The 72,089-nt window shown below is 38.7% G+C and overlaps 2 protein-coding genes across 3 annotated transcripts; both read left to right on the top strand.

Annotated features, from left to right (window-relative positions):
* Nucleotides 1–23,678: 23,678 nt before the first annotated feature.
* nfil3-6 (nuclear factor, interleukin 3 regulated, member 6) lies at nt 23,679–26,919 on the top strand. The gene is made up of 2 exons (XM_059349052.1): nt 23,679–23,893; nt 24,788–26,919. Exon 2 carries the CDS (start codon nt 24,804–24,806, stop codon nt 26,058–26,060), a length of 1,257 nt encoding a protein of 418 aa, XP_059205035.1. The 5' UTR covers nt 23,679–23,893; nt 24,788–24,803; the 3' UTR covers nt 26,061–26,919.
* Nucleotides 26,920–40,260: 13,341 nt separating this feature from the next.
* On the top strand, nt 40,261–51,605 carry LOC131983700 (nuclear factor interleukin-3-regulated protein-like). Of its 2 annotated transcripts, none has more exons than XM_059348470.1 (2): nt 40,261–40,460; nt 47,229–51,605. In XM_059348470.1, exon 2 carries the CDS (start codon nt 47,686–47,688, stop codon nt 49,516–49,518), a length of 1,833 nt encoding a protein of 610 aa, XP_059204453.1. In that variant the 5' UTR covers nt 40,261–40,460; nt 47,229–47,685; the 3' UTR covers nt 49,519–51,605. The 2 variants fall into 2 exon arrangements, with proteins under 2 accessions (XP_059204453.1, XP_059204454.1); XM_059348471.1 differs by lacking the exon at nt 40,261–40,460 and adding an exon at nt 41,025–41,381.
* The last annotated feature ends 20,484 nt before the right edge of the window (nt 51,606–72,089 follow it).

The raw sequence follows: 72,089 nt of genomic DNA, 5'->3' as shown, positions 1-72,089 counted from the left end.
GACAAAGCTTGTCCCTGAACTACTTTCTAATCCTTTACATTTTTCTTCCATCCCTTGGCCGCTGGCCCGGGCGGTCGGCTTTGAGCATCAGGGGAGCAGTTCACTTTGGGTTAAGCCCTTTCAACTGTTTAAAGCCCCTTTTTGCATGGTTTGCCTCTCTTGTGGCTGCTGCCGAACTGCCTCCCATTCTATTTTTGGATTTAAAGGAATGACAGTATACTCTCTGACTCTCAAGAAAATCCTTTCAACCCACTGTATGGAACACCACTGGGATTAGGTTGCAGTCTGCATTACATAAAAGTGAAGATCACATCCTCGATGAATGTTAAACCAAAAAAGGAAACCTCCCATGAGAACAACAATAACCACTCTCAGAGCTTTCAGTGTGCTGGGGGCTGTGATGGGAATTAGGTCTATCACAAAAAAATGCTTGAAATTTCAAGTGGCGTTGTCAATAGAATGGTAGTCAGATACATACAAACTGTAGACAACACAGCAGCGTATTAGGCCCCTTCTCTGCCTCTTGGAAAGAGAATGAAACAAGCAGAACTAATTACTAATGTTTTGCTGTGATAATCTAAAATAAATGGAAATGTAATGTGTTAAATGCGATAGCCTTCTTGCAAGACAGCATATAGAAAGTTACATAAACATTAGAAAATACATCCGCCATGGTCCCTGTATCAGGATTAAGTTAAGACTTATTAAAGATTTAAAAAATGCAAGGTCAGGAAAAGTACACAGTGTTCCTATAATCATGGAAGGTTTTAGCCCAAAGTTCTGGCCTGGACTGGCCCAGCCTCCACATCATAAGCAGAAATGAAGACATCTTTGTTAATGTTTCATCATGGTTTTGACAGGATGTCAATATTTAGACATAAATCCTTCTGTAGCGTTATAAGAAAGTCAGAAACAGCTTGAAACGTCCGCCAAACTTAACTGCACAATCCTTACACGTCTATCACCTACTATGTTGCCTTCTCTTGTACTGTCTTCAATGTAGGTACGAAAAGGCTTTTCCCGCATAATAAGTTATTTGTATAAACACCATGGTAGGGGCTGACAGAGAAAGGAGAAACAAAAACAGGAACACCATCTCAAATGGATCTTGTAGTATTATTGTCAAACTGCAGAAGATGTGGCTCTAAACAGGAAAAAAACAAATGGTGAAAACAAATTTTTGAAAGTTTTTGAGGCTAAACCTCAGTGAATTGCTGTGTAGTAAACTTCTTCACCTCTGATTTAGTTTAGTTTTTTGTTTTTGCTTCAACCTCATTTGATTAGGTTTTGGGAAATCTGCATCAATTACTTTTAATGTTGAAGAAAAAGTCTGAATCTGATTATGACCCAAAATCCAAAGGAAATGGACACTTATCCTCGATTGCTATTGGCAATCAGAATATCCAGCATGTCCTCATACTTAATTGCCAGCATGGATTGTTTGCCAGTGACTATCAAAACAACATATAACTGTTGTATGGTCGCAGTTTTGAACATGTGGTTGTGAAAGTGAACTACTTAGTTAGGTTTAGGATCATGATTTGGGTGAAAAAAGTACATGACTTCATTAGGTCACATGACATAGTTACATATGTGACGTAGTTCATGACTTGGTTATCTACTAACTAGGTCTGTCAAAGTTGACGCAATAAGAACGCAAAAATGAAAATAAGTTTTAATGCTGTTAATTGTTTGGATCCATAACTGCAGGTTGTGTTATGATAACCATTTGCCCAGAGTCTCATGGCAACTAGCAAGCAATGGATAAAAGGGCAGGTCCAGCTACAAAACCCCACTAATGGGTCTGCTGACAAGACCAAAGTTATCTGCAGGTACAGTCAATGTAAACTGAGTTACCACCAGAGTATAGGCGTGTTTCTACTGAGTACTTTGTGAGTACTTTCTGTAAAGCGTGTGAAGAATGTTTTGGCTCCGCCCACCAGTTAGTTCCCCTCGGCCTCTGTTTCCATACAGGTACTTTGTAGCAGCTAACCAACGGAGTTCCAATGTGACAACAGACCGACGTAGCAAGCAGTGTTGCCAACTTAGCAAGTTTGCTGCTATATTTAGCGACTATTCAGACCTCTCTAGCGACTAGCGACAAATCTAGCGACTTTTTCTGGTGTTATTGGAGACTTTTGGAGACTCGTTTCTACTCTTCTTAACGAGTAGCAGGCACCATCCAAAAGCATTCACAAGCGGCCCAGTCCTCCTGCAGCAGTCTCTCCCAGCTTCAGTCAGCAGAGCAGGAAATGTTAACCCCTCCCATCCAGTTTGCACCAGTCTGCAAATGAACCATGCATGCGCAAAATCTCCGCCTCAACTGTATCCAATCAGCGTCGACTAGCTAGTAGCTAACTGGTGAAGTCGGGCGGATCCTCTCTCCCAAGCCACATCCATAGCGGCTCACTAGTGGGAAAAGTACCAAATGGAGATGCGCCTTATATCTAGTCCTAAATACGATTTGTTAAGCATAGCTAATGCAGACAATACCCTGACAAATGTAGCTTGCAACAGGCCAACTAACATTGTAGAGGACCAAGGGTCCATGAAATAACCACCACCGTATCGAAGATTTACAGATAATGTGACGACCTTACAAATAGTGGAGGAGTTGGAAAGACAGTTGCACTCACCCGATACTTGGCAATTACAGGTACCTTGGGGTGGAAGTGCATTTTTTTGAACAGCAGTGTTAAATAGTAGTAACTGGACATAACTCCTGTTCTATGAATACATGCATAGCCCTCCTACTACTTTGTTGTTGACTTTTTCCAATAATACATACACATTCATCTGTATAAAGCAGCATTTTTGTGCACTGCCACGTTGGCAGAAGTATTAAATATGGATCATCATGTGATTAATTGCAATTAAATATTTAAATGACAGCCCTACTACTCTTTCATTCATTCATTCATTCATTCATTCATTCATTATCCTTAACCGCTTATCCGCACTCGGGTCGCGGGTGGGCTGGAGCGGATCCGAGCTGACATTGGGCGAGACACATAGAGACAGTCACACTCTCATTCAAATGGTACATGGAGTGCACTTATATATATAGCTTTTATGGTAAATGGTAAATGGACCTGCACTTATATATCGCTTTTCTAGTCGCTTTGCGACCACTCAAAGCACTTTACACTACAGACTGCGCTCATTCACCCATTCACACACACATTCATACTGGTGGCAGAGGCTACCCTAAACGGTGCCACCTGCCACCATTGGGAATTCACTCACACACTGATGAACGCAGCATCAGGAGCAATTTGGGGTCCAGTATCTTGCTCAAGGATACTTCGACATGTATGCTGCCATGGTCAGGTATCGAACCACCAACATTCCGATCATTGGGCAGCCCCTCTACCAACTGAGCCACAGCACTCAACAGGGCAATTTAGAGTCACCAAGCTGCATGTTTTTGGACTGTGAGAGGAAGCCGGAGTACCCAATGAGAACCCACGCTGACACGGGGAGAACATGCAAACTCCACACAGAACCAGGAACCCTCTTGCTTTAATTACTAACATAGTTAAATATGAAAGTTATATAACTCAACTTGACTTTTGGTTTCATATGGCACACAAGCTACGGCCTCCTGGATAAAAAGTCCTGTTTTGTTTGAGCCTTGCATCAACCCTGACCTCCTTCCTATACGGATTCTGTCGCTCTTTATTGTTGTTTGACTTCCTCCTTTGCCCTTGTTAAGTTACTACAGTCACTCGAGGTCACCCCCTAACAACGATGTAAATATGGGTCATTATAAGCTGTTTGTAGTGTGTTATTTGACTGAAACTCTCTCAGTCATCACATAATGGATTCATATTTTCTTTTTCTACATCCTTACAGCCTAACATCGTCTGCTGCAAAAACAGGAAACAGAAAACAAAGAGTAACAAAGGGGAAACATGAGTATCCCGTGCGATCTGTGGGTGGCACACAGAGAGATTATCCACACAAAGAACCTGGGCAGTATGCAATGTAACAGCATTGTTTCTAATGTTGCATGTCTACTTTGGATGTAATCTGTGTGACATGGCTTAGAGGGTTACTATGCTGTGTATACTGTGGAGCCTCACGGCAAAGGTTTCAGAAAGCGGAGAGATTATTGAACAAACAAATTATGACACACGCCAGAAATAACTTTAACATCTGTCCACATTTGTGAAGGGAAACAAAACTAAATAATACAACATTAATTGCTTTTTGGAAATGGCTATTAAAAACTGTTGTGATGGCTGAGGTTCAACAATTCCAAACCCTGTGCCAAGGCTGCCCCCGGTGAACCTGAGCGCTCAGGACACTGTGCCACCATCACGCTGGAATGAACAAGGTGGAAACTGGGGCATCTATATCTGTGTTACCCTCTGATTATGAACAGATTATGCAACTGCGCAGCATGTTTTACATAACCCGCTATGGCCATGCTCTTCTCCTCTATACACCTTTTGTTTTCAAACTGAATAATTCAAAAGCCCCAACCCCCCATTTCTATCCGAACCGTCTGCCCTGCTGACACCCAATCAAATATGTTATGACAAATAAACTCCTCCTGCTAGGATTTATCTCTGTTTTGTTATGAAGTGAGGTTCGTCATGACAAGGATGTAAATTAGTGCCTGAATGAGATGGATGGTGTGTTTACACATATAAAACAGCAGCTCCTGGGATGAATGTTGTTTATTGAGTGTACACAGAGTTATCTGAAATGACTGATGGTGCTGATAACATTGTGCAGTTACAGTAAATTTTCAGTGACATGGACAAACAAACACCTTTTCTGAGAAAGTGCTGTATGAGCTGCCAAATCTCCTCTTAAATCTTTGCTCAAAATACACTTTTATAAACTTGCTTTTATTGCTTTAGCTGCAGTTAGTTTTACATCTTAGGGGCTGTGTACAAAATGATTAGGGGGAAAAGTTAGAGGTGTTAGAGACAGTGGAGGATATTTGCAAGAACGATTTCTCATTCTAAAATTATTTTTATCACTTGAAACTAGGTCAAATTGTTACATCACCAAGATGGCTTTCATTTTGATCGCTGACCGTTCACTCTTTAGGAGCCGTCGGAAAGAAACATTCCTAACACTCTTGGCAATAAGAGTAGCATCATGTATTGGTCTATAGCATCTTCTGGCCTAATTCATATTTATTTCCAGATAAGACCAGCGTACACTGCAAAAAAGCCAACTTGTATTTTTTGGCCTAAAACAGTGACTTAAGTTGGTAAAACTTGGAAATATAAATTACTGACATTTAGGGCAATAATGTAAGCTAGCACAACAAAGCAAGCCAGTTGTCTGCTCAAAAACAAGTTGGTGAGTTGTTGTTACTTATATCTTTAAGTTGGGGTTCAAAACAAGAGACAATAGTTCTGCTAACTCTTATTTCTTTGCTGTGAAATGCGGGAAAGTGGTGAAATTCGGTCATTAGCAAAAGCTAGTGGCTAACTGATGCTAGCGGCGCTGCTTGTTACAGCTACAAGAGTAGCCATTAGCGTATCAATGCTAACTCAAAATTGTGGTTGCAACATAAACTGACATTTCATAGCAGCATTACAATCGTGCCAATTCAGCAGATTGCAGAAGTTAGCAGAAGTAAGGATTGAAAGTTATTACAATGTAAAATTATAAGTTAGTAAGTAAGTAGTTGAGTTGACAAAAATCTGAATTCAGAGTTGAGCAAACTCAAAAACAAAACTTAAAATATTTAGTTTAATTGTCCAACTTAAAATTTTATCGAAGTTTGTTGCCTTGAAATTTTGAATTCACCCAACTTTTCTTTTTTTGCAGTGTAGGATTTAGTGAAATCTGTTGTATACTGTGCAGCACTCCCTTTACCCTTCCCTTTCCAAGCATGTAGGAGAACCTGTAAACATGAAGGGCAATCTAAGCTAACAAAAATACAATGATTCTTAGTTTCATGTGATTATACTCTAATTAAAACATAACTATAAATTAAGAATATTACATTCTGCCAATAGATCAGAAGTAGCATGAAAATGAAATCATTTCCTGAAAAAAATCCTAAAAATGTAAAAAAAAATTTACTCAATTGAAAATGTAATAAAACCCAGTAATGTAATAACTTCACCAGTAATGTAATAAAATAAACTGACATATCAAAAGTATCATTTTTATAACAAAACTAGTGACCGTATAATGGAACATCCGATTTAAACATGTTACTGACATTACCAGCAGATAGCGTTGCAGAAATGATGTCATGTCAATAAAACAGGATTTAAATCTTTAATCTTGGTAAGAACATACAACTTTAAAAACCCTGTATAAACCCCAAAAATGAGTTTGATAAATAACCATGTCAGTTGTCACCAAGTTTGTCATTTTAATGCTGAAATTTTTATTTATTCTTTATTTATACAAGAAAATCTCATAATATACTCTAAGTATGGCAGTATGTCAGCTGGCCACTATGTCACTTGACATAGAGTAAGATGTCAATTTGACATTGAAAGTGATATCATAACCAAATATCAGTCAGGATGTTTTATTACATTATTGGCAATGTAATTACATTACGTTTTATTACATTTACATTATCAGGAAATTATTACATAATAGGGTGCTACACTTCCTGTCCACTCATCCTGTGCTGGAATAATGTTTTTCAGCAGCCCTTTACTAAAAAGGATTAGGGTCACACAAGAAAAACATATTTGAGTTCTGACTTTATTCTCAGATTTCTGACTTTAAAGTCAAAATTCTGAGAATAAAGTCAGAACTCAAATATTTTTTCTTGTGTGACCTTAATCCTCTTCCGTAGATTTTAGATGGATGATTTGTAAACAGAATTCATTATTTGTGCTCTTGTTTATTTGCATATCAATTCTGACTGTAATAAGCATACAAGGAGATCAGCAGACTGGAGTGTGTTGTGGCTGCTCTGAATTCTGGGTCAACTGAAAAAAACAAAAATAAACTTATCATCATTATGTCACATGGAGTCTGGACCACTTCAGGATACAGCTCAATCCTGTCCTGGTGTCACTTATTATGACAGATCTGAGAAGACATTTGGTTACAGAAAACAAACCCTGCAGTGACTTTATAAGTGCTCGATAACAATTTGAACTTTTATTTTAAACCCTGCCAATTCTGTTATCCTTTCTACAGTTGTGTGCATGTTGCACAGATTTTCCTGTTGTTCTGATTAATCCTTCCACATTCCCCTGAGACACGTCCGCTCCAATATACGTAATTTGTTTTACGAGCATTTCATAAGCCACCCCACCCCCCACCCCAAATGATCAAAAGTGGTTGCTTTGGAAACAGTGTGACGTATTTCAGAGCCCAGGAATAGAAACATGAGGAAATCGGGTCTGAGGCTCTTGGCTTCTTCCTCACAACTGGTCTAAGTACATTTCCAAATGTTTTCCTCTGATGTGTGTTGGGGGTTTAATGATGCTGAAATTCTTGTGTGATTACGGAGCAGACAGCAGCAGGGTGTGTGTTGGTGTGCTGCTGAGGAGGTTACCTTCTTGTTTCCCAAATAAAGAAAACATCACCTGGCAGGTAGAGCAGACTGACGTCATGACTGATGCAGTAAGCTGAGGAAATGACTGAAACATTTAATATGTGATCATATATTAATGAGTGCCCTGACAGCAAATTATCAGTAAACATATACCCGCATGCGCACAGACACACGCGCACACGCTCTGCTTGTTATGAAACAGCCCCCCAAGTCAAACAAACTGAGTCATAGCCTATTTATAGCTACCGCAATACATCTCCCATGTGTATGAGGCTTGGATGGAGGCTCTACTGTGTGTCTGCAGTATAGACAAGCTGTTACATAAATGTGTTTCTGCATACATGTCTCAGGGGAGCTGTGATTCATAACATGAGCATAGCTCTCTTTTTTAACTGCATTTTTCTTAGTCACTAGCCAAGCAAAAAATAATCATAAAGACAGCTAAATTTGGTCGTGCATTTACGCATTTTTCAAAGTAAAATTTGGAGATCATAGCAGAGCAGATTCTGGCAACAAAAAGTGCTTACTTAATGTTTAAATTAATAACTCAACATTTGAGGAAATGCACTTATTTGCTTTCTTGCTGAGTTAGAGGAGAACATTGATACTACTCTTATATGAAGTGATCTCAGGCAGCCAGTTAGCTTAGCTTAGCATAAAGACTGGAAAAAGGGGGAAACAGCTAGCCTAGCTTTGTCCAAAATATCAAGCTCCGCCCACCAGCGCCCATAAAGATAACTTATTATATCTCGATATATCCATGGGCGGATCAGAGACAATGGGCCCCTGGGCATAGGCATGCAAAAGGCCCCACCACCTCTCCTACAGAAGAGAAAGTAGTTGTTTAGCCTCATTTAGTTGATGTTTTGTCTCTTTGTTGTTGTTTTGTGTCACTTAACTGTCTTTTAGTTATTTATGTCTACGGTTGTTTTGCCCCTTTTTGTAGTTTTGCATCTCTTTGTAGCCATTTTGAGGCTGTTTTGCAACTCTTTGTAGTTGTTTTGGTCTATTTGTAGTCTTTTTTCTCACTTTTTGTAGTCTCTTCCTGGTTGGTGACATCATGCAGGTGGATGCGAGGGCGCCCCTATGGCACCTGTTAGGTCCTTTCAGTAATCAATTGTTATATCACATTTGTTTTATCTGTACACAAACCAAACTTCTGGAGTCTTTATGCTATGCTAAACTAACCAGTTGCTGGTTGTAGCTTCAGAGTGGTAGTGATCCTTTAATCAATTGTTTTGGAAAGAAAGAGAATTAGAGTTTTGCATTCTCACTGTTGCAGCAGAGTTAAAAAGTGACACAACATATGTTGTAATAGCAGTGTATCTAATGCAATTTGTTTGTGTAATTCCAAGATAAAAAGGGGTAATATATTTATTAACGCTGCATAGCATCATATCTGCTTCTGGCAAATTGAATTGAAGACTGTGCACCTTACCTCCCTTTCTTGTTTACATTATATCGTATATATTTTTCTTTACATTTACTTGCCTGTGTATGTTTATGTTTATATTGTATATTTTTATATTTTATATATTTTTTATTTATTGTCGCACTGCTTTTTGGAGTCAGCTCTCAAATCTCATTGTACATGTGTATAGTGACAAAAAAAGGCATTCTATTCTAAACTGCAATGTAAAACTTGATTAGAAGTCATAAACATATTCAGGGGTCTGAACAATGTGGTAATTATTAAACTCCATTTGTATTTGTTAGTATATAACATTACCTACAGCTCTGATCTTGCATAACACCAGTTGAATAGCAGAGTGTTATCACATTAGATAACGTTATATAGCAGGAGAAATGAGGCCAAGCCGGCGTGTAGCTTAATGATACTGTTACTGCAGCACACTGTGTCACTGCAGAGGGATTTTCTTCTAAACCATAATGGAGCAAACATTAGAAAAGGATTTTCTTAAACGACATCAAACTGCAATTAAAGCACAGAGGGGAGGAAATATAAGAGGAATAAAAAAAAAAAAAAGGTTTCCAAGTAAAGAGACAGGAGAAAGGATCAGAGGAAGCGGTGTTGTTTTGAAAGGTGACACACAGCTAAATGTGATCAATGGCTATCTATGTGACCTTCCTGCAAACTGTGTCAGCGGACTGATGGCCTCCTCCCTTCCCCGGCCTCCTTTCTGGACTTCCCCTGTGGTCTAGTTCAGAGTGTATTTTAAGCTCGTCCCCACCACCTCCTGCAGGGCAATTTACGTAACATGCCTTTGCCCGTCAACTTTGGCTAACACCTCCCAGCTCATGTGTCTGACTCCCAGTGGCTGCTTTGTAAAAGCCGGTCAGCTGGTGTAAACAGCCTCGCTGCGAGTCTTGTCTGTGCCACCCACTTGGCAAGAAAAGGGCACAGATATTTGTATCCATCCAGCTGCCCACCACTGCTGCAGATCCCAGACCGGATGAATTATGAAGAAGCCAGGATGTGAAAATGACTGTCTGAGGCTGCAAAATCTCATTCTAAATGCAGTTTACAAATGTTATGAAGAGTTGTGTTCACTGCCAGGGCTGGTACAGCTTCCTCTAGGAAAGTCATGCTTTTACAACTTCTGCCATTGTTTTACAAGCATTAATAAAATACTTTTATAATCTGCTACTGCCGCTCATAATACACAACAAGAGAGCGATTTCTGCTGAATGTGTAGGGGTAATGTAATGTGTCCTGTTTCCAGTTTCCTGGAAAGAGCTACGTGGTATTGATTGACCTGAAGGTTTTATTTGTGTTTACTTTGCTTTGTTGAGTTCATGTGCAGTTGTGCCTTGAAAGAACTGCTTAAATGTTTTATGAGATGCCTAGAAAAACTGACAGAGATGCATTTATCTTTCGTGAATGAAAGGGGCAGAGAGTGGTTGCAAATACAAGATTTTTTCAGTTGCAAGTGATGCACAATTCTTGGTGCTATCAGCGGCCACAATCCATTTTTGTCAGAATCCTCACCAGTTGATGTTCCATGACGAAGACATGATTATGTACGCTTGTCAGCCTTTCACAACCATGGGTGATGAAGGCCAGAGTGATGAGAATTAAGCAACGCTCTCTGTGTAGACAGCACACACATGCAGGCCACAACAGTGTCAGGCCGGGCTCAAGTTAGGACTCAGATGCAGAGCAGGTGAACTAAAAGTCTCTTTGTACAAAAAAATGCAGCAAAGAAAACCTCACAGAGTGAAAGAAAAGGATTATGAAACTCCTCCTCTGAGTAGAAATCTAACAAAGAAGAGTCGCTCCAGAGGAGGAAAAACACAGAAAGCTACCTACACTAATAAACTAAATAGATAATCCTAATCTTAGATAGGGGGAAAACTCTCAAGGGGAAAACAATGAAATAAAAACACCTATTAACAAAAGGCGCTCCAAAAGGGACGTACAAAACCTGATAGGAAAAATAAAAGATTCTACAAGAACACTATGAAAACTGGATAAGGAGTAAAAAGGGAGAAAAATTAGAGAAAACACAAAATTGCTCCAAAAGGAGGAAAAACAAAACAGCTGACTCAAAAAGCTATGAAACTAAGAACTGCGTTACACTAATAAATTACAAAGAAAAATCCAAAAGGGCGAAAACAAGACAAGCTGTTGCAAGAAGGAGATGACTGTCTGGTATGGTGACGGGGTCAAACACACTGGACCAAGACAAGGGAAAACACAGACTATTGGAACACATGGAGGGAAGGGAGCACCAGGTGAACACAATCTGTGATTAGGGGAGACAATCAGACAGATGACACACGGGGAAGGGCAAGTGACCTGAAACGAGAGGAGAGTTACTATTTCAAAATAAAACAGGAAATAACAAGATCCAGAACACAAAATAAAACACCTCCTCACTGCGGTGTGACAAACAGTTCAGTGGAGGCAGTGAGGCCTTGGCATTAGCCTTGGAAATAGTGCTCCATTCCTGCTGTGTATGTAGAAAGCTAGTGAGTCAGACAGGACAAATCATTGCCCTGTGCACACTGCTTCAGCATGTTGACAAATAGGAAGCTTGTTAGCATGTCAGCTCTCTTTTTAACTGCATTACCAGCAAAGCATAAAAGAATTATGAAGACAGCTAAATTTGGTTGCGCAATTACACATTTTTATAGATAAAAGTGTGATAGAATAGCAGATTCTGGAAACAAAAAGTGCTTATTTAACATTTAAATTACTATGAAATGCACTTATTTGCTTTCTTGCTGAGCTAGAGGAGAACATTGATACTACTGTCATGTCTGTGTGATAAAATGTGAAGTGACCACAGGCAGCCAGTTAGCTTAGCTTAGCATAAAGACTGGAAAAAGGGGGGTAAAGCTGGTCTAGCTGTAACTATCAGCAGAAGAAATTCTAATAAACCATAAAGGAAATGAATGAATTGTTAAGTTCATATTTGTATAATGAATATTAAAGGCTATGGTTAAAGCAGAACTTTTGTTTATTTTCTTTGTTGCATAATGTCGTTATTATTGTTTTAATTATGTTCATGTGATAGGCGCATGCTTGCCATTGTAGCCCATATTTTACTCACTTAAGCTGCAAGCATTTAATTTATGTGTCGTGTATGTATTATTGTAATTGTTATGAAGATGTTTTGTATTTATTTGTGCTTTATGTGTTTTAATGTAGCTCCCACGGCTCAATAAATGCCTGTAAACTGAATCCACGGTGTACTAATTACATCTCAATATATCCATGGGCAGATCAGATATGATGGGCCCCTGGCCCCCTCAGCTTCTTCACAAGATTTTCTATATGTGGCTTGAAGGTGAGTGAGTCATCAATTAAGACTGCTAAGTATTTATACAGATGAACCAGCTCTATTTCTCTGCCCTCATTAGTGAATACTGGGGGAACCATTTGAGGCATTTTTTACTGTTGGAAAACAACATAAGCTTTGTTTTATCAGCACTGAGAACCAGTTTCTAATCTAGACTTTAGCAACCTTTATGTTACACAGCTCATCCTGAGCATTGATACACAGCAAAATCTGTAGTGTTGTTTTTTCAGTGTTAATAGTTTTGAGTTGGTGAGTGTTGATTTTGGAGTTGTTTTTACACTTGTAGTGATCAAAAAGCTCTGCCAGCATTGTTACATGTTAACACCTGAGTTAGATTCACTTCAGTTGGAGTTGATATTCAGATTTTGTGACTTTTATGTTAGGCTAAAGACAGAATGCACTTTAAATGTATCATAAAAAAAACAAAAAAACAATGAATGTTAATTATCACATTAGTGAAAGTAAATAACTTTAATTTTAGGGTTAAAAATACACTTTAATGTGTCAAAGTAACACAATGTATGTTAAAAATTAGCACTCACAGTGAAAGGGAATAACATGATTTTAGTGTTGAAAATACACTTTAATGTGCCAAAGTCACACAATGAATGTTAAAAATTAACACTCACAGTGAAAGGGAATAACAAATTTTTGAGTTAAAAGTGCACGTTTGTGGTGTCATAAAACACCAAGGGCGTCAAATATTTAACACTATTTAAGAGTTAAAATATTAACACTTTTCAAAGTGTAATTTTAACTCAGAATCCGTGAGCACTATATAAACTCAGAAAAAGTGTTACATTTAACAACCAATTTTGCTGTGTATACTAGCAGAATTAGACTATTTTCTTGTAAATACTCTCTTTTATTTTGTGTACACTACAGGCAGTGTGAAAGTCCTTCTGGATATGTTTTCAAGCTCCCCTGAGACATGAGATGTTTTTCAGTTGAGACAACACGCTCTGTTTACCGTGGATGTGCCCCCTCTCCCCTGCAGGTCAAAGCTACAAGGTTAGCCGTTCCATAAGAGGCTGTGCTAGAATGTCAAGAATTCAGCTAAAACCTGTTGAACCCATTCCCGCTCTCCTTATGTTGTTTTCCCACTAAGTCGCTCACTACACAGTGCTGAGTGACCTGTGGCTGCTTGTATAAGATAAAGCACTTGTAAGAAAAAACAAAACTCATGCTGAAGTGTTTATATCTACTTCAGAGATAAAAGAATCCAGTAACTACAGCATGTGCTTTCACTGAATATATGTCTTTTCTAAGAAACAAAACCTCAAATGTTGAAGTCATCTTGCAATGCTTTCTTTTTTTCATCTGAGAGGCAAGTATTGTGCTAAGATCCTCTTTAATGTTTTTTTGTTTTTTTTTTAATTCCAAAGAAGTCTAAGTTTGACAGACACATATTTCGAAAGCTGAACTGAACCAGCTATATGGCGTAACTCTCTTCCTGTTGCATGAATCAAACTGACTTTGTGGAAAATTGTCTTATGTTGAATGACTACACATCTACACATTTAACACAAGAAATAACCATTTCATTAAACCTCTTCTTACCTACTTTTTCCTTTCCTAAAATGCCTCCCCAGTTATTGAAATGAAAAATGAATACCACAGGGTTAGTTTCTTTCATCATCACACTGAAGACGTTTCTCTTTTTAAACATTTACAGATATCTTGCAGGTTTGAGTATGATTTTAGTTATTTAATATCGGTAACATTTCTGCATTAAAATGTTTAAAATCAATGATAACTTTGTTATATATTTTGTTGAGTTGTGTACATTATCCACATTTTTAAACTATATCAATTGTAGCTGTGAAATAAAGCATATCATCACCATATTGATGATTTTACTCATCAGAAGTCTTAACCCTCTGGAGTCACCAAAAGCTCCAAATCCAGACTTCTTCATGACATCCAGACTAGAAAACAAAGCAGCGTGGAGCCCTACTGTAAATTTACCTCTAAAGTTCTGGCTGTAAACTCCATGAGGCCAGTTTCAGTTTGATGATGATATACCAAGTAAAACTGGAGACAAGCTCAAATATATTTAGTATAAAATGATAGAACTGGATGGAACCCTCTTATATGTTACATTTGACACATTTGTTCACATTTGCAACATTTAAAATTCTTTATTTAGCATGATAGTGTTTTGAAAGTTAAAAAAAAGATTAAAAATCACATTTTATGTTGGACTAAAGGACTAAAAAAGACACAAAATGACCAAAAAAAGACACAAAATTGCTAAAAAAAAAAAGACACAAAATGACCAAGAAAAGACACAAAATTAAAAAAAACAAACACAAAAAGACACAAAATGACAAAAAAAAAGACACAAAAGGACTAAAAAACCCAACAAAAAGACACAAAATGACCAAAAAAGACACAAAATGACCAAAAAAGACACAAAAGAACTAAAAAACCCCACAAAAAGACACAAAATGACCAAAAAAGACACAAAATGACCAAAAAAGACACAAAATGACTAAAAAAAGACACAAAATGACAAAAAAAGACACAAAATGACCAAAAAAGACACCAAATTACCCAAAAAAAGACACAAAATGACTAAAAAAAACACAAAATTACTAAAAAAAAGAAACAAAATTAACAACAAAAAAAGACACAAAATTACCAAAAAAAGACACAAAAAGACACAAAATGACAAAAAAAAGACACAAAATTACCAAAATTGTTACACTAAATACACAAGACACAAATAAAATAGAGTCCCACTTGGTTTTTCTTTGTTTCTTTTTGGTTCAAAATGTTGATTCAGTAAGTCAGAATAAAAAATCTATTATTATCAGGTATATGACCTGATAATAATTGATTTTTTGAAAAAAATATACCAACATGGCATTTAAACATTTTTTAAATGGTGTATACATGCAGGATGAAAAGGATTCAGAAATGGACAAAATAGAGATTTATACGGTGAAACTGCTTCATTTGGTGTTCATACCAGATTTAATCACCTGGTGTGTTTGTTTTGAAGAAGAGGAGACCTCTGCAGATAAATTGACTCCTCCTGAACGTCTCCTCCTGGATCTTAAGTTATCTAACAAACAAGCTGATCAGCAGCTCTGCTGACTTGCCAAACAGCACTGGAGAAACATTGACTTTTAATGTGAAACTGCTTTAGTTTTGATCAGCAGGTCTGTTTGTTTTGGGGAGGAGGAGAACTCAACTTGAAATAAAAAAAATCCTCTAAACCTTCTAAACTTTTCCATGTCAAAGCCCCCGAGATAGCGTTAGCTTATGTCCAATTGCAGGATGTCTTTCTTTTGACAGTACTACAGTGTAAAAACTTACATTTGGATTTCAAATCTTTAATCATTTGATTGGATTTAATATTTCTGTTTTCCGTTACAAGCATTGTTTGTCAGTTTAGTTTCACAACATTCAAACTTTTGAAGCGATAAATTGTGTTTTGGCTCGCAGGCTACACTGTAAAAAATGTCTGTAGATTTTAGGGTGGAAAAACTGCTAAACCATGAAAGTAAAATGATAAATGGGTTAATTCAGTTTCAGTAACAATGAAACACCGTAAATGAATATATCAGCCAGAACAGTGTTTTTTAAAGTTTTGTTTTTTGAAAAATACATTACTCCACTGTAAAATACAATATATTTTACCTCAATATTAAAAAAAAGTTCTACCGTATTTATTACAGTAAAGTTCTGGCAACCACAGCTGCCGTTTTTTTACCGTAAAAACAAGGTTGTTGTTTTTTTTACAGTGTATCAGACAATATGAATTAATTTTTATTAATTAAATATATATTATCATTATATTTTATTTTTTGCATTTTCCTTCAATTCTAACTGGGAGAAACTTCAGTGACACCATTGCTCCATCTTTGTTATTGTGTTGATTGAGAGTCCCCTAAGAAGAAAATGACATGTTGTTTTTTTTTAATTGACAGAGACAGACAGAGGTTTTAGGTTAACAAAATCATCAGTTTCCCAGTTTTATAATATCCAGATTTTCACTCTCTGCTAAATTGATTGTCTGTTTATACAAAGGGACCTCCTGGCACTTTGGATTATGAGGCGTTCAGGTGCCAGCGGCTCACAAAGCCAACAGTCTACTAATGTAATTCCCAATCAGTCATTTGTGAGTGTGGCTGGCCGGCAGATTGGCCTACTCCATTAAATACAGCTATGAGCACCTGGTTTGTTTGCCGTTTGTGCCAGCAGTCTATTGTATTGAACTGAGCATTCATAAAGCCCGAGTGAGGCATCATTACAGTTTAAGCAGCTTTCATGCAAACTGTAGCTCCACAGGATGTACAGTACAAACAGTTAATGGAGAATGTGATGCAGCCCAGTTAATCTCTGTCCTCATCTACAGTGACGTTGCTACTAAACTGCTGTCTGTGCACTCTGTTGGTAAACCTGAGGCCTTTCAGGATCAGATAAGCATCAAACCACTCTGTCCAGTAAATGCTATCAGACAGACGCATTTGGCACTGGTATATATAAAATATTATAATGTTATTATGGAAAATATTTTATAAGTACACTGTGAAAAATGTCTGTAGATTTTATGGTGAAAAACTGCTAAACCATGACAGTAAAAGACCGGAAAATGATATATGGGTTAATTCAATTTAAGTAAAAATGACACACCGTAAATGTATATATCAGCCAAAACAGTATTTTTTTTTATAGTTGTTGTTGTTGTTTTTTTTTAATAAATTACTCCACTGTAAAATACACTGGCACCATGTGTGTAACAAAAATATACTGTAATATATATACAAGCATCACTGTAATTTTTGCATTTATCTTTTGTAAAAAATACTTTTTCTGTTAATACTGTTAAATGTTTTAAACACCATATCTCTAACAAAAATATACTGTAATATTTAATGGTAAAATCTTTAATTTATGTGGCATTTATAAAGAATTTTCTTGTCAATTATATGGCAGAACAGCGTTTCTTTTGATGGAAAAACTTTTTATTCATATGGTAAAAAAATGGAATAAAATGGCAATCTTAAATGTGAAATCAACAGTGCCAATATCTTTTTACCGTAATATTAAAAAAAGTTGCACCGTATTTATTATAGTAAAGATTTGGCAACCACAGCTGTAGTTTTTTTTCCCAGTGTACATCTAGCTCATGATTAGGGCTGGGTGATATGCAGAATATCACATTTTGCAATAATTACAGCCAAATACATCAATATTGACATTGTGATAATATTTTTGAGTAGACTGTTTGTGCTTTCATATGGGATTTTTTAAAAATAATCATGAGTAATGTTGATATAGTTGGTATAATTAAGTAAAAGAATAGTCAGACAAGTCCAGAAAAAAGAAAAAAGAGTTTGGTGAGCCAAAGACATATATCTACCTTGGTTTTTGTTTGGATTTAGGCAACATTAAACATTTATATATTTAACTAATAGATTAGATTAGACATTAATAAAGACAATTGTATTTCTTATTACTGCTTTTCTGAAATGTTATATTTCAATATGCAAATCAGGCAATATTTTAATAAATTTGCTAATTTACTGATAACTTTTAATTTTACAACATAAATTTGAACATTGGTTCAATTGGAATAATACTTGCTCCTTGCTAACCAAGCTAGCTAGCTAGCACTAGCCATTGAACCCTTGTGTAGTCTTAACATTTTTTATACTTGCCTTGTCCTAAGGGTCAAAAATGACCCACTGTTATTAAAAATGTATAATTATGCAGTTAAATTAAAGTTCAAACCTCAAATCTTTTTTCTCATGAAAAAACATCCTCTCATGGATCAATAACTTTGTGAATATCAGAGTTTTTCATCGTAACAGTTCAGAAACACTGAACTGAAACACTGAAAAACTTGAACTTCTTTGGCGTCCTAGTTATTGTTGGGGAAAATGTATATACAAGATTCGACATGTGAGTAAAGCGCTCCCTTGATTTTTTTTTTAGCATTAGTATACATGGCAGCTAATCCACACTCTCCCGTGAACATGGATTCCAAACACTTTCAACACAGGATTCCCTGCTGCAGCACTTGAAGCGAGTTGCCTACCAGTCTGTGATCAAATAATCATCTGGTGATATTCTCAATAGCTTTAAATGATTCTTTGATCCAGAAAATGTAGATTTTGACACCAAGATTGACCTTCTAAGTGGCTTGGAAGATATATTGGTTCTCATAGACTTTATATGGCTGCCATCTCCGATTCAAAATCTTGATGAAGTGGCTCCTACCAAAAATTGAAACCTATAGTGAAAGAGAGTATGTGGAAAACATTTGGGGCATGTCCCCTTTATTTAGCTTGGCCGCCTGACTATATGGTCTTATAAACGGTACAATACGGAAATTGGCTACAAAATACTCGTCTTTTCCCATTTTTTTATTCATTTTCCCCAACCACAAGATGTATAAACATCAGCAAAATAACCTTTTAATCAAATTTCAACTTGAATAAAGATAGTTTAGGATTTTTTTTCTCCTGTTCAACATAGTGGTAAATGTGTTTTTTGGAAGTTTTCTTCCCATTAGTCTGAAAGAAGAGATGTAATGGAACTAAAATAGCTCAAAATCTTTCTGTCGGTAGTGTCTCACCTTAAACAAACTAGATATATTGATTATTGAGCTTTAGAGCTGCTGGAAGATGGATCTGGTTACCTTTGGACAGAGCCAGTCTTTGTGCTAAGCTAAGCTAAACAGCTGCTGCAACAATTTCAATTTTCTCATCAAACTTTCTGCAAATAAGTGTAGTTCCAGTCATATCACACATATCCTTTAATCTTGATGAACTTTTCTTTCTTTTTTTTTTGAAGAACTGAACTACCATTAGCATTACATGAACAGTCTTGTATTGCACAATCAATTGACAATAGCCTCACAAGTTATAATTAACCAAAGCCAGAAGGCGTTTTTATGTGAAAGTAAATGTATGTAACATTCATGTAGAAAGTTCCACATTACCATTGTGTGTTAAATGTGTTTTGAGCAGCTACTGTACTGTGACTGTACAATCATCCGTCTCTATCAGAAGCCAAAGGTGGCCAAACAGTAAGGGGCGAGGGGCCCCGGGAGTCTATCTCCCTGTCCACTTCAACATGTTTGCTTAGGGGGTTTACATATGTGATATGATACAGTACATGCAGTTCATTGTCTCCTCTACGCCCACAAATGCACAAGTGTTCACTGTAAAAACCGAGGTCAGATGAGGCTTTTCGGCCGCCATGCTGCTCAGCACACGTGTTGTCAGCTGACAGACTTATTAGTGTAAGTGTTGGGAGTGTATAATAAAACACACACATATGTAGTTAGTAGTACTAGTATTCATTCTTACCAAGGTGCTTTGAAAAGACTATTTAATTAAGCTCTACATAAAAAATGTCTGTAGATTTTATGGTGAAAAACTGCTAAACCATGACAGTAAAAGACTGTAAAATGATAAATGGGTTAATTCAGTTTCAGTAACAATTAAACAGCGTAAATGTATATATCAGCCAAAACAGTATTTTTTTTACAGTTTTTTTAATACATTAATCCTACTGTAAAATACACTGGCACTGTGTGTGTAACAAACATATAGTGTAATATATATACAAGTCATCATTTTTGCATTTATTTTTTGTAAAAAATACTTTTTCTAACTGTTAAATGTACTAAACACCATATATCTAACAGAAATATACTGTAGTATTTAATGGTAAAATCTTTAATTCATGTGGGATATATTTAAGTATTTTCATGTCAATTATATGGCAGAACAGCGTTTCTTTTAATGGAAAAATGTTATTATTTACGGTAAAATATGGAATAAAATGGCAATCTTAAACGTGAAATCTACAGTGCCAATATAATTTTACCGTAATATCACAAAAAGTTGCACCGTATTTATTACGGTAAAGTTCTGGCAACCACAGCTGCCATTTTTCTTACCGTAAAAACATTAACAGGTTAATTTTTTCAGTGTAACTAGAGAGAAAAGGAGACCGTGTTGACATGAGACACTCATAAGTGCCCTAAAAAAATTCCTACAGCCTGCATGTGACATACATACATACCGGATTAGCCTGTTAGGGGCCCTGAGCTTCTCTCATCTCCCCACCTATTGCCCTCTGTAATGTGAATGCACCCTGTCACCTTCACGTTCCTTTAAGTCCCATGCAACAAGCAGTCCTCTGCTGGAATCCTTTGTGTCAGCTGAGCTGCACCATTTATCTGTATTTTATAGAAATTGCAGTATAGACTACTGCAATATCCCAACATCAAATATGTGTCATTCTCTGGGGTCTGAGCCTATTTGCCCTTTATATACTACATAATATTTACTATACCCATGTTTGGTATTTGGTACTTTCTTAGCATAACTTCAACATGATCTGACTATTATTTTTCACTTTAAGCCACTTTATTAACATATTGAGCCCAAAAATACACAAAACTCATGAAATCTGAAATTAAATTTTACTATTTATGACAATAAAAACCACAAATATGCTCAATGAACTGTTTAAGACCGGAAAAATGTAAAACATAGGTTGCAAATATGAACATATAAAAGGTAAAATTCAAATATAACAAAACTATACAAAAAAAATGACCATAAAAACATGTTTATTTATAGGAACAGTGTTAGATGATTAGACCCCTTTTTTCCATTTTTACAAAATGCCACGCCTGCCTCGCCCCATCCTACTTTTATACTTAAATAAATATTTTTGTATCTAATCGAAATTAAAACGATCATATATTTGGTTTTACATGACCTCGGAACGTCAAACAAAAAACTGGAGAAAGCTTCAAGTCTGTTATTTGGAGTGACCTTGTTTTTTTGTTACGGCGATTTTAAAAAAGCCATGTTATGTGATCTCGCCAGCGTGATCATAGAGCCCAGAGGATTAAGCATTGAGGTGCTGCAGAGATGTCTTGGCCTACAAATGTTACTCTACAGACTGTAGAAAAAATCTTACACGATTATTTTAATATATCCTGAGAATAATGAAAAATGACAAAAATCAACCAACTGTTCCTTTAAATTTTCTCTTTTTTTCTGACTCAGTGAGAGGTGTTCCTCCATGTTAGGCCTCTTAGGAACAAAACAAACTTTTTGGAGGGGTAGTGCAATCACAGATACGCAGCATAGGAAAATCAATTGTATCACCATGTTTTCTGAGGCCAAACAGGAGTAACAGACATAATGCTTCATTTTCCATGAAAACCATCAAGGTAACACTGAGTTTGGAAAATTGGCTCCACACAAGTGGAACAATCTGCAGAAACTTCTACGATTAGACAAACTACTCAATATAAATCCCTTTTCACTGACACTGAGCAGTGTGAATACATGTGTTCTATTTGTGTTTAGATGTTAGATGGCTTGTTTGTTGTATTGTGCTGACATGACGTAAAACTTAAGTATGCTTTTATTGTTTTACATATGTGCTGTAAAAATTATCATGATCATTTTACATATCTATACATACAGCATATACAGACACATACATATACAGACACACACACACACACACACACACACACATATATATATATATATATATATATATATATAGACAAGGTCGCACATAAATTGGAATAAAACATTTTTATTTCCTCTTTCCATGAAATGAATGTGACAATGTGATTTATTCTTGACAGATAAAGTGTAAAATAAATCATTTACAGAACAATCACACGCAGCAGTCTTTGGCTGACTCAGTCACATAAATTCAGTCTTTTTAAGCTCCCATCTATATAAATAATAATCTCATATCTCATATCTGTTTGGTTTTTGTTTTTTTTTCTGCATTTTGTGTTTGTGTGTCTCAATTCTGTTATGCTAAGCAACTTTTAGTACCTTTTAAAAGCGCAAAAAAAATCAAATGTATTATTATTATTATTATTATTATTATATAAATATCACATAAATATAACATTAAATACAGTTATCTCTAGAATCTTGTATGTACAAATTTACATTTACAGACCTTTTTTATTCTTAATCTATCAGTTTTCTTCTCAAAACTTTATTAACCAATCCCTTCCCAAACATATCACAATGAAAATGAAACCACAATTAAAAACATTAACAAGATTATTCCTACTCTATGGGCGACCATGTACATACACATATATAAAAACATACACACACTCAGACGGTTCAGTTCCATCATGCCTCACTCACCTTTTCCTTTATATCTTTTGGTTATATTTCGTCATGAAGAAAAGGGACAGGTTGACACATGCAGTGTACCGCACTGACAATAGTCTGTGTGCATACTAACTTCCACACCAAGTGAAGAAAACAAGGTGGTCTAATAATTTTTTCCATGACTGTTTATACACTACAGGCCAAATGTTTGGAAGCAACTTAAATTTTCTGTTCACAATGGCTTTCTTAAAAACCAGTATGGATTCTTTGGATTTTTGGATGTGTTTACTGCATGATCAGACTTTACCTTTATTGAACTGAACCATTTTCCTTAATTTACCTTTAGCTTGCTGAATAAATGTTAAAATAAAAGAAGTTTTAGGGTTGAGAAGATTTGGAAGAGTCACAACTTCAGTTCAAAAGTAATAAAACAAATCACAGTTTGCATCATTCACTTTAGCTCTTTGGCTTTTGAGAGTTTGGATACAAAAATCCCAATAAATCTGTGTTCATATCTCTGACAAAAGAAACAAGAGTTCAGATTTATTCATTGAGGAAAGAAGGATACACAACGTCTAAGCAATAAAAACCCAAAGACCTGATAATTACAGTCAAAATGTGTTCTAATAAGTGACTCTTTATATAATAACAACAACAACAACAACAACAACAAACTGTATTTATATAGCACTTTTCATACATACAGTAGAAATGTAACACAAAGTGCTTTATAAAATAATAAACAGTAATAAAATAAAAAATAAAAAAACAGACAATAAAAACAACAAAAGCCACCCCTCCCATCCCCACGAACATCTGCACGTACACATACACACATGCACATAGACACGTACGCACACAAACACACACTCAGACTTTAGTTCTAATAATCACATTTATTTTGTTGCAGTAAATATACCAATGAAACTATGATCGTTCTTGTACAAATTTGATCTTGCTTCCAAACTGTAGTGAACACACACGCACATACACACACACACACACACACACACACACATGTGAGAAAGCGCCTCTGTATCGAGGAAAGAGAGAGCCAGGCGCAACATTATCTAATTGTTATGAGGAGATTATCTATCACAGGGGGCGGGGCTAGGGAGGTCAGATGATGATGATGATGATGATGCCTGAACTGCCATGTTATGTGAGAGCCGATAGGAGCTTTCCCTTGGAAGGCGGAGGAGAGGGAGGTGGGGGGGTGACAGAGGGAGGCGGTCCCAGAAACAAGCACACAAAAAGGGCCCCACGGGTTCAAGTCAGGATAGGGACCGTCCTGAACTGAACTCAGCGTTACAAATAGGAGCTGCGCTATTCCAAGTGGAGCAGAGTGGAGGTGCGCCACGCCGATCATAATATGAAGTAACAGCGCTGAGTGGATCCGCAGCAGTAAAGCACAGAGGAGAGACAGAGACAAGCGGACACGGAGACGTTTAGAGAAGCGGAGGAACGAGAAAAGTGATCCTTCTTCACAGGTAAAAAATATATATATTCTTTAGTTCTGTGTTTTCGATTTTTTCTTTTTAAATTATGACTTATTGAGTTTCGCTGAGCCGTATACAATACCGTGAAAATTGCGCATGCATTAGAATAAGTGCACGTTCTCTTACCTGGATAATTTAGTTTGGATTTAATTTAATTTATCACCTGCAACTCTTTTAATAGCTTTTTGACATTTTAGTTGTAACTTCAGGCTGACGTGGGAAAAAAGTTTTAATTATTTCTAGCGTTTGCTCATGTTATTGCTTCTACATTTAACATAACAAACTTAATCACTTTTATATAACATAAATAGGACCGTCAGAAAAATAAAAAATAAGTTGCATCTTGTTTCGGGGAAGACAAAAACTCAGTAGAAGTGTGAAGCTGGTGATGGTGCTCAGTGTGAAGAACAGAGTGAGGTCAGATGAAATAAGTAAAAGCAGTGACAGGAGATCAGCAGCATGTCCCTGTCACACATGTGGGTCAGTGCTGATGAAGCAAGTAAAAGCTGAAGCAGATCACTAATTAGTGGCTTAATGCAGACGACACATAGACTATAAGGAGCAACTTTTACTTTATATTTGTATAGGTCTAAAATAAAAATGTAGGTTACGCTATTAATAGGTCAATGTGATACCGCAGTCAAGATTTATATTTTCCCCTTGAATTTTAAACGGGTGTTGTAATCTTATAGTAATGCCAAAAGTCCGCTGTGGCTGATTAGCTCTGTGTCTACTGGCCCATATTGAAAGTATAATGAGGCTGGCAAGGTTATGGTACAAGTCGCCCTTGTTTTATAGAGAGATGTAATGGGGTTACATAATACTGTGTTGTAATGGCTCTTGCATAACAACTAAATCCCTCTTCTGGTTCCCTTTGGTCACTAGGTGGCAGTGTTGCTGCATGCAGAGAGCCTCAGAGTGCAACGAGCAGCCAGCACCACACAGCGGTTCTCAACACTGTCAGAGGAAAGACTCAACACTCCGGACCAGCGTCATGTTTGAGGAGGAGTCCCAGCAGATGAGGGGGCAGCAGGACGGAGCGGTGCTGCAGAGTCTGGAGTCAGCTACAGGGAGTCCAGGTGGAGCGGGAGGAGGAGGTCCTCTGTCCTTCACAGATGAAGCAGTGTCCATCCTGACCTCCAGCAGCCTGCTGGCCCGCTCCCTGCTGGGGCGCAGCTCGGCCGCCAAACGCAAAGAGAGTCCTTCTTCCAGCATCCGGCGCAAGCGTGAGTTCATCCCCGTGGACAAAAAGGATGACGGCTACTGGGACAAGAGGAGGAAGAACAACGAGGCGGCCAAGCGCTCCAGGGAGAAGCGGCGGGTGAACGACATGGTCCTGGAGAGCCGAGTTCTGGCTCTGCTGGAGGAGAACGCTCGTCTCAGGGCCGAGCTGTTGGCTCTCAAGTTCCGTTTTGGCCTGGTCAAAGACCCCTCCAACGCCCCTATCCTGCCCCTCACCACAGCTCCTCACCACAGCCCTCCAACCATGACTCCTCACTATTATCTCCACAGAGGGGACGGGGTCCTCCCCACCCCCTCAGCCTCACACCCCAACAACCAGACCAGCTCCAGGGCCTCCAGGGAGGCTGGGAACATGTCCGAGGACTCTGGGTTCTCCACACCAGGTGGCTCCAGTGTAGGCAGTCCTATCTTCTTTGAAGACCGGCTCAGCGACCAAGGGAAATTATCACCGCACAGGTCGGAGGAGCTGAGCTATGACCTCCACCACTCCCCTGCTGGGAAGTTGGACGCTGCCGAGACAATGAAAAACCTTCCGCACAAGCTGCGTTTCAAGACGCCCGGCAGCGGGGACATGTTCGATGTTGCGGGGGACCACAACGGTGCCAGGCGGAGCCCCGTGCTGTCCCCGGCAGCACAGGAGTCCCCTAAAGGACTGTGTGGAGGTGAAGTGGCGGCGGCGGGGCACTGCGGCGGCTCCTGGCTCCAGCAGCTGGAGGGGGAGGACGGCAGGAAGGGGAGACAGTCCCCTCAGTACGTCTCGGCTGTGGGATACAGCCTCCCGCCTCCTGCCACGCAAACTGAGGTCCAGTATCAGCACGAGAACACTCACCTGAAGTCTCAGCTCAACTCTCTGAGCGAGGAGGTGGCTCAGCTAAAGAAGCTTTTCACAGAGCAGCTCATGGCCAAAGTCAACTGAGTGTCAACTGTCTACACTTAAGGACAAAGTTTTGCTGTAAGTGAACGGAGAAATTCCACCGTGCAGATGTTCACAAGGACTGAAAAAACTCTAAATTCTAGCGAGCTTTTAACAATGTGTTGTTTTTGTTTCAAATACTGTATTATATTGTAATAAATGTCTATAAGCATCTAATAACCTGCTGTTTAACTTTATCTCACCTCCAGTTTATGTTGCTAAAACAGGGAGTCTTATCTGTGGTAGTGTTGAGTGTGTAATAGTTTCTCTACTCCATACACTGTGAAAAACACACAACATAACAGTTTACAACACGTCATAACAAATCAAGCTTACCTTAAACGTCTCACATTATGAAAAGAGACAACAGGTTTTGGTGGTTCTGCAGCCACATTCAATTCAAATGGAAGTCAGCCAGCAGGTTGTTATAACACATCACAATGGAGGAAGTGTTTGCAGTGTTCTAGTTAGAGAGGAATGACTTCAATCCGTAGTTTCCCTCACTGAGCAGGTCTTACTGGAAGCTGTAAACACAAGTAGAGACAGACAGTAAATAAGTAATAAAAGTATTAGCTGCCAAAACCTCCATTGGTCATAGAGGCTTAAGGTTTGTTTTTCTCACAAATCATATATTAGGCTTGTTTCATCACTTCTTCTGTGTCATTACAAGGAGCTCCTGTTAGGAAAGATACTGTAACATGTACTGTTTTGCTGTTTAATGTTTCATTCAGTCTCTGTTCATGCCTGGTTTGAAGACTTTTTATTACTGCCGTGTTATCTGTACCGAGATGGTGACAAGAATTTTAATGTCTGCTGTCTTTCTGTACGTTTTCATATTAAAAATAAATACATTTGACAGATATCATGGTGGTGAGTTGATCCATATTTAAAGGGGTACTAGAAACATGAAAAATGCTCTGGAGGGAGCTCTCCAAAGCAGTTATTCTAAGCCAAGGGGTACTTGGAAAGATTCTGAAGCAGCTAACTAACTCATTGACTCTATTGGAAACAGAAATTACACTTTGATGGAAACAATATCAGCTGTCACTCCAGGACAATAAATGTTGCTGTAAGAGTGCAAGCACAGAAAACTAAGCAGGCAACTAATAGCAAGGTTATTATAGTTAACAAAAACTGATGAAATAACGAAAACTAGAATTGAAAAAACATTTTTGTTAACTGAAATAAAAATTAAAACGACAGTTTTTGAAAAAAACGATAGCTAACTGAACTGTATTTTGTGGTTACAAAACTAACTAAAAATATAGTGAAAATGTCCTTCGTTTTTATCTTTGTCAACTTTTTTCATACGTAAACCTTTTTGGTTGATATGAAATCTATTTCATCTATCTGGTTTTATGACTTAATAAACTTATTGGGGCTGAGATGGATCAGACAAAGGAAATAAAGGAAACATTTATTGTGACCTTATTGAATCTGGAACACAAGAAATACCCCATTACAAAAAAACTAACACTAAAACTAATAAAAACTAAACTAAAACTAAACATTTTCCAAAAATAAAATAAAAACGAATTAAAACCAGCAAACTCACTCTAAAAATTAACGAATTAAAACTAACTGAATTCGGAAACAAAAAATCACAACGAAATGAAAACTAAAACTAATGAAAAAAAAAAAACTATTATAACTTTGACTGATAGTAATGAATCAATGGTAGAAATAAAAAGATAAAAATAATGGCTAACAGGTTCAAATGATTAGCTAAAGGTAATGGAAAAATTGTTGAAATAGTTAATGTTAGCTTGAAGTATTGTATTGCAGTTGTTATTACATATGTATTGGCTGAAATAATTAGTTAAAAGTGCAGACTGAACTGTTCAAATAATGAGCTAAAAGCAGTGGTGGAATGTAACAAGTACATTTACTCAAGTACTGTACGTAAGTTTTTAAATTTGAGGTACTTGTACTTTACTTGAGTATTTCCATTTAATGTAAATTTATACTTCTACTTCACTACATTTTAAAGGCAAATATTGTACTCTTTACTCCACTACATTTAGCTGACAGCTTTAGTTACTTTACAGGTCGAGATTTAACACGAAAACATGATCAAATTAAAATGATAAGACATTATTCTTAAATTAAACCTTATAACTGTATATGCCGTAGTTAAACCTTACCATGAAAAAGTTAAAACGCTACTTACATAAATGCATCAATACAAATAATCTAATACTATATTAGAACATATAAAACAATCTGAGTTGGTCCATTCTGCATAACGAGTACTTTTACTTTTGATATTTTAAGTACATTCTGATGCTGATACTTTTGTACTTTTACTTCAGTAAGTTTTGAATGCAGGACTTTTACTTGTAGTGGAGTAATTTCACAGTGTGGCATTAGTACTTTTACTGAAGTAAAGGGTCTGAATACTTCTTCCAACACTGGCTAAATGTTAACAGTTTTAATTGTTAGCTAAAAGTAATGGAGAAATGGCGGAAATGTTTAAAACAAATTAATATACAGTTGAAATGGTAAGCTAAACGTAATGAATAAATGGTAAAATAGTTAGCTAAAAATAATAGATGAATGTTTGAAAATTCATCTTCAAAGTAGCTGTCTAATTATTCAATAATCTACAGAAGAGCTAACAGTCTAACTGAATTTCCCCTCTGGGATAAATAAAATAAATTTGATTTGATTGATTTTTTTGTATTGGGCTAATAGTTGACCAAACCAACCTACATATTGGGAGTTCTATTGTATTTTTTAAAAATTGACTTTTAAATAATGAATACCGTTATACATTTACATATACATTTATTTACAGGTGGTGCCAAGTTATAAGTATCTAGGTGTATACCTGGATAATAAATTGGATTGGTCCCTAAACACAGACACAAAAAGGGGCAAAGCTGCCTCTTTTTCTTAACCCTCTGGAGTCCATATGTTTATTGAAAATACACACGTTGTATTTACAGTAATAACTTTTTTTTATATATGATATGTAGACGAGCTGAGAAAGCCAGTTGAAAATGCATCATAAGAGCTTTCACAGTGTGCCATTTATGTTTCTAGACCATTTTTAAAATGTGAATTTTCTTTCTACAATGAAAACTATTACTATTTTTAATTTACATGCAAACAGACTGTTTTGTAGTTTTATTATTTATTATTATTTCTGCTGTTTTTGTGTGTATAAATGGTAAAAAGAAAAAGAAAAAAAGAAAAGAAAATCCATAGACACCTGTGTCTTTTGCTTGTATTTTGGGTTCCTGGCAGCTTTATACTTTGTTAATTAGAATAAAATGAAAAATCTGACTGATAGCCAAGTTTGTGTCAAGAAAACGGAGCCATGCATGTGATGTAAGGAGACTGAAAGATGCTGAACAGAGACAGAAATGAATGCATAGGAAGTTGACAAATTTGAACCAAAATCTCCTGGACTTAAGAGGTTTAAGGAAGCTCAGATCTCTGGACATGTGTAGTAAGATGCTGCAGATGTTTTATCAGTCTGTGGTGGTAGTGTGTTGTTTTATGCTGCAGTCTGCTGGGGAGGCAGCATCAGACACAGAGATGAAGGCGGTTGGACAGACTGGTCTAAAGAGCTGGTTCTGTGGTTGGAGCCAGGTTGGACACACTGGAGGAGGTGGTGGAGAGATGCACTGTCAAGATGTTCCATCCTGAAATACCCGGATCATCCACTTTACAAAACCTTTATGGACCAAAAAAACAGAAGTGGACGGCTCCTCTCTCCCTGTTGCAGGACGGAGAGATTCAAAAGATCCTTCTCTCCTACAGCCATCAGGCTGTCTCATTCTAACAGAGATTCTACCAGACTAACTGGATTTACCCTCGGGGATAAATTAAGTCATTTTGATTTGATCTGATTTAATTGGAACATTCATTGAGAATGATTACACCTCATTTTGTTGTGATCATAAAGGCTGGAACTACTGCTGTACATTGTAAAAAAAAAAATCTGTTTAATTTACGGTAAAATACCGGCAGCTGTGGTTGCCAGAACTTCACCGTGAAAAATACAGTGCGGGGCGTCCTGGTGGCCCACACTGGTAGAGCGCGTACCAAGGCTGAGTCCTTCCTGCGGCGGACCTGGGTTTGAATCCGGCCTGACGTCCCTTTGCCGCATGTCCTCCCCTCTGTCTCCCCCTGTCTATCTATCTCTTTCAATAAAAGCAAAAATGCCCAAAAAATTATAAAAAAAATAAATTAAGAAAAAATACAGTGCATGGGTTTTTTATTGTATCTTTAATGTAAATATCAGCAAAAACTGTAGTTTAGACAGAAAAATCCTGTTATTTTTTCGGGCAATTGTGACATTATGGTATTTATCCATTAATTTTACACTAATGTTTTTAAAAATATATATTTTTACAGTTTAAGTTTTGTACTATTCCTTTATTTACGGCAATTAAGTGTCTACTACGGTGATATACAATTTTTTATTTTACGCCCCATTTCTGATGTTATTTGACAGTGTTTTACTGTAATTTCTACAAACTTTTTTTACAGTGTAATGTTTTAAAAAAACAGCCCTAATTATGTCATAATGATGTCATCAGGGTTATATCAGCATGGGCTTGGGACTTTTTAACAGAAGGCCTCTGTTACAAACTTGAGTTTCTGAGTTTGAAAGAAGTGTGCATTTATGAGGCAATGTGCGCCTAATGAAAGGTCCCACCATGTTGCATTATGGGAAATGTAGTGGGAATTAAAGTCAGGATATGTTGGAACCTAGTCTCACAGGAATCCGTGAAATAGCCACGGATTCGCTTAACTCAAAATCCGTGGAATAGCCACGGAATAACTCAAATTTCTGCACAACTGACACGGATTTTGCTACAATGCAAGTTTATGACAGTCATATCCCGTGGCTATTCCATGGATATTTTTTCTTATTGGTTTGTTCCAAGTCACGTGACTTTTAAGGTCCCGGCGGTCTGAACAAAAAACATGGCGGACAGTTCTCTCTTTTTTAGTGAAAAAATCAATATTTTGACTTAGTTTCTGCATAAAAATGGATTTTGATCACATTTCTAACGAGAAATATATGTTTTATTTTCTAAATATTCACTCAGTGAATGTACATAATCACTTTGTATGTTGGAATAGCCACGGGATATGACTGTCATTAACTTGCATTGTAGCAAAATCTGTGTCAGTTTCACGGAAATTTGAGTGATTCCGTGGCTATTCCACGGATTTTGAGTTAAGCAAATCCGTGGCTATTTCACGGATTCCTGTGAGACCATGTTGGATCTTGGCCTCTGCTGCTTCTAAAAAAAATGTGTATATTGTGCATCGCCACACAAAGCAGCAAAACTAAATCACTGGATTTTCTCTGGCACCACCAGAACAATACCCCACTGTTATGTAACGTACATCGCTGTAAACGGCATACAGCAATTAAAACTTTACACAGACAATGCAATGCATTGCTCGGCCTGGATATAATTGATCTAATAACATGTAATTAAAGAATAAGGAAAGAGAAGCAGATGACATGGGTGAGGTTTGGCTGACAAGTGCTGACACATGCAGGCGGAGAGGAGAGGAGTTGTGCACTTGGCAGCTTTCTCTCCCACAGTCTCTGCAGTTTGACAGCCAGACAGAGACAAGAGACAGTGGGTGTGTCGGTTATTACTCAACACTATTGGAAAGCTTTAAAACATGAGAGGCTTAATCATAACAGCTGGAGGGGAATTCATGTCATGTGGGGCCACGCAGTCACAATCAGTTCACATAATGAAGCACCTATTGTCTTCTTTACACAAATACAATGTGCAGATTTCAATACATTTTGAATAAACTCAAACATCTCTGTTTCCCTTGGCTGAAGTTGGGAACTTAACCCTCTGGAGTCCACGAAAGTGCCGGAGCTCGACTTCTTCATGACGTCACAGAGTAAAAATGGAGCAGCATGGAGCCCTGCTGTCAGCTGAACTCTAAAGTTTTGGCTTTTCCAGAAGTTTCCACGTTCAATTTAATGCATTAACCCTTTTCAGCAAAGGTATATAAAAAAAACATGTATTAACACGATTTTACTTTTTTTGCAGAGATTTTTCTAATTTAGCTTTGTGCATTTAGCATTTGTAATGCAAAATTTTGCGTTTACTGTTTGTTTTTTTTATAATTTCTTTGTGCTTTTATGTGAATTTTTTGTAATTTCTTTGTGTTTTTTGTGATTTTATGTGTATTTTTTGTAATTTTTGTGAGTTTTTGTATTTTTATTATGTTTTTTGTGTGTTTTGAGTGTGTTTGCATGTGTTTTTTGTAATTGTGTGTGTGTTTTTAGTTTATTTTTCATGTTTTATGTGTTTTATGTGTGTTTTTGTCATTTTTTTGTGTGTTTTTTTTGTGTTCAAAATGTTGATCCAGTAAGTCAAAATGAAAAAAATAATCAGGTCTTATAGGTGAGGTTGTCTTGAAAACAATGATACCAACATCGCATGGTAAAGATTTTTAAGTGGTTTATACAGGCAGAGTGAAAAGTTGTCAAAAACCAACAAAATAGCCCCAAACTCCAAAGGCTGAATGCTTAGACTTCTAAGGATTAAATAAATAAATAAAAATGATGCTGCTTAGGGGGCAGCAGGGGGCAGCAGAGACAACATCTTCAGCATCACCATGCCGCCCAGGATCTGTGTTTCACAATCTACCTCAACATATTAATCATGCCTCGGATCACTGCAATTTTTATTGTTCCTGCTTGTTAGGAAATTCGCTGGAATTGTGATAAGTGATAGTTGAATGAAGCAACTGTGTATGTGACTTTTTTTTTGCGTGTATGCAGGTAATAGCTGATGCTCAACTATGAAAAGATCTGTTGTATTTAGAGAAAATAAATATTCAATTTAATACAGATGTTAGTTTTTAAAGAGAAATCAGACTCTAATAATTCATTCAGAGATAATGTTCTCATCCAGCATTCATGCATGTATTTAGCTTTTCAAATCTGTTGTGGGAAGCCTGAAAAGAAAAAAGAAAAAGATTTATACTGGAGTACAAAGAGTGTGAGAACATTTCAGAAGGCTGTGGTGAAATGGAAAGGTAATAAGAGGAGAGGCAGACGCTGCAGATGTACAGTGGAGACAAGAGTCTGATTTAATGAATCTACTGCAACATGCTGCTGTTACGCTACCGTCCTCACCCAGATTTAAAAAAAAATAAAAAAACGCAACCCCCACAACCCCCTCTTCCCCACACTCTGCCCCCCCCCCCCCCCCCCCCCCCCCATTTTTTTTCCAGTGAAAGGATAAAGCCTGTTGCTAGGCAGGCAGTGCGACAGTTGCCATGGGAACGCTTGCAGACATAGCTGGAAGGGGGAAAAACGTTGGGTAGGGTGGGGATAAGGATGGGGTGCAAAAAAAGAGGGAGTGATGCGGAGACGGAGAGAGAGAGAGAGTGTGTGCGTGTTTATGGGGGGAGGGGGAACCAAGTTCACGGCCAATGCCTCTCGCTCTTTCAGTGCTGTTTGTCTCCTCCAGCTAAAGAAGGAAACAAAGAGGTGCAAAGGAATGGGGATCCATATTTAGTTCCAATTTAAGGCTCTGAAATCAGGGTTACCCTATGATAATGCAGCGTGACAGGATTTAGGTGAATACAGATAAGACAAAAAACACCTCTAGGCTTTACAATGTGCTAGATCAACAACTTGCAAGAAAAAAAAAGGACCACTTAACATAATTGAGACATACAGTTATGGAGCGTGTTCAACAAGCTAGAGCGTGGACAAACACAAGAACAAATAATTACTGAAGTACCAAAGGTGAAAAGTCCTCGACGTCCTTCAAGGACACATAACAATCCAATTATACAGAATAATTACTGCAATTACTGTAATTGTATACAGCGAACACATTGTAATGTACTACAGTGAAACGGCGCGTACATCTTTGTGGGAAAAGATGTTAAAAGAAGGTCACAAGTTTTTCCTGAATATACGCTCACAACTTTTACGTCATGCCCATTAAAAAGATAGCACAGGCTTTGATATAAAAGGAGATAATGAGCACATCCGCAGCAGATGTCAGCCTTCAAGGCATCCATCAGGAGGTTTTTCCTTCCAGTTTAAATCACTCTGAGATAATGTACTGTAGCACACATTTACTGAGACACTCAGCAGACCCTGTCTTGAGGACAATGGATATCTGACAATTCATGCACGGCTGCTATTGTCTGCATTGCAAAGCAGCAATTTCTTTCCTTCTGGGTGCTGCCCAAAAAAATGTAGAAAGAGTCACAACGAACATGGTCTCACAGGAATCCGTGGAATAGCCACGGAATCCAATCCAATCCAATCCACTTTATTCATATAGCACAATTTTAGCAAACACAAGGTTTCCAAAGTGCTGCACAAACAATAAATAGATAACACAATACAAAAAGATGTAGTAAACAATAGAACAGTAAAATGCAATAAGATAAAATAAATTAAAAATGGGATAAAATTAATAAAATAAAATGTAAAATGTATTGCCCTCACAAAATAAAATATGCATGTATACAAAAAAAAAAAAAAAAAAAAAAAAACTAACTCAAATTTCCGTGAAACTGACACGGTCGCTACAATGCAAGTTAATGATGTCATATCCCGTGGCTATTTTTTCCTATTGGTTTGTTCCAAGTCACGTGACTTTCAAGGTTCCGGCGGTCAGAACAAAAAACATGGCGGACAGTTCTCTCATTTTTAGTGAAATAATCAATATTTTGACTTAGTTTCTGCATAAAAATGGATCTTGATCACATTTCTAGCGAGAAATATATGTTTTATTTTCTAAATATTCACTCAGTGAATGTACATAATCACTTTGTATGTCGGAATAGCCACGGGATATGACTGTCATTAACTTGCATTGTAGCGAAATCCGTGTCAGTTTCACGGAAATTTGAGTTAAGCAAATCCGTGGCTATTTCACGAATTTCCTGTGAGACCATGTTGGTCACAATGCACATAGCTCTCATCCAAAAACACTCTCTGATACAGTCCCCTGAATGCCAGTATGATAGATTCATGCAATTGCCATTCAAAAGCTTGCTCTCCAATTACACAAAGGACAGTGTTTAAATCAGAGTGATAAATCAAAATAGTTTAACTCCCCTGCTCTGTGCGCTGAGTCTCTTTCATGCTTTGTGCCAACATGACACACATTCCTGTTTGTGTTCGAGATTAATCAAAATGCGCACATCAGTTACATAATGTGATTGCATTCTGGCCAGTGGAGCTTATTCAACAGCGTGTGACAGAAGCAAATTCAGCTTATTGTCACAGTACAATGACAGATACTGTGAGTGCCAGGCAAGCTTCTGTAACTATTAAAGCAAAATGTTCCACTTGTATTCATGCACGAACAATGACAGTAGTGTTAGTGGTTTCCTCCAGGACGCCCCAGTGTCACAATAGTTAGTGTGAATTGGAAACACCATGGGTTTGAACAATAAGTCTTTTCCTGGGGGGTTAGTGTTACAGAAACACCAAGTTGGTCCATCATTGCAGTGGCAAGAGGCCACGCAGCAGGGTGGTTGGATCTTCAACTGCTTTCATTTCTGTGGGAATGTTCTACTTTTTACTCAACTACATTTATCTGACAGCTTATGGGTCCCCCAAAAACTACCCCACTGGTTGTTTGTGCATGCAGTGTATTATGACCCATAAAAGGAGCCACAGGAATGAGTTCTTAACTCTATGAAGTGTTTTTGGGCAATTTTGTCCATTTTTGAATCCTTTTCATCCTGCCTGTATACACCACTTAAAAATGTTTAAATGCCATGTTGGTATTTCTTTTCCAGCGCAACCTCAACTATATGACCTAATAATATTTGATTTTTTATTCTGACTTACTGGATCAACATTTTGAACCAAAAAGAAACAAAGAAAACCAACACAAATGTGATCTTGTGATTGTGTGTGATCCTGTCATCCAACTCTGGTTTTTATTCTAGTAGGACTCTATTTTATTTGCGTCTTGTGTGTTTAGCGTAACAATTTTGGTAATTTTGTGTCTTTTGTTGTCTTTTTTAGTTATTTTGTGTCTTTTGTTGTCTTTTTCAGTTATTTTTGTGTCTTTTTTTGGTCATTTTGTGTCTTTTTTAGTTATTTTGAGTCTTTTGTTGTCTTTTTTAGTTATTTTTGTGTCTTTCTTTGGTCATTTTGTGTCTTTTTTAGTCATTTTGTGTCTTTTGTGGGGTTTTTTTGGTCATTTTGTGTCTTTTTTTTGGTCATTTTGTGTCTTTTTTTGGTCTCTTTGTTTCTTGTTTTGGTCATTTTGTGTCTTTTTTAGTCCTGTAGTCCAACATAAAATGTGATTTTAAATCTTTTTATTTACTTTCAAAACACTATCATGCTCAATAAAGAATTTTAAATGTTGCACATGTGAACAAAGGTTGCAAATATAACACATAAGAGGGTTACATCCAGTTCTATCATTTTATACTAAATATATTTGACTTTGTCCCCAGTTTTACTTGGTATATCATCATCAAAGTGAAACTGGCCTCATGGAGTTTACAGCCAGAACTTTAGAGGTAAATTTACAGTAGGGCTCCACGCTGCTTTGTTTTCTAGTCTGGATGTCATGAAGAAGTCTGGATTTGGTGCTTTTGGAGACTCCAGAGGGTTAAACCCGGAAGTAAGTTAGCATTTTAGCGCCATGGGGTCTCACCTCTCAAACTCAATAAGGATTTAGAATGGGTTTATGGTTAGATGCCTGAAACAAGATCTGTAGTTAACACAAGCTGAAGAGATGTTGGTGCTTTGTTGTATGACATAAAATGCGTTTGTAAATACCCCAACTTGTGAATTTTTGAGTTTTTATGTAAATGGTAAATGGTCTCTTATACATTGTTTTTCTATTCACTTTGTGACCAATCAAAGATTGCACTTATTCACCCATTCACACACACATTCGTCACATTCATTTGAACATAACTTATGTCATGTACCTATTTACACAGGCAGGTTCACTTAACATAAGAAGCTAATGTTACCTATACACCAGAAGACTTTGAAAAGATTTGGAAAAGACTCCTGGAAAACTACCGACTCACACCTGCTCACATCTAAAGACAAGTGTTTAGAGTTTTTAGTCCCACACTGAGATTTTAGACAGACTGTGAATCTTTCAGGGTCACTATTTACAAGACTACAACTAGATTCTTTTAGCATTTTTTACCTACCATGCAATTTTTTTCCCATCATGCTCTTAGTAAAAACTTACAAATGGAGGAGAAGCAGCTTTTGGCTCCAGCTGCTCTAGTGTGTGCAGTGGTTTCTGTTTTTATCACATGAAAAGTTGACTATTTTACAGTAAAAATAGATATAAGGAAGAATTAAGGAAAGGAACATTTAGAAATTAATTCATGATATACATTTATGTCCTATTTAATTATAATGTATTTAATTGAATAATTAGGGCCTCGGGGCAATCGCCCCGAGCACTGGTCCCATACAGCAATAGCTGTAGGGACCAGTGCTCGGGGCACTACTGTTATACTGTGGATTTTTTCTTCTTCCTCTTCCGGACGCAATTTCGTCCCGCTACTAGTCCTACAACTTGAAGAGTTGCAGGACAAATTATATATCAAAACGTGCGGTTTGATCGGGATTGGTGTGCTATTACATTTCTCTACAGAATACGAATTTTTCGCGACGTAAGTCGTGAAAAACTGCACAAAATTTTGCATTGAAATGAATGGGACGGCCGACAAAAAATTAGCGAAAAAGAACAATAATTGGATATTTTTAAACGTCTACTTCTCCGGCATAATTTCACCTAGAGACTCCATTTAAACTTTAAACAGTAGACACAAGTCTTGTGTATTGGTGTATTAATCCACGTTTCGATAGGTCATATAGTTTTTTATCAATCCCTGTTCAATGACCATGATCATTTTTGGAGAAATTCTGAGATTATAAATGGGTGTGTATTGCACGGAATGTTCGTGTCACAGTGTGTGAAAAATACATTTGAAAACTGCGCTCCAGGCCGCAAATTCCACTCTACAGAAATAATTTATACATAGAAATGTAGGAAAAATTGTCTTCTCACTCACAATCCTCTGGTAAAGCTGTCATAGTTATAGTTTGGGCGTACGACGCACAGATGCGCCACCAACACCACCAACAGCCTCATTGGGTCCCATATTAAAAACGCAGGAAGATTTCAGAAAAAAGGAAGATGGAACAGTTTTTTTAGATCGCTCTAACAAAGCTATTTTTTCATTTTTCTTAAAAAAAAAACCATATGTAGACGTTCAGGAAGAACTCAGGACGCTCAAAGTGAAGTCGGATCAATGATGGGTATTATGGTTTTGCCAAAAATGCTTTCTGTTTGAGGCCAGAAATTCCAGTCTGTCTACCTCTGCTGTCACTATGCCGGAACAGGTGCCAGTTAATTATGTTGATTGCTTTGATCTGATTGTCTTTGATACATATGCTTCATACATATGCTTCAAACACACACACAGGTAACTTTATGCGATTTTCGCTACACACACACACACACACACACACACACACACACACACACACACATTTTGAGGTTAAAGGGCATAGTTTGAAATCTCTGAAGAATCTCATCATAGTGTACACATACCGGCAGTAGCCCCCGTGGCCCTTTCAGAATTTCCCCAGAGGAAATTTTCTAGTTATATTTATCAGCTCTATCAACTTTTATTTAGGTAATCATACATTAATCATCCATTATTTATTACTTATTTATGTATACATTTATTTATACATTTTAACTGGGTCTCCTCACTGTTCTCTTTACTAAGAAACATCTAAATATATGACATAACTATATTCTTATTTAGGACTGAGCTTACTAGCATTATTGTGATGGTCCTTTTTTGCTGTAAACCCAGCATAAGGTAAGGTACATCATTTATGTCATCTATGTGACTTACTTAACTTAGATATGCAAGTTAACTTACGTAACATAACATAAGCATGAACATAATACATAAGCTTACATATTAATTTTTAAAAACATAACAAATGTATTTATTTTTACCCAAACCATGAGCTTTTACTTAAAATATGCAAGTAGTTTTGTTTCAATACACAACATTAACCACAAATCTATCATCGTAAACCAGACGAAAATATGCTTCCCTTGAAAGATTGAGAATGCAGTTGCTTTATATGAGAATGTAACTTTTAGCACACTTCTATACTATATCAAATATGATACCTAGGCCTGCACTTGTAAGACTAAACACTGCAAAAAAGGTGCGTCTAAAAACAAGATAAAAACACTATATCTGAGGGAAATGATCTTGCTGCATGGACAGATAATTTCACTTGACAAGATTTATTAAATTAAGATTGTTAAATATAGAAATAAGCATGTTGAACGCTTAAAATAAGAAATTAACTCTTAAAACAAGATAAATTAAAGCTGCAAGCAGCGATGAACTGGCCCGAGCAGAGTGACCTGTAAATTATTTGTTTCTTACTAAGATAAAAAAAAATCTTTAGATTTAGAAGTGTGAGATAATTTATCTTGTTTTAAGAGTTAATTTCTTATTTTAAGTGTTCAACATGCTTATTTCTAGATTATAAAATGGTAGAAGTGTAAAGTACAACTGGGTTAGCACAGATTGCCCATGCCTTCAGCTGTAGGACAACCACGGGACATTTAATGCACTTAATGCAATGATTTGACATGTGTAAAATATGCTGGAAGGACTGAGGTTAGCTGCCTGTCTGCTGCAGTAGCCTTATATCTACTCGAATGAGAGTATGAACAACAGAGGAAACAAATATGAAATAGTTTTCATTACTCAGAAAGTCTCATGGGCCTGTTCGACAGAGTCTGCTATCTGCACAAAGGATGACAAACCGCTTTTCCCAAAACACCAATTGTGTGTAAAACGACTTCTTTTCATGTCTGTGAGTTCAGAGCTGGTTTCTGCTGTTTCTGCTCCCTTTTTCTCAATGCCTACTAACCTTATTATGGGTATCAGAGGCCTTAATCTGACTGAGTCTGGCTTTGAGCCTAGTCCCTCCCCCTCCAGGCCTTTCTCCTCCCCTCCGCTCCCCCAGCATCTCCTCTCCTGCAACAGGATTTGAAGGCGAGGAGAGAGGGAGGGGGCAGAGCCGAGAGAGAAACAAAAAACGTGACTAGGCACCCAAAGCGTCCTGTTATGCAACAACTGACCTACTAACATACATTTAGAGACTCAGAGAGAAAAGGAGAGAGAGAGGAGGAAATAGAGGGAGCGCGCACTGAAAACAAGCGGCACTGTGTTCATGCTCTCATATACCTGCACTAATCACACAGTGTGTTTTCAAAGTGACGGACGTTGTGCGTGTGAGTGTGTGTGTGTGAGGGAAGCAGACCAGCAGCCGATGCGCAAAGCGGATTGTTGGACAGGAACCTGTATCTTCTGTGAATTCAGAATTTTAAAACGGTGAGTTATTATTTTTATTAACATACCGTTATTATCCTAGTATTTTACCATGTTGTGTATGATACACAGGCTATCCGATTGTGTGGTTTTGCATTTTTTCTGAGGAATTTCCTGGCGCTTTTACACAATGTGCGTTTGTTTTGGTGCGTGGCTGCATTTTCTCAATGTCAAGGCGAGGCTGCCCCCCTTCTGTGAGGGTCTGTGTTTGTGTGTGTGTGTGTGTGTGAGGGAGGGAGGCAGGTCGAGGGAGGGAAACAGGGAAGGGGGTGGAGGACCAGAGGTTTTGGGATTCCTTCAGAAAAAAAGGTGGATATTTTGGAGCGGTGCCATAGCTGTAATGAGGCAGGGTCAACACATCCGCGCTGCTGTGTTATGGTGCGTACCCCAGTTATATATTCATGGTGTTCTGGTGCTTTTAGCGAGCAGCTTTCTGTTTAAATCTGTGTAATAAAACACAGGTGGTTATTATTTGAAAGTAGGCCTAATTGTTTATTTTAATAATGATCATAAAATGCTATTATGATTATAATTAGGCTGCATAAATAGATTATTTCACGTGCGTAATGTTCAAAGTCAGGTTTATATGTTGCACAGACTTATTTATACACTATTTTTGGGTTAGTAGGCTAGTCCATACAGACAACTGGAAAAAATCCCATGCAGGCACAGAGGACACACTTCTCTCCGTCACGTGTAGCAGCTCTTTGTAAAGGTTAACGCGGCTGTGCAGCCCTCAGGGTTAACCCTTTAGTAGGCTCTAGCAGTCTGAAGGAGCACAACACAATCCAGAGCACACCGACACGCAGGATCCTCCGTCCTCCTGGATACATGTGGACATTCCACTTTTGTCTTTCTATTGCTGGGGAGCAGACATGAAGAATGGTGAAGTTTACGGGCTCTGAGGGGTGCAACCGCTGCCAGGTGAGGTGTGGATCAGAACATCTGGATCAGATGTGGGTCAGATGTGTTTCCCGATCAGCTCAGCTGACAGCTAGGCTGAAACAGGTGTATGTTTTAGTGATAATATGTGGGGATTGTTTGTGGAGACACGCGGTATTTTCGGTGAATTTCATAACGCAGATGAATTCATGCAGTCGCCTCGGATGACTGAAGATCCGATTAAATATGCATGAAGACGATTTGTCAGACAGAGCAACAAAGGAGGCATGCGGGGTTACATATTCCTCACAATGTGTTGCTACGTGAATGATTAGTAGTATTTTTGTGTGTATCCGTGGGCGGAATTAAACCATACATTAATTGAACTTGAATGCATAATAATAACGGATTGCCTACAGCAGTACTGGTTATGTAAAATGTGGCCAAAGGCAACTTTTAGACACATTTATGACAAAGGCAAATTTGTGTTTTATGGGATGTTTAACATTTTGTTTTGAAAGACCAAACTCAGCTTGGAGTCATTTTCCACACAGGCTTTGTGGTTTATGCACTGCACGTGGGCATGGTCATCCCCCTCCACCTCCTGCGGCTTTCTGCTCCAGGCATCACATATAACAACAGTTCATATCCGTAGAGTTATGCATGTATGTGTTGTGAAAGTGTCTGGGACTTTCCTGAGTGGAGTGGAGTGAAGCATGGCTGTAAGCACGTTAGGCATTGTAAATTGTGCATGTGGCGCATCCGTGTTGTGTTAGAAACATTGAAGAGGTTATGCAGGTTGCATAATAAATGAATTAAATAATTAAAATGGATCAAAGTAAGGGGCAGATTATGCAATCGGCGGAAACCCATAGTCTGCTCTGTGGCGATACAGCCCCGCGCTTTGCTGCGGAGCGGCCGCTGCCAATTGGTTGGCGCACACACTGGGTCTCTATGCCAGCTATGAATGTAGGTCACAGCAGTCCTGTGGGAGGGGGATGAGGCACACAACCGCCGCTGACTAGAAAGGCAGAATCAAAACCCCACCAAAATAAATCCTCGCCCCGCCATAACAAAGGAACGAGGCAGGCATGCAGAAATAGAAGATAAAAGATAAACGCCCTGCGCGACCTAAATAAATGGGGTACCATTCCCATTTAAAAAACTTAGAGGCTACAATTTAAGGGATAAAAACATACTATTCTTCAAATATCTTTTAAGGCCACTTCCATAATCTGAACTGTTGAGGCAACTGGTTATTTCACCAAATCCTCTTAACCAGATGAACTCATTGGTTGTTTTTTATTGTTAACTCTGTGAAACAGTCACAATTTCGGTTTAGGCACCAAAAATACTTCCTTAAGGTTAGGGCAAAAAGTACATGGTTGGGCGGTATAAAAGTGAGCTGACGTAACTACAAGAGGCGAAGTAGTTACCTTGGTTTCGACACACAGAAGTTACTTAAAATAACTGTTTGCTTTTGTCTTACAAGGTACACAAATGATGAAATGATGAAAGTCCAGTTTGTTTGACCCATCCATTGCCCACCCTAAGTGGACTTTTTTGTTCTCTATACTCTATTTTCGCTTTTACAATCAATAACGTCACTTCTGCCTTGGCATTGTTCATAATTACTATGGCAACTAGAGGTCCCCAATGGCTAGAAACGTAAATATGGGTTGTAATAAGCAGCTGGGTTGCAAGCAACCCATAGGGTCTTTTTTTATGGGAGGACAATCTGGGATATTTGGCGAAACCCTGTCCAACTTTACTAAATAAAAAAACGTGCGAGAGGAGTTCATGGTCGGAGGCATTGAGTGGTTTCCATCCTGTCCCACTTTGTGGCCTCTTGACTTACCCGGGGTTTCCTGGCATATGTAAGATGATAAAATATGAGGGCAGTGCTTTGTTATTGTGCTGTGGTTTCGAGCCAGCAGAGGCGAATTACAGCATTTAGTAGGCCAAGGGAGCACATGTGACTGGTGCAACACATGGACTGAGTCACTGCTTTTTTTTCCTTTTCAAGAGGGTGATATGGTGTTCGTGGAACAAGGATCTAGGTTGGATAGGACTCCGCCTTACTGGCATGCTGCCTGATTTCCTAACCCCCCTCCCTTGCTCTTTTTTCTTGGGAAGATAAAGTCAGCCCCGAGTCTTGGAATCCAAGCAGACCCCACCCATGACCCCCCCAACCCTGCACCACGTGCCATACATTGCATTCTTCCCAGGGAGGGGTGCAAAAGTTTCATCACACCCCCCTTTCTCTGAAGCATGTGCCCCCTCTCCCTTTTATTTTTGACCTGCTCCCATTTCCTAAACCGCTCCACAGAAACACGTGCAGGGGTTTGAACTTGGTCCACTGTTTCCAGAGCTCACTGCCACATTTAGACTCTTGTGGTGCGGGCCCTGTGGTTTGTGTGAGCGAGTGCAACTTGGATTCTTTTACTGTGCTATCATTCCACAAGTGCCACAGAGACCTAGTGATGACACGTGACGAATATATGATAAATTGGAAAGAGTAAACTAGGTCAAGGAAATGTGTGCAGAGGAGTGGGGCTGCAGTGTAGCCTACTGTAGGTTAGCTTGCTTCAGTGGAATATAGTATATCTGAGCTAGAAAACCACCTTCACACATGCAAATAAAAACGCTGCATTTTAACTTGGAGGCATGTTTTTGAAGCAACTCTTAAAGCTGTTGTAATGTTAATGACAAAGACAGTGAGTGAAATGGATTACAGGCTGAGCTGTGAAGGAGAGACACACCTTGTACGTGGCTGTGATTCACGTTCATTCACATGGTGAAATACTGAGGGGTAACAGAGCGGGAGACACACAGGAAAAAGCAAGAGCCACCACTGGGAGTTAATTAAACACCAGAGTTCATTCATGTGCCCGCCTGTAGTAGAGATATGCAATATACGCACTCTGTGACGTCAATCACCCTGGTTTTGTTACAAAACCTAGTTTATAACCATCTGCTTTTGGCCTTTTCAAGCCACTGGTTCAGAAGAAGGGAGGAAAAGTCCGATATGATTGGCTACCATCCCCCCCCCCCCTTTTTTTTTTGTTGCTATGGGTGACACATTCCTTCTATTGATGCAATACCAACTTTGTCGCAATTGCCTCTGGTTTCCCCCCTACCCAGCTACAGTATAATCTCATCTCTATCCCTCTCTTTGTTTAAACTCTCCCTCACTGATTCAGTTTCTTTGTCTCCGCTCCACTTGCTCTCACCTCCATCTATATTTAGACAATGCTCTAATTCTCCGTGCCTCTTTGTTCTTTTTTTGTCTTCCCATCTTCTTTCTGATCTCTCCCTTGTCTCTCTTCGCCTCACCTCTCCGCGGCTCGGTTGACCTATATTCCAGCGAGCCGTACAGTGGAGGCAGCTCAACTCGTGTTTATCGAGTGCAGCCGGGCCCGTTTCTGGGTCAGTAGGACACGCTGAGGAAAAGTCTTATTCTTTCCCTCTCGTGCCCAACAGCCACATGTCACAGGCTCACGAGGATAACCTGAAACCATTCAGCCAAGAAAAGGGGGAACAGCCCAGACATTTTTAAACAAATATGGTGTAAATCTAATGCAGATTCTTAGAAGAGAAATGAAAAAATGGCCATTGTGTGCATTTTAGACATAAAAACCCCTTTTCCCAGAATCTGGGCTCAAATCCATAGACTATTCATTGCGAGGATTCACTTACGCAAGTGTCAGATCCTGGGAAGAGCTGAGTATAACCAGTGCAAACACCTTGCCAGATTATGAGATAACAGATTCAGACAGTGTAATACTGCTTATGCAGTTTAACCCAGGAGGCAGATGTGGAGTAACACACATTTACTGCAGCTGGTAAACATGGGATGGGATCTACTTGGACTCTGTTATTATGGATACATTTAAATATAGAACACACATACATATGGAAGGGAAAACTGTGTATGTTTGACCTTCACTGCTTCAATTACCTTACAAATCTGAAGGTTCATGGTCTAACTGCAGAGTCAGTCACTTGTTTGTTATTATGTCATGTGGAGGAACAGTAACTACACGTGTGACCTAGTTAATTTTCCTTGATGAGCCTATACTGTGATTATTAACCACAAGTAGGTCAATGCAACATTTCCTGTAATAACTTAAACATTTACCCTGTTGGTGGCAATAGAACTATATGTTGTCCGATATGTGAAGATATGAAACTGTTTACACAATATACGATGCATGTGGGGATATATGTTGTTAGCTATTTGTTTTATTTGAATTTATTCTTTATTTAGATGAAGTTTGGAGTTTGAAGTTTTTTTTATTTTGCACATTAATAAGACAAAAGACAAGGATAAAGAGATAACAACCAAAAGGAAGTTGCAAAAGGGCTTCTACAGGGCCTCCACCTATATTTAAATTCACAAGTTAAACTGACAATGAAAATACAGTGCAGATGTTTAATTAGCTATCTGATCGTTTCTAGAATTGGTTGACAATGTAATACATGTATGTAGAAAGTATAATAATGAAAAAAAATCTGCAGTTTTCTGAGTCCCTTTGAATAGTTTTAACACACAGGTCTATTTCACTCTAGCTAATAAATGCACTAAAATCGGCCACCGTGTTATCATGGCCAACATTGCCATCCCTAAAGCACTAATACGGCTAAAAACAGCAGAAAGCATTTAAAAAGATTACTTTTTTTGTTTAACTCACTGCATATATGGCCTTATAATTACAACATCATACTGGCTATAGTCTGGAGGCACACCTGTTCAGCTCATTACAGAGGCCTCCCCGCTGTGTTCCAGCTCTGAGGAACTCATCTCTGTAGTTATGAGACTTCCGACCACCCTCGTGTTTTACCCAAATGTTAACAGGCCGTGTTATTCCTACCCGTGTCCCGCCTCCTTTCTTTCCAGGAGCCCGTGACCTATATTTATCAGTGCCCCACCTCCCAGCTGCCCCCACACCTCCAAATCTCTCTCCCAGTCTCAGCCTCTTTATCCTTGACCTGCTCCGGCTGCTGCCTTTGTCTGCCTTATCTGCTCACTCTGCATCATTGATTTGGCATTGAGTTGTTTTGGTGAAGAATGCTGCCACATTCCTCTGTGGATGAAAGCATGGGGGGTCGTGGCGTTTCAGCAGATTTTTGTCAACGGGGTTTGTCGGTGGAAAAGCAGTGGGCTGTCCTTTGTGTAGGTTTTTTATTTTTTTGTGAAATGTTCTAAAATGGATCCAGGGAACCCCAGCAGCCCTGCATCTGAGTCACCCTTTGCTCCGTCTGGGCTGAATACTCGTCAGACAAACAAAAAGAGCTAATCCTTCAACAGTCAAGTATTGTGCTCTCACCATGTGTCAGACTGATGCAATTTCTCTGGTGTTATATTATTAATTTCATGTGTGCACTTGCCTTAGTTGCCATGTATGTCATCTCTAATTACCAGTCTTTCATTTTTTATTTGAGTTGCTTTCAAAGAAATGCAAGCTCAGATATTTTAACATCTTTAAAACATTATATTGAGGCTTTTATAACTTTTTGGTGACAAGATGAAACAGAATCCTAAACCTCGCAATGAACTCAGTGCCCTCGTTACATCACGAAAGTCAACATCAACATGCTGGGACAAGGGTCAGGGGTCATAGGCTGCAGACAGAGCAGATCAATAGTGGGGCTAAAAGGTCAGACGGGGAGGTCTAGTGCCCATTCATTAGTTGTTAGGGCCAACAGTGTCAGTTAAAGACAGAAATGCCAAAACAGCAAAGGGAAGCTGTTTGGAAATTGAAATGTCTTTGATCACCATGCATGCTTAAAAGAATAAAAACATCTCAAATGTGCCATGAGAATGTATAATGAAGCACCAACAGTCCACATGGATTAACATATTTCTTTCTGTTTTTATCTCTGCAGCCTTTCATCTTGCAGCCAACTGAAGAGAGACAGACAGAGCGAGAGCGAAGCTCCCCAAGAGACTGACACGCTGAGGTAGACGGGCCGACCTACATCCTGGAGATCTAGGACACTTCTCTGCCAGCTTAGCTTTTACAAACAGCGGAAAAGCAGGAAAAAAAGGCATTTGTGCTTTTTTAAAATACTTATCGGATCCATTCTCGACACTGAACCAAAACCCCTTCAAGTGGATAAATGAGGGTTGCTAATGCTGAGCTACAGCTGTTCTTTATCTTTTTGGCTAATTTGGACACTTGAGTCCCCTCCTGTTGTAACGACACTGAAGCGGCAATAAACAGACCAAGAACTTTGCAAGAAAACCTTCAAAGGTGTTTTTGCCACCACCCCCTCCTCCCCTTGACCTCTGACCTGGTTCTTTCCCCAAGAAACATTTCAAACTGGCTGTCACCAGACAAAAATGGAAAATCTGACCTCAGCTCTCAAAAACTCAGGGAATAACCACAACTGCGTTGAGACCTTCAGCAGTTACGAAGAGTCTTTAACTTCCGCTGAAGGGAGTCCAGCTCGCTTAGGCCGCCTCATCAAGCCCAAACCCAACATGTCCTGCAGGCGAAAACGTGAGTTCATTTCGGATGAGAAGAAAGATGCGTGCTATTGGGAGAAACGCCGCAAAAACAACGAGGCAGCCAAGCGCTCCCGGGAGAAGCGACGTCTCAATGATATGGTTTTGGAGAACCGTGTCATTGCACTGAATGATGAAAATGTGAGGCTCAAGACAGAGCTGCTCCAGCTGAAGCTGCGCTTTGGCCTTATAAACACTGCCTCCTACATTGAAAAGAGCCAGCAGATTGGTGGAAGCAACACAGGAAATGGAGGCTCCTCTTCATCCTCCTCCTCCTCTTCTAACCAGTACTACTCCAGTGGTTACTCTAGCGGTTCTCAGGTGATGATGAACTCTGATTCCTCAGAAACGGAGCAGTCTGGGCACAACGACGGCCACAGGCAGCTGGTGAAATACTCCCCACGTGGCTCCCTCTCTGACATGTCCGACGGCTCCTCCAGGGACAGCCCTGACCCCATCCCTTTTGAGATCAAACAGGAAGGTGACAGGCTAGAGATGGACATTGCCAATGGCACCACCACCCAGATCATGTTTAACATCCACCGTGGCCTGGCCTCTGTGCCCACTCACCATCAGATTCAGCAGCATTCGCAGGAACTGGAGGTTGCATATCACAGCCAACAGCAGCACCACCTCCATCAACAACAACAACAAACCCATCAGGAGTCTGTTCCTGCTATCAACACTGTCAGCCAGCCTGCCCCCCACCCACCTGCAGCCCAGAGGAGTGTCATCCTGTACGGCTCCAGCAGTGCCTCTTATCCTGTGGACACACTGACAAGGCACCGGGACATGGATCTGCAGGCAGCCCAGAAGCAGAGCAGCGGCCAGCCGTGCACCAGCCGTGTTACAGAAAGCTCCTCAGAGACACTGGCTGAGGTGACAACGCAGCTGGAGAGGAAGACGTTAGAAGACTCCCCTCCGTATGAGCTCTCAGACAGCTGTAATGAGCCTGGAGAGAGGCAGGTGTACAGAGTTTGCCAACTTCCCCAGCAGCACCAGCAGGAGAGAGACTCATCTGCAGATCTCCACCTCAAACAAGTGGAGGGGGTCAACCACTCGCACCTGTACCACCACCTCCAGCAGCCTCATCATTCATACCTCAGTGCCCAAGACGAGGAGCCACCTGTACTCACCTACGAGGGCGAACACAGGAGCGAGGCTTACTACCGAGGCCAGTCAAGCTCCTCTAGCAAGGACACGTCATCCAGTGATGGAGACCCCCGCAGCTCTGACAAAGAGGCCTCAACGGATGATGACGAGTCCCCTTCCTCGTCTTGCTCAGACATGGGCAGCTACCACAACCAACATCTTACCAGCCTCCACCATCCTGCCTCGCCTCTTCCCTCCTCCCAGGGCTGCTCTCAGGCCCAGGGCCGGGACCCCCACGGGGAGGTGAAGGGCACAGCGTTGCCCCACAAACTCAGGCTCAAACACCGGGCCATGAGCACCGGGAGCAGCGGCGGCAACTGCTCCGGCCAGGAATCCCCAACATCGCCTCCCTCTGCCACGCCACCTCCACTGCCCCAGCATCCCTACTTGTCCCTCATGCCACAGCAGAACATTATGCGAGAAGGACTTGGTAAAGAGGCGGCCTCAGTGGAGGGGGGCAGGAAGGAGAGCGGGAAAAAGGAGACAGGTGGACGACGCAACAAGAGGCGTGATTAGGTGACGTTCGCTTTTAGAACTTGTCACGAAAGACTCAATCTCTCCTCTACGAACTACCCTGCCATCATGCCTTTGCCCTATAATCAAATCCCCTCCGCAAGCCCTTGGGACAGGAAGCTGGGTTTTCCAATCCCTTTTCCCCGATGTCACCAATAAGGCTGGACATTTTGTAGGGCTGTATTATATTTGTATATATTGTACAGATTTTTCATTTCTTACATCCTACTTACAGAAGCACTTTTGTTTATGTGATGAGAGGAGGAATGGAACTACCTGCTTTTCTACTTCTGTCATCCAACAATATACCGCTGAGCACATCAACATTTAGATCGCTTACAAACAAGAATGTAGGAAAAAGACAAGTTTTGAGCTTTATCAGTACTATAAATTTGGTACATATCTGACTGTAGACAAACATACACATGTATGGCTATCTGCCTTAATTAAAATCTAATGCAAACGTACACTGGGGACATTCCCTCGACCAAAGAAGCACCAACACCACCAACACTACAAATATCAAGTTCCATACCTCTTCCCAGACCCTACCTCTACCAACCCATCCTCTCCCCAACCATCTCCATTATTTCACAAAAGATTGCCATCACCTTTATTTTTTAAGCACTTGGTTTGTATATTACTGTGATATATGAATATATGTATCTATTATAAATATATATTTTACAAAGAAATTTGAATACAAATTCAACAAAAATGCGACAAACCTGCAATGGTAAAAGAGGGTTTTTGAAAGTGACCATCCTATTATGAATCACAATTACTGTACAGCCACATTGTCCGCTGTTGCGACAGGACTCATTCAAATTAAAACACCTCTCTCTTGATTGTTAAGCTTTAGCATTAATCATTTGTTAATGCCCTGTTTACACAGAAATGGCCGTCCAGTTTGGAGCGCCAACAGCACTGAATGGAGAACATGTTGTTTCCTGAGGCGAGGGCCTCATTAAAATTTTTGGATTTTTTAACCTTTAACCAGCCTTTAAATATTCGGTGGAATTCACCAGCTGCAGGCTATAAGCCTTTAGTTTATTTGAGCTTTATCAACCATATCTTGTTGTTGTTACCATTCACTGGCCCAATGTATTTATTTCCCTCTTCTCCACATGCCCATCACTGTAGAAAAGCCCACAGGGACATAGACCGAGAATGTGTACAGACCTTTTCAGATACATACTGCAGCCTTGAGTTTAAACTGTAAAGGAGGTATGGGATGCTTGGGGGCAAAGTCACATTCATGTAAACACACTACAATGCACTGACTTCTGAGCGGGTTGCTCTTGTGTAAAAACCTAAGAAGAGTTACTTTCTATGAATTGACATTAAATGAGGTTTTGTAGTGTGACCAAGCACTTGAGGTCCATATTGGCTCCCAGATAATTGACTTATTGTGAAATAAGTAAGCAAAACCAAAATTCTCTAACCTTCCAATTGGTGCCAATGTTAAATTAGCTGCAACCAGCAACAATCTGAGCCTAAATTAAACAAGTATATGACCTCCCTTGATTCCCATGTGCCTCCATTATTCATTTTAGGGGTTATTCTTCCCCTTCTCATTGTAGTTCTGCTACTGGGCAGTGATGGATTGCCTGCACTGGATCCTAGTTTAGCAAAAGTCTATGTACCATGTTTGGCTTTTTGGTGCCTGTGTATAAATGTAAAGTTCCCCCCACCTGAACAACACTGTAATGTTTATTTCATTGGTTTTATATCCTCTTTTTTGTCAAAGTGTTGTTCCGTTTTCTCTATACTGTGTCTTTTCTCCTATTGACTGTGATGACATGTATTTGCCTCATTCCTCCTCCCCCTTTTTTCAGTGTGTATTAATCAGTAATGTTTGTGGTTTTGCTGATGGTTTTATGAAAAAGACAAGAAAAAAAGAAACTGGCAAAGATAGTGTGGTGTTTAGAGATGGGTGGTGGTTGGTCTGGTTGGTCATTACCATCGCTTCCTTTTGACATGAATATGTATGTAAAGACACTAATGTCCATTGTGGATGATGGGAGCATTTCAGGATCGAAAAATAAAATAAAAAGAATGTTGACCCTATCAACATATCATGAAAACTGCCCTGTTTTTCTCTGTTATTTCACCAGTGTTTGTGTGGTTTAGCACAATAACACACATTGGACTCACACACTGTACTGGCCTGCTGTATTATTGACTGATTTTACAGCCCACAAAGCAAGACTTTCATCAAACTGAACTTTGATATTTTTAAGAGCAGTGACTGTCAACATAGCAATCACAGTCTGTAGGCAGCACGTACAATTCGCAGCTTGGCTCATCATTCTATCAACTGTTATGATGTTCTGTAAACTCGTGCCAGAACCAGCAGTTAGGTAACGCATTAGTCACTGACTGACATAAAAGATGAACCACCAAACAGAATAAATAAGGCCAATACAGCATTCTTTGTATTGTTGGTTTAAATCTATCTTTTATATTATTGGATGACAGTTAGAATATGTCTTGATACCGTATGGCATATTATTATATTCTATATATAATCCATTATTCATTGTTATTTTTATTATGTATTATTATAAAAGTATCTCTTCAACTACTATTACAACCCCAATTCCAAAAAGTTAGGACATTATCAAACGTAAATTTAGAAAATACAATAAAAATGTTCTAATTCTTAGAGACATATACTCAATTAAAAACAAAATTTAATTCGTATATTTTTGTATTCTTTTTTCACAGTGTCCCAACTTTTTGTAAACTATTTCTCTAAAGAAATATTATATAATAATTGATATATATATATATATATATATATATATATATATATATATATATATATATATATATATATATATATATATTACTTATATAACACCCCAAATTATTGTGGAATGGATTCAAATGCAATAGATCTACTTGCTTAAATATTTATTATGTGAATTCTACTCCAGCATACTTAAAAAATAGTAACACTAGACAAATTTTGCCTCTTTTTTAGGTGGCAGGAGTGAAAATAAGCCAACCTCAAAATTGATTATGCTGAGGTTTCAGAATGATACAGGTAGTTGGAGAACAATGAGATATAGCTGGAATAGTGGATATAGCTGATGAAATGGGGGAAAAAATCTTCCCAGGGGAGCATTTCCATAGGTCCGCTGGGGCCTCAATGTCTAGATGCATATATAAAAGCATGCATCTGTTTCCTTTGAGGCTGATTGTAGATTTAGAGCATGGCAAGACGTCAGAGGCACGACCGGTTCACAGATAGCCTTGTATAGAGTTTACATTCCCTGTGGGCAACTCAGCCTTTTTGACATCGGAGGCTAATGTGCAACGAGAGGAGCTTCACAGTGACACGCTTTGCCAGCAAACTCCCAGGCAAGCTTATCTGATGTAACATTGGCCTACTTCTACGAATAGACGTGACCTTAAATCATGAAATACCATCAAATGGTACACTCACGTTAGCCAGAACCCTTGTATAGGTACACACTGCTGATTATAGACTCTGCACTTGAGACTCAAGGATCTTTGGTATCTCATTTCTTTGACATAAACACACAACCTTGGGTGGGCATAAAAAGGCCGGATATGAAATAAAAACACTGTAAAGTACATCTGTGCTCTAACATGATTTCACTCAGCAGCCAGACACTGACCTACAAAGCCAGAGAATCGCTTTTGCTGCGACAGCTTGACCAGGTGTGCACAAACTGGGCCACGTTTCAAACTGAACAGCCTATATCTGAGCTGAGAGAGTCAGCTCTGTGTGGTGTGAGGGACAAAGCCGGGGCAGAGCCAGTCTGAGCCTCTGACTGCTGCTGCCAGCCCAACTGTCCTGCCAAGTCCCACTGCATTCTTTGTATTGACACAGAAAAGGCTGCCGTGCTAAAGTCCAGACTGACGGCATTACGGTACCATATTTACCACTGTAAAGCTTGCATATAGATAGTTAGATACTAGAAAACAATACTCGACTAACAACTTATATCTGTTCAAACCTTATTAATTAGGGCTCATAAATGCAAAATGTAGAAATTAATTACAGTATATAATATGAATGGTTTAACCTTCTGGAGTCCATGAAACCACCTGCATATTAGTTCTTCATGACGTGAAGACATAAAAATGAAGCAACATGGAGTCTTGCCATCAGCTTCCCTCTAAAGTTCTGGCTTGAAAGTCCATGTCAGATTTTTTTTTAATGCTATTTGGCCAAGTAAAACCGGAGATAATGTCAAATATATTAGTATAAAATATAGAACTAGAGATTATCCTCATTTTACCTGTTATATGCTATATTTGCATATATTTTCATATTTGCAAAATGTACATTTCTGTGTATATGAAACATAATTTTCAAGGTCAGATTTTATGTTTTCCTTAGTTTCTTTTGGGTTCAAAATTTTGATCAAGTAAGTCAAAGTTAAAAATTAATTATCAGGACATATAGGTGAGGTTGCGCTGAAAAAAATCATACCAACATGGCATGGTAAAGATCTTTTAACAGATTTTTAATGGACATAAAAGCCCAAGATTTCAGAGGGTTAAATTACACAACTGCTCCCTAAAATGGGTAAATTATAAGATAAGCATAACTATTAACAATTTATTTTATCTTTGTCTCCCAGACTCTTATAAACCAAAATGGGGTCATGTTCATAACAACATAAAGGGCAAAGGGAGGAGCAGTGAGGGGGTGGGGTGGGGGGGGGCAGGATACAGGAGGGGAGGGAAGTTAACCCAGTGCACTAACTTGATCTAAGCCTGCAAACAAAGCACCTCTTTGAGGCTGACGCATCAATGCCCTTCACAATGCTCTCAGTCACACACACAAGCAAATACGTGAATGCACACACACATACCGACACACGTGCAAATATTAAAAGAAGGAAAAAAAGCACAAAGCACTGCCGTACCCATAGGATTTTGGCTTACAGGGAGTTGTAGGTAAACATGAAATTCCTTAGAATAGCCACCCTAGCACCCGAGGGATCGTACCAAGGTGACACTCCTTGTGAAGCTCTGGCAGCATTTTGCTGCGTCTCCCATTTTCCTGATTTGACTTGAACGGTTGCTGCACCAGAGCTTGCATAAACAGGTCAGGAGGAAAGTAGGTCAGCGTGCGCGGGAAGGGAGGAGCGAGGAAAAGGAGAAGAGAGAGAGAGAGAGAGAGAAAGAGTGCTGATGGATAAATCGATGAAGGTTATGGCTCCATCCGTGTCACTTTTGTTTGTCTCTGGCAGCAGAGATGCTCTTGGCTAACAGAGCAGAAACAGAACTCTCGTGTTACCTGGTTCCCCTTCACAGCCCGGGGAAAAGGGTTAGTGGAGCACGAAAGGAGGGAGTGGAGGGACGGGGTGATGGAGAGTGAGAGAAGGATGAGAGAGCAGGCTAGTAGGGGTCAGGGGCGAGGGAGGGGACCCCAGGACTGCACAGATCTGGTGTGTTTCCAAGATGACACACTAGAAGCTTCTCACACATTTCATAATTGTCATTCATGGGCAGGTTCCAGGATGCCTGCGAAGCCAGCTCAGATTCAGGTAATAGAGCTGAAGAATTCCCCTGCATCTGAACTGGAAAGTACATGCTGTAACCACAGAGCTCAATTTGCTTTTTGCCTGTCATTACATACTGCAGCATGTGTACAATGACCTGCACTGTATGCTAATAATGAGCAAATTAAGGCAGCGGCCCTGTTAACTGAACATGTTTCCTGTCACTGACCTCTTTGTGAGCCACACCTGTGAACACTATTCTATAGCTGCTGAGCAAACACACCTGTGCACACAGAGGTGCACACAGAGGTGCACTGCATGTGCACGTGCTAACAGAGTGCATATGCAGCATGTGAATGATGATGCACAGTTTCATCACGCTGCTGTTGAGATGACCTACTTGTTTATCATTCACCACCTTGAAGTCACCAATCCAACAGTTCACTACCTGACACTCGTGGTTCTCATTACAAAATCTTCTATTTTCTCCTATGAATTATGAGAGTTGGGTCATGTTTTACAGTTTTGCCCCTTTGCCCTCTCATCCAGTCCAGACTGGTCTGGTGTACAAGCCTAAACTTTTATGCAAATAGGCTGAACAGGCATTCATCATTATGACATGTTGTGGCAAATGAACAAGTAGCCTAGATCCTCATCTGTATACAGTGTTTCCAACCCATAGACCAGTGGTTCCCAAAGTTTTTCTAATGGGCCCTCCAATAAATTAGAGGCTTTGTAATTAATTCATCAAAATTAATCACATTTTAATCACATATAAATATTTGACCTGAGAACAGTGAGAAGTAATTTTTTTCACATGGATTTTTAGTATACCATTGAATAATGACTGAATACATAAGCTTAAGCAACAAAAATATTGTTTATTTTTGTTCAAGTCCAACAGACCAGTGCAATTTTTGCCATTAAGTGTAGCAATAGCATATTTAGAAATATAGTACATTTCAGAAATTCAGGTAGCCTATAGGTAGGTAGACCTTCTGTAAACTAGAATACTTTGGTTTTTTAAGTAAAACACAATCCACGCTAGCTACCACACTAGCCGCTAGCTGCTATATGTTTAGCATTGAGGTGATACTTGAGGCTAAATGTGCTGCGGTGATAGGTGAATTCCTTGTTGCATAGCAACACAACCATGCTCTTATTGACGCTTCCATCCGTTGATTTTTGTAACAAAATGTCCCATCATCCACGGGGCCAACCAAAGCGTCTCATCAGCTTCTTCCTTCATGTTCACTGTGGTTTGTTGTTGTCTGAACTCATGAACGCTAGTTGGTGCTCCAGTATAATCGGTCCACCTGAAACTCATCCAGTGAGAAACGTTCCGCGGTGCAAAAATAAGTGCAATTAAAATGCGTCAATTTTTTTAACGCGTTCATTTTTGTGTAATTAATTTGTCTTAATGTCTAACGCGTTAAAGTCCCAGCCCTAATTTTTTTTTCTTTTTTTTTGTATTCATAACCTTTGGAGTAGAGTCATGATCTTATTTAGCAATTTAGACTTACCAGTTGAGTCAACTGAGACACGTTATAGTGAAGATTTTGGTATACTGGTCCAGTCTGGTGTTCAGCTTTTTTTCAAACGCATTTGAATATTTTTTACACTGGTCCAACCCTAATCATTACATAAACAAAACAAAACATCATTGTTTCTTTAAAGAAAAAAATCCTAGAAAATAACCAAGGACTGACTGATACCAGTCAAAATAACAAGTCTATTTAAAAGGGAAGATCAAAAACATTTTCTGCTTGCATAACAAGTTTGTAGCTTGAGGCTCAGTTCACATCTTATCCCAAGTTATGAAAAGGTTAGAGGCAGAGGGAGCGTTGTTAGATCACATGCAGCAACATTACAGAGCTGCGATGTGAGGGAAAAGAGATGAGAAGAGTTAGAGGTGGATAAATACATCGTAATGAAGGGAAGAAGGAGACAAAGACATATTATGTGTTAGGCTATGGTAAAAAAAAAAGTGTGCAGTTTCAGTTTGAGATAAACTCTTATGGAGGAAGTGACGGCATGTTTACTTTTAGCAAAGAAGAAGAGTGAGCGATCAATTTTAAGGTTCTTTTATTAGTTTTTAAATGTCTTAACGGTCTTGGGCCATCTTATCTATCGGATATGCTTTTATCATATCAACCCTCGCGGGTCCTGAGGTCCTCTGGCACCGGCCTTTTAATTATTCCAAGAGTTAAAACTAAAACCTACAGGGAGGCTGCATTCAACCATTATGGCCCGCGCCTATGGAACAGCCTGCCAGAGGACATCAGGACTGCAGAGACTGTTGATGTTTTGAAAAGGAGGCTCAAGACCCACCTGTTTGGTCTAGCTTTTAACTGATTAGTCTAGTTTTTATCCTGTCCTGTTGTCTTTAGTCTTTTAGTTTTTATCCTGTCCTGATGTCTTTTAGTCTTTTAGTTTTTATCCTGTCCTGATGTCTTTTAGTCTTTTAGTTTTTATCCTGTCCTGATGTCTTTTAGTCTTTTAGTTTTTATCCTGTCCCGATGTCTTTTAGTCTTTTAGTTTTTATCCTGTCCTGATGTCTTTTAGTCTTTTAGTTTTTATCCTGTCCCGATGTCTTTTAGTCTTTTAGTTTTTATCCTGTCCTGTTGTCTTTAGTCTTTTAGTTTTTATCCTCTCCTGATGTCTTTTAGTCTTTTAGTTTTTATCCTGTCCTGATGTCTTTTAGTCTTTTAGTTTTTATCCTGTCCTGATGTCTTTTAGTCTTTTAGTTTTTATCCTGTCACGATGTCTTTTAGTCTTTTAGTTTTTATCCTGTCCTGATGTCTTTTAGTCTTTTAGTTTTTATCCTGTCCTGATGTCTTTTAGTCTTTTAGTTTTTATCCTGTCCTGTTGTCTTTTAGTCTTTTAGCTTTTAGCTCCAGTGTTCCCTCATGAGGGTCTCCGCACTGGGGGGTGTGTTGGGTCTGCCCGTGGGGATGTGGTCTTGGAGATTCCCTGGGACCGGGGGTCTGGGCGGCTCTGCACCATGTGTGGTGTCCGCCCCGGTCTACCCGGGTCGTGGTGGTCTCTGTGACGGCGTCCTCTATGGCTGTGGGCTGTGCCACCTCTCAGTGTGGATGCTTCCACAGGTTGCTTTTTCCTCATCTGGATCCTCGGTGCCTTGCCATGTCTCTACACTGTCAATCAATATGTGCTGTGTGTGAGTCTGAGTGTGTGCTTGTGTGCGTGCGTGTCTATGTGCGTGTGTGTGTACATACAGATGTGTATGTGGGGATGGGAGGGGTGGGTTTTGTCATTTTTATTGTCTGTTTTTACCCTTATTTTTTGTAAAGCACTTTGTGTTACATTTCTATGTATGAAAAGCGCTATATAAATAAAGTTTGATTTGATTTGATTTGATGAGGTGGATGACATATCAAATGTTCCATGCAGTTGTTCACCCACATTCAAACTGGTCTGAAGCGGCTGGCGGAGTGAATAGAGCAGGGACAGGACAGGGAGTGGCCTTGCCTCGATTTAGCTTTGGGCCCACTGTAGCCCCCACTCCCTTCACTGTTACCATACTCTCTGGGTCATGCACACACACACATAAACACACACACACACTTACAAAACAGTGCATTGACCTGCAGCCTCAACTGCATCTCACCTCCGAAGTGCAAGATGACTTATAAAGTGATGCCCCAGGTACACTGTAAAAAAAAACCTGTTGTTATTACAATAAAAAACTGACAGTTGTGGTTGCCAGAATTTTTCTGTAATAAATACAGTAGAACTTTTTCTAAAATTACAGTAAAAGGATATTAGCACTGTTGATTTCACATTGAAGATTGCAGATTTTTTTCCATATTTCACGGTATAAATAAAACGTTTTTCCATCAGAATAAACGCTGTTTTGCCATATAATTGACAAGAAAATACTGTATAAAAGCTGCATGAATTAAAGAGTTTACCATTAAATATTACAGTGTTTTACTGTAAAAATAAAACAGTTATTTTTACGGTAAAAAATGGCAGCTGTGGTTGCCAAAATTTTACCGTGATAAATACTGTAGAACTTTTTCTGCTATTACGGTAAAAAGATATTTGTACTGTTGATTTTACAGGTAATGTTGGTTATTTGTTTCATATTTTACCGTATAAATAAAAAATGTTTCTATCAAAATAAACATTGTTTTGCTTCATAATTGACATGAAAATACTGTATAAAATAAATATTTTGCCAAGAAATATTACAGTGTACGGGAATGGCAAAGACTTTTTTTGCATGTACTCTAGAACAGCTATTCTCAACCTTGGGGTCCCGACACCAATTGGGGTCGCAAGATGATTTCTGGGGGTCGCCAAATCATTTTGGAAGTCAGCTCTGTCTCCACTGTGTTAAAGTGTTCATGTGTTAATGTGTTTTAGTCTTTTTGGTCATTTAATGTCTTTTGTGGTCATTTAGTGTCTTTTTTGGTCATTTAGTGTCTTTTTTTGATCATTTTGTTTCCTTTTTTGTGTCCTTTTGTGTCCTTTTTTTGTCATTTTGTGTCTTTTTTGGGCCATTTTGTGTCTTTTTGTCATTTTGTCTTATTTGGTCATTTTGTGTCTTTTTGTGGTCATTTTGTGTTTTTCTTAGTCATTTGGTGTCTTTTTTGGTAATTTTGTGTCCTTTTTTGGTAATTTTGTGTCTTTTTTTAGTAATTTTGTGTCTTTCTTTGGTAATTTTGTGTATTTTTTGGACATTTTGTGTCTTTTTTGGTCATTTAGTGTCTTTTTTTGATCATTTTGTGTCATTTTGTGGTCAATTTTATTCTTTTTTGGGGTAATTTTGTGTATTTTCTGACACTAAGTATCAAGTTATTACTTTCCAAGGAGTCTCTGGCTTGAAGCTGACTGTTACAGGAGGTCAGAATGGACCTTTAAACTTATAGCAAAGGACTTAGATTAAAAGTAACAATAAAATATAAAAAAATATATACATGCACAGACAGAGAGATGTTTCAGTTGTTCTCTGCTTCATTATTTGTCCAAAATTCGTCGCATCAACTGAGTTTGTATGATCTGAACTGTGAGATTCTGTTCAGTGAGCGGGGGTCGCAGACAACATGCATGTTAAATTGGGGGTCGCGACTCAAAAAGGTTGAGAACTACTGCACTAGATGAATAACTTAGTGTGTGTGCACACTCATCTCCAGTTAATCCTCAACCTCTGATCTGGTTTTCTCTATACTAGTACAACCCATTTTTAGCAGCTCCAGTCCTGATGTCTGGTGGAAAAAAACAGTGTCTGAAATGCCTCTCACCACCTACACCTGCAGTGCAGCGGGATTCCCACTACTCGTCCTCCTGCTTAGCAAAGCAGAATGCAAATGGAGCAGTGGAAGGAGTGCTGACTGGCACACAGCAGCCAACCTGGGTCAGGGCTGTAGCTGCAGTGCCAGGTTCTGCCAGCTCATATTAGAGTGCAGGACAGAATAGTTTTAGAGAAACAGTGAGAGAAAGAGAAAAAAGGACAGATGTAGAGATGTCAAACCCAATCCCAGTGAAATAACATCATTCTTGATTCTCTGTAAAACAACAAAAGAAAGGCAATAAATCCCATTTTGATTCTTCCTGACCGCCAGAGACAGGATGACATAACTGGATGACAATGACCTTTAGAACCTCAGCTACATCCATAACTCTCGCTCTATGTCACTCTTCCTGACAGGGTTCATTGTTGATCCACTTATTTTATACCGTCTCTGGCCATCAAGAGGGATTTATAGAGCCTTAGTTATATCCATATCTCATTCTGATGGCTTCTTCTTTTGTTCTCTTTTTTTCTCCTGGTGCAGAGCAGAAGGAAAGGTGCAGTGATGACCTAGCAGTCCATTAACTTGTGGCTCTTGCTACCAATATTAGATTCTGATTCAACAATGTTACATGCAACCAGTGGTAGAATGTATTAAGTGAACTAAGTACATTTACTCAAGTACTGTACTTAAGTACAAATTCGAGATACTTGCACTTTACTTGAGTATTTCCATTTTATGTGACTTTATGCTTACACTCCACTACATTTAGCTGACAGCTTCAGTTACTTTTCAGGTTGAGATTTAACATTAAAAAAGGAACCTTAAACTAAAACTGAAACTGCATAACAGAATATTAATTAGTTAAAATGAGCCCAGTCTATACACAAATAAAATGATATATATATATATATATATATATATATATATATATATATATATATATATATATATATATATATATATATATATATATATATAGAATTGAATTGAATTGAATTGAATTGAATTGAATTGAATATATTTAACAATCTGAGTAGGTTCATTCTGCATAAGGAATACTTTTACTTTTGATACTTTAGATACATTTCGATGTCGATACTTTTATACTTTTACTTCAGTAAGTTTTGAATGCAGGACTATTACTTGTAGTGGAGTATTTTCACAGTGTGGTATTAGTACTTTTACTGAAGTAAGAGATCCGAATGCTTTTTCCACCACTGCATGCAACAATGCTGAAATTCAGCCGTGGTGATCAGCCCGGATTAAAAATGAAACTGAGCACGGTTTCCCACCATGCTGCAGTGCTGGCTTCATCCATTGGACTTTCAGAAGCTAGTGAGTATTACACTGGGCATACCTGGACCACTACGGTACTGCAGAAACAGCACAACAAAGTATCACGTTTTGGCAACTTGGTACCAAAGTACCAACTCGTGACATCCCCAGACAGGTGAATGTGTAGAGGTGAAAAATCGATACAGCATAGTATTTTGCATGGCAATATTATATCGATTCATGGCCGCCAACTATCGATATTAAGTTCCGACGGCCAGTTGGCCATCAGTATTTTCGGCGTTTTTCTTGGAGGCCATAGCGGGTTCACATTTAGGAATATACTGGAGATACTGCTATCATATGAAACTGTAAGATCCAAGGAATCTATAGGCACCATGTCAGGAAGTTGTCGAAATAAGCTGCAAAGTTTGGCTTTTTTTATGTTTCATTCAAAAAAGAAGTGAAGATGAAGTGAGATGAATAAACTGAGAATTTTCTCTCATTTGACAAAACAATTCTTGATTGAATTTAATTTTGTGGACACAAAATGCAGTTAAACAGTTAAATCGCTATATATTGTATCGCATTGCAAAATATTTAAAATAGCAATAATATCGTATTGTGACTCAAGTATCAGGATAAAATTGTATCGTGGGGCTTCTGGTGATTCACACCTCTATATATGTGCATAAATCAGCAATAACCAGAGGGAATAGTTGAAGGCGGAGACGGCTAAGACAGATAATGAATGTTGAAGAAGGCCCACAGTGCACAGAAAGGGAGGGGGAAAACATTGCGGGGAGTGAAAACAAAGAGCTGTGTCATTCTAACTAAAAAAAAAAAGAAACGAACACACCCTACTGCAGCCCCACCCAGACACATAAACAGCAGCCCCACCTGAACCTCCCTGCCAAACAGTGGCTTAACTCACAGAAGTGATGTAAGAGGTGGGAGTGACATAAATACCACAAATTCTGTTGTTTGTGCATTCATCACACCCCCACTGCTGCTGCTCCTGTGCCCTCCAGATCAGATCCACCTACACATCCACTGCAACACTGGATGCCACCGCCCAGGCAGACACTTTCTCAGGTGGAGATGCCTGGACTCATACAGCAGCGAGTGCAGGGACTGTGCACTGCAAAAAAGGTGTGTCTAAAAACAAGATAAAACACTAAATCTGAGGGAAATGATCTTGCTGCATGGACAGATAATTTCACTTTCAAGATTTCTTAACCCTTTATTGGGCGAAGAACTATATTTGGTAACTTCAGTGGATATCAAACTGGGTCCCCATGTCTCTCTGTTTGGTCGTAGAACCACATGGATTTCTTCCAGCTAATCAGCAAAGATCAGGCTACGTCACAGACAGTGACACCATGACATCTGACCAATCAATATGATTATAATATAATAATATTAACTTTATTGACCTTAACCTCCAATGTAAAAATGAAAAATTTAGAAAAAAAAATCTGCAAGAAACAGTCGTACAAACAGGGTTATTCTTCAGTGACTTGTACAAGAGAGAACTTGATTATGACGGCATATTAGGGCCAAGTATGAATAAAAATACAAACCCCGGGGGGGAGGAAATATTTCGAGAAAAAAGTTTCAAATTTATTAGATTAAAGTGGAAAATCTACAAGAAAAAAAGTTGCAGATTTAAGATATTTAAAGTGGCAAATCTTCGTGAAAAAAGTTGCAGATTTACGAGAAAAAAGTGGAAAATTCTTCACCACTTTAAATCTCATAAATCTGCGCATTTTTTTCTTGTAGATTTGCCACTTTAATCTCTTAAACTTTTTTCTCAAAAAAAAACCCCCTCCCCCGGGTCCGTATGTTTTTTTTAACACATTCTGGCTGTATGCAATATCCTCCAATATTCTCTAGGGTTGAAATTTGGAATTTACAAGTATTTCAATGAGTGCCCTATTAAGGGTTAACCCTCTGGGGTCTGAGCCTATTTGGGTCGTTTTTGAATACTTTTGATTTTCCCCTTCACGTACCACATGAAAAATGTGTACTATACCTATATTTGGTATCAATTTTTCCTTCACCTATATGATCTGACAATTATTTTTTGGATTTAACCTACTTTATCAACATATTGAGCCAAAAAATACACAAATATCATGAAATCCGAGTTGAAGAATTACACTATTTACTACAATAACAACCACAAATATGCTCAATGAACTGTTTTGGAACTTGAAAATGTAAACATAGGATGCAAATATGAACATATAAAAAGGTCAAATTTAAATATAATAAAACTATATACAAAAAAGTCCCATAAAACATGTATATTTATAGGCATTTTTTTTCTTGTTAGCTGCAACTCTTCAAAACTATGTGCAAAATTACATATTATCATTATTATCTTATCTTATTATCATATCTTTGGTTTTACATGTCCTGGGAATGTCAATGTTGAATGTTTTTTTGTTAAACTTCACATGATCTGATCAGGATGGCACGATCACAGACCCCAGCGGGTTAAATTAGATAGTTAAATCTAGAAATAAGCATGTTGAACACTTAAAATAAGATATTAACTCTTAAAACAAGATAAATTAAAGCTGCAAGCAGCGATGAACTGGCCCGAGCAGAGTGCACTGACAATTATTTGTTTCTTACCAAGATAAAAAAAAAAACTTTAGATTTAGAAGTGTTAGATAATTTATCTTGTTTTAAGAGTTAATTTCTTATTTTAAGCGTTCAACATGCTTATTTCTAGAGGTGCAATACAGAACTGTGTCATCGGTGTAGAGATGGACGTTATAGTTTGTTATAGTGGTTGCAATGTTGTTCATGACAATGGTAAACAGGACAGGACCCAATATTGAACATTGATCTTGTTTTAAGAGTAAATTTCTTATTTTAAGCATTCAACATGTTTAATTTAATAAATCTTGTCAAGTGAAATTATCTGTCCATGGGAAATTATTCCCTCAGATTTACTGTTTTTATCTTGTTTTTAGACACCTTTTTTGCAGTGTGTCATAGAGGCATACAACCCCTTAAATCAAGAGTTCTTGGTAAATCTGCTTTGTAGGGCCTGTTGCAAAATACCTAAATGTAAAACACTTACAATGAGGTAACATCTCAAAGCCAACTATCACAAACTGTCAAATCAAAGGCCAAGTCAATAAATCACAGCATGAAAAACATGTCGGTTGTCAGTAGTGAAGCAACATTGTTTCTCCAGGATTACACAACTGCAGTAACACTGAACATGTAGTGACGATAAGGAAAAATATGTGGTTTTCCATTAACTGACTCACTTTATGTGTATTACAGTGACTTGAATAATTGATTATAAGTGTACATGTCTTTTCCAATTTGTTTTTTATCTTTACAATGTCACGGTTTAATGGTTTCCCATAAGAAGCAAAGCGATTAAGTAACTGAAAAGGAATGTGTTTACACAGTGTGACGATAAGCCTTAATGCAATTATTGCAAAATTCAGGGGAAGAAAACAATAGCATCGGGGCGTGAGTTGAGCGCATATAAAACTAGAGTCATAAATGAAACTGTGCTTCTGTAAATATTGATTTGATGGCTATCACAGGTTTTATGACACACATAATGATGTGGTTTACTGGTAATGTTTAATGGTAATGTTTAATGACAGTGAAACACATGGAGCTACGTGCAACAAAAAAAAACAGATAAAAATGTGTGTGTTATCAAGAAGGGAAGGAAGAAAAGTCACACTAGATTCAAGAGGTTAGTTAGTATGACTTAAAAACATGAGCTTTTTAAGCATAAAAAATACAATTTGTTACATGTCCATTGATTGATTAAGTTGATAACTTATTTCAAGAAGTTAATCAAAATTAAAAATGAAGAAAGATGTCTTAACTCAGAAATATATAGATTTTGGATAAGCATTTCTGCCTTCACTTAACAAGGAAAAGTATTAAGGTAATAAAACTTAATATAGTATTACAATATGTCTGACTTAAGTAAACTACTTAGTTACTTATGCTCAATAAAATTGAGGTAACAATTTGCATGGACTTTTCTGAGTAGAAAGAAACTAAAATAAAGGAGTTATAGCAACTTAAATAGAGTAATTTGGTTTAGTAGACTAAGTCTCATGGGAAATACTCAATAATGTCTTAGTTGGAATTACTTAAAAAGATAAATGCAAATTGTTACAACAATGTTTTTAAAGTTGAGCCAGTGTCATTTTTTTGAGTGCAGTGCACTGCAAAAAAAGAAAAGTTGGGTGAACTCAAAATTTCAAGGCAACAAACTTCGATAAAATTTTAAGTTTGACAATTAAACTAAATATTTTAAGTTTTGTTTTTGAGTTTGCTCAACTCTGAATTCAGATTTTTGTCAACTCAACTGTAAGTTGTAGGCCTACTAACTTATAATTTTACATTATAAGTTATAACAACTTTTAATCCTTACTTCTGCAATGTGCTGAATTGGCACGATTGTAACACCGCTATGAAATGTCAATGTCGCGACCACAATTTTGAGTTAGCATTGATATGCTAATGGCTACTCTTGTAGCTGTAACAAGCAGCGTTGCTAGCATCAGTTAGTCGTTAGCTTTCGCTAATGACGGAATTTCACCGCTTTCCCGCATTTCACAACAAAGAAATAAGAGTAAGCAGAACTATTGTCCCTTGTTGTGAACCCCAACTTAAAGATATAAGTAACAACAACTCACAAACTTGTTTTTGAGCAGACAACTGGCTTACTTTGTTGTGCGAACTTACATTATTGCCCTAAATGTCAATAATTTATATTTCCAAGTTTTAACAACTTAAATCACTGTTTTTGGCCAAAAAATACAAGTTGGCTTTTTTGTAGTGTGGCAAAGCATTTCCTCATGACACTTTTGAAAAACATCACACTTTGTTCAAATCTTGCAACTTGTTGTGGTATTTTTAGTTGTTTTTGTTTTGTCTACTATGAAAGCACAGTTTCTTCTTGTCTTTGGCAGCAAACAGTGGTTTCACAGAGGGCATAGCAGTGTTGTGGTGTAGGTTGGAAAGCACAGGGGAAGGTATTACACAATATTAGGCAACCTGCTGTCTGTAGTTATACTTGAGTAGCACAGTGTTACTGTGGGATCCGGGCGGGGGAGTGTGGAATGTTTGCTTGGATTTTAGTCAGGAGGCCCCCAGACTGTACAGTGTGTGTGTATGTGCATGGAGGTGGTTATATATATGTGTGTGTGTGTGTGTGTGTGTGTGTGTATGTGTGTGTGTGTGTGTGTGTGTGTGTGTATGAAAGTGAGGGGAGGGTTCACTCACGGCAAATTACCCTGACTTGCCTTGCCTCTGTTTTTGTTTTCAATTCCCCATCCATGGAGAAGAATTAGGTCAGCAGTCACATGTGATATGTTTCTGCCAGAAGAGCAGCGAGAGACGGAAAAAAAAAAAAAAGCACATGACATTCTTAACCTTTTTAACCCTCAGGAATCGATCTATTAATTGAAAATACACGTTTTATTTACAGTAATAACTGTATTTATATATAATATGTAGACAAGCTGAGAAAGCAGTTAAAGTTTAATCATAGGAGCTTTCACAGTGTGACATTTATGTTTCTAGACCATATTTACAATGTGAATTTTCTTTCTACAATGAAAATTATTACTATTTTTAATTTACATGCAAATAGACTGTTTTGTAGTTCTATTATTTATAATTTTTTTCTGCTGTTTTTGTGTGTATTAATGGTAAAAAAAAAAAAAAAAAGAAGAAGAAGAAGGTACATTTCCATTGACACCTGTGTCTTTTGTTTGTATTTTGGGTTCCTGGCAGCTTTATACTTTAATTAAAATAAAATGAGAAATCTGACTGATAGCCAAGTTTGTGTGGAGACAAAGGAGCCATGCATGTGATGTAAAGACAGACTGAAAGATGCTAAACAGAGACAGACATGAATGCATAGGAAGTTGTCAAATTTGAACCAAAATCTCCTGGACTTCAGAGGTTTAACAGATATTTTGATCTGTAACTAAGCCTTTAACTCAAAAGCTTAAAGCTTCATGAGTAGACTTTTTAAGGCCACGTCTTCAAAAAAAATGTTTTTTTCTTCTCACTGACTCACACAGAAATGGCAGTTGGCCATGTGTAAGGCATACTGTTTACTTTGGAAGGGCTCCAGTTTTTTTGTCCTTGTGGAAAGTTTCAATCACAGGTGTCGCTGGTATGTGTGTAGCGTAAACATGAGTGTTTACAGGCAATGGGAGTGGCCACAACGAGGATACAAAGAACAAAACATTAAGTGTCACAGTGATATGTTCTGTTCTGATGTCCATTCCTGATAAATACTTGCGATATCTGCTCTTTCCTGAAAGCACAGATGCATGGCCAACATGTTGATGACGAACATGTGATGTTATTAGTGAAAGAAAGCATTGAAAATATGTTTTGTTTAACTCAAGGATTCTTTTCTGTGGCAGCTAGCAGGATGATGAGGACAAAGGGCAGACAAAGAAAAAGGACAGTGATAAAAGCAGTGACGCAGCTGAATCAATGCTGACTCTTGCTTTCACCACAACAGCCTAGATTCAGAATATATAAATATAAGCTCAATACGTTTGAATAGAAGAAACAGACATTTATAAAATTAATTCACCTTTCTTTGTGTCAGTCAGCCAATTCATGTGCAATGGATTACTTTGTGGGGGAAGAATATGTATGGCATTGATATTCAGCGTCTAGACCTTGTCACTCCCTATAAGGAAGCACTAAGCTCAGCACAGCAGGGGACAGGGGGTGACTAACAGCTGGAGAAAAAAAGAAAGGAGTGGATGTAGCTATTGTGATGTCATCCACTGGTTTATGACTGCCGTTTTAAAGCCTCAAGTCTGAACTATTTGGCTGTTTCCATTTTGGTTTTTATGTGCCAAAATTGGCCATATTTGAAGGACATGGTGGAGATGCTGAGAAGTTATCAGCTAATGGGAACGATAGCTCGTTAGCTTGCTAGCAAGGTGCATCTGTAATAAAAAATGAACAGCCAAGTCTGCAAGCCTGGTTTGCAGGACTGTCAAACTCTCTTGCACTTGAAAAACTTACATTTACAATAAAGGGCAAATATTCCACCTTTGATAAAATATAAATGGTAAAATGGGGTGCACTTATATATCGTTTTTATCCAAAGCACTTTACACTACACACTACGCTCATTCACCCATTCACGCACACATTCATGCTGGTGGCCGAGGCTACCAGGGCACACTGGTGCCACCTGCCACCATTGGGAATTCATTCACACACCGATGAACGCAGCATGAGGAGCCATTTAAGGTTCAGTATCTTGCTCAAGGACACTTCGACATATCGCTGCCATGGTCAGGGATCGAACCACCAACCTTCTGGTTACTGGTCGTACGCTCTACCAACTGAGCCACAGGGACGTTTTATGGTATTTCTAGAGGGGGAGAAGATTACAATTTGTTTTGATCTCTGATATAACCCTCCCTCCCCCCATTTTGCTTTTCCTTTGGTTGGTCAGGATTTTATAGGTAGCAATTTCTGAGTATTTATTTCTGGCCTTGTGTGACCACTTAATGTGTAGTTCTGTTTTTCTTTTCACATTTAGATAAGTATACTATGACAGGTGGCTAAGGCAGGGGTGGGGCTTTTTAAGGCAGAGGTGGGGCTTTTTAAAGTGCGATATGAAGGAGTTTCTGCAAGTGACAGCATAGCTTTCAGATGGGCGGCGTGGCAGCAGCATGACAAATTATATTACAGTGCACTGCTATAATCAAAAGGGTGGGATGGCTCAGCAGGTTGCCTGAAGGCATTGTTAAATTTGAGTAATTCACTGAAAGTAAAAAACCCATCATTTTCTTCCAATTTCCTGTGTTTGCCATAATAATTTAGGTATTAAAGGGAGAATTCTGATGTCTGTATTCACCAACCAAAGTGCTTGTCAGATGGCCGACCAGCATCCTGACAGACTCACAATGACAATGCTAACATGCTGATATTTAGCAGGTATAATAATTAGGATCTTCACCATTGTTGTTTTTCTAATAATAATAGTAATGCTCAGTAATAGACACACAAGTGTTATCATTTTGTCCTCAGACAAATGAACGTTTTTATTTTGGGCACAGGCTCACTTCACGTCTATTATATCACCTGTGTGCTGTCTTCCTTCAGCAATTTAAACAAAAACAAAAAAAGAAGCTGTTACATGTTAAAATGCTTCCTCGAGCTTCCATCCCGTGTAATCTTCTGATGTCTGACAGCCATAATTTGAACCAAAAATAGGTATTAGTCAATCAGCCCTTTGTGGGTATCCGCAAGCTTGGCGCTGGAGGCAGCAAGCAAAATGTAGGTCAGCCCCTCCCACTTTCTTCAGCAGGCCCGCCTTGCTCTTAGCGTTCCACCAAATAACTTTACAAGCAGCGAAGCCTCGAGTGAACCCACGCACCCACAGCAAAGCAGCTGAGGCCTGTAAGACTGAGGGGTAACAGAGGGGTAAAGAGGTGCAGCTGGGGAGGGGGGTTTGATCAGGACTAAAGAGAAGCTCCAGTACAGGACGGCATGCTTTAAATTCAGATTTGGCCCTCCTAACATGGTTCTGTCTCTTGGAGACCCCCCTCCTCCCTTTTTTCCTCCCTGACTTCTGGGGAAATCTCCACTCTGCTCCAAGAATCATGACCATATACAGCAGGGATCACAAACTAACAGACTAAACGGCAGTCACGTGTCGCAGCTGGCTTTGATTCCACCTCAACGGTCCACAGCAGGAATGTCACATCTCTGCTGCGACCCCCCCTTAGGAGCGACCGTTAGGAATCAGCTGGTTTGGTTACTTTTCCCCAGTGTTAATGCAGTTCTATGACTGTTTGTCTGTGGGTCAGAAACAAGGCCACCTTTTAAGGAGACAAAAACAAAGGTGGAATTCCATGTCTGGCAAGGGATTGGGATGAAGCCAGAAAAAAGGAGAGGATGATGGGGTGATTTTTATTTTCTCCTCAGACTGGAATGTGAGCAGACGCTGTTTGGGGGCCCCCGGCAGCAGCTGACTGCACCAATGTGGGTGGGTGACTACAGCCTTCCATTATGAGTCTGCTGTTCAGGGCAGTATGTCACATACTGAGGGAAGCACACTTTCTACACTCTCCATCACAGCCTTGGCGGAGGGTGCTGCAGCTAAGAACACTCATACTTAATCACCAGGTTATGCATCAACGATTGAGCAGTATGAAAATATTAAGTGGGAGAGGTAAGTCACAGATGAGTCATTGTCTTATACAGACTAGCTGGACCATAGGCATTTTCAGATCAAACAGTTCTGGGACCCCCTGAGAGGAACTGCCAACTGTGCAGCTCCAGAGAATTACATACCTTCAAGGGCTATTTTCTGTTTGCATTCGCACTGCCAACAGGAGACAGTAACGAAATCCAAACACAAGTGGTCATCTGGACACCCATGGAGACGCCAAGCGGCAACCTCCGGGTCTGAACAGAGAGGCAAACCAGGAAGTGCCTTCAGCCTGCATTCTACCAAAAAATTCCAACAGTGGGCGCTGATGATGGTTGCAGAAGCATTTTGGTCCATTCATTTCAATACAAAATGAGAGACAGAATTTTTAGGACAACACTATGGTTTCAATCGCCAGTAAAAAATCATCGTCAAGACAATTCTATGTTAATAGTGTAAATAATGGCCCCATTTAGAAGAAAACAGAAGATAAAAAATCGTATGATTTGGGGGCGTGGCTACCTTTGATTGACAGGTCACTAACAAGGTGAGCCAGGCAAGCTGTCATCTGGAGAGAGAAAAAAGCAATGCGAATAACACATTGTCAATAAAGTTTTTTTAAAACGGATGTTTACTGGTTTCGTTTCATTACTTTGACCCACTCACTGTATTGTCACTTATTGACAGTTTTTTAAAAATGTCTTGTTCAGCGTTTGGTTGGACTAACAGACACTCCAAGGAGTCGCTGTTCAATTTCTGAGGTAATTAACATACATTTTGTTTTAGTTTTTTTGCTAGCCAAAACGAACGTCCCAGTTAATGCTCCAGCTAATGCTAACATGAATTAGCAGCAGCTTCTCTCAGTCAGGTTGAGGTGTAGAGAGGCTGTAGTCAGTGATCAGATCCCTCTCGCTCCTCCACAGTCCAGATATGGTCTGCTCCCCGTATCGGAAACAAGATGGAGACACAAGATGGCGACGAGTGTAACACTTAACTCAATGCTTCCAACAGGCCACAAACCAATGGGTGACGTCACCGTGACTACGTCCATTATTCATATACAGTCTATGGGAGACGCATGATACACACAGGCATCTCATCTGTCCACTTGTGATCCAATTGCTCAAAACACATTTTAAAACCAAGTCTAAAAGGGTCTGTGTTACCTCAGAACCTATACGTCCTATGCTTGCAGAACATGGAGTTGCTCATACTGCTGCCTCTACCACTGATAGTTTAGTTTGTTTGCCTTTATTTTTGTACTGTGGTGTATTAGAACTCACCCAGATTAATCTGATCAGCTAGCCAAACTTAATGCATGCCTTAAAGACATAAAAACCTGGATGGTCC

The sequence above is a fragment of the Centropristis striata genome, chromosome 13 (assembly GCF_030273125.1).
Source record: "Centropristis striata isolate RG_2023a ecotype Rhode Island chromosome 13, C.striata_1.0, whole genome shotgun sequence".
In the NCBI taxonomy this organism is placed as follows: Eukaryota; Metazoa; Chordata; class Actinopteri; order Perciformes; family Serranidae; genus Centropristis; species Centropristis striata.
Note: the sequence above shows the minus strand (reverse complement) of the source record. Positions and strands in the feature narration are given on the sequence as shown.

Excerpts from the sequence above, each read along its gene's own strand:
- LOC131983700 (XM_059348470.1), top strand. The coding sequence starts at position 47,686 with ATGGAAAATCTGACCTCAGCTCTCAAAAACTCAGGGAATAACCACAAC.
- nfil3-6 (XM_059349052.1), top strand. The coding sequence starts at position 24,804 with ATGCAGAGAGCCTCAGAGTGCAACGAGCAGCCAGCACCACACAGCGGT.